The 72,089-nt window shown below is 40.5% G+C and overlaps 1 protein-coding gene across 1 annotated transcript; it reads left to right on the top strand.

Annotated features, from left to right (window-relative positions):
• Window positions 1-46,058: 46,058 nt before the first annotated feature.
• On the top strand, window positions 46,059-48,949 carry LOC125458905 (brain-specific homeobox/POU domain protein 3-like). Its single transcript, XM_048544733.2, has 2 exons — window positions 46,059-46,218; window positions 47,025-48,949. The coding sequence occupies exons 1-2, from the start codon at window positions 46,099-46,101 to the stop codon at window positions 47,940-47,942; spliced, it is 1,038 nt and encodes a 345-aa protein (XP_048400690.1). The 5' UTR covers window positions 46,059-46,098; the 3' UTR covers window positions 47,943-48,949.
• The last annotated feature ends 23,140 nt before the right edge of the window (window positions 48,950-72,089 follow it).

Below are 72,089 nucleotides of genomic sequence, written 5' to 3'. Positions count from 1 at the left end.
TGAGGAGGAATGAGCTGGCTCCCTTCCTTTATACAACCACTCCTTTGTTGGTTGCAGTAAGGTTAATCCAGAAAGGTCATTATGCATTGGGATGAGCACTCACTTTCCAAACATGCCTTGGTCGATGACAGAATGATTCTGAACCTATCAGAAAAGTGGAAAACGGCACTGAAATTCTTCGACAGGGACCTGGAAGTCCTAGTGGTAGGATAGTGCAGATGAGAGGAATCCACTTCCCAGATGCCTGGCAGAGGTGGCCACAACACCAGATCCTGGCTGACTGATCTGAAGTTCCACACTGATCACTGCAATTTCTGTATCCAGAGGAATAGCCAACAGTGTCTTAGGAAGGTCAATGATTTTCTCCCAGCACCAGTGTAAGTGCAACACTCTATTCTCCACTTCCTCACACTCATGCATCTCTGCTGCTGCATTCACCTCTAACCAAGGCTTGTGCTGTGCACTATTGTCTGCAATATCTTCTCTCACTCACTCACATTGCACCCGCCTCAACGTCTGACACCACTGTGGAGATGTTGAGACACACAAGGTCATTCCTATTGAGGATGTACCATTCTTCATTCTACTGCAACTCTCACAGCAACTCCACTGTCAGCGTAATTCATTACACACCACTTCTAAACTTTCACCTCAACAACTTCTCTCTCTTGTGTTAGTGCAAGTATAGCCAGCTTATCTAACACCACCTACAGTCCATGTGAATGGACTAAGCATACTGGGTGAAGACTTGGTTCAACTATCACCACTGTTTTCAAGGATTATGGGTCTCAGGCAAACAGCCTCTGTGAAATTAGTAGCCATCTCCATGACAATAAGGCTATACTTGTAGCCTACTTTTCGCTTTGGGCAGGGGCTCCTGATAGTGCACAAACACCTTGCTGAATGGTTCCCAAAAGCCAACATGAGAATCAAAAGGTGCAGATCTTAGTGTAAGTTAGGGTTTTGCCACAACCTGACAAGTGTGGCTGATCCTGCAAAACCTTACCACCCACTAGCAGAGCTGTAGCCAGTAGAAATGTGAGCCTATGCAGGCTTGTGTTTTGCACATACCAACATTTTCAACCATTGGTATTTTGTGAGCTAGAAGTAATAGTTATCTGCAATACCTTGGTAGCACTATTTAGTGGATCACTCTTCCCTCCTCATTTTTTCCAATGTGTGAAAAGGTCTGCATTTCCTCAACAACACCTCATTTTTAACATTCAGAGACTGTTGCTGCCTCAGTTTCAGCGTGAGCATTCTGAGTGGGTGTTTTTAACAGTGGGTAAGCTCATTGGGCAACTATCAAGAAAATTCTGTTTTTATATCCTTGACATTTTTTCTAGATTCCCAAAAATGACTTCAGATAATCAGATTGGAGGGTCTTCTGTTTGTAGTATCACCTTTGCTTCAACTGGCTGAACTTGTCTGTCTATGCATCACATGACCACACAGTCAGGGAAAACACCACATGCTTTCTTCTGCAGCTATCTAACCTCAGCATGCTTGTTAGAGACCACTGGGGACACAATTACCTTTGATCCTGTCAAGTCATTGCTGAGGAGCAGGTTGATTGTATCCACAGTCAGAGTGGAGATGCCTCCCCTGGTCATTAGTCCTGACACACGTAACACTCTGGATGTGCCTGGTAAAGAGGGATGGGCATGTCCCCTCATTCAATCTCTTTCAACAGCTCTCTTGGATAGGAAGATCAAGCCTTATACTGGCAGTAGAGTTTAGCTGGCCCCAATATTTTTCAGTATCATGACAGGCTTGCTTGGATAATCCTGGGGAAATGCAGCCACTTTTCCTTTAAGTACAAAATTCTGTACTTATTTGCTGAACCTCATCTGCACTCTCAGGAGTACCTTTACTGGGGTTCAAACATTCAGTCAGAGCCAGTCTTCTATGCTCTGAGACTGATTCCCATTCTCTGCACAGACAGTGTGTTGCCTGATTAACCCTGCTACCCTGCTAGTGCTCCACCTTACAATTGTTAAGCTGTTCAGGATTCTTGGCCTCACCTTTCATCTGAGCATCATCCTTTCCGTCCTGAGGAGGGCTTCCAGTATTTCCCTCTCTCTCGGCACACTTGCAGCATGTCATTATATTATTGGTCCAACATAGTCATTCTCTTTTCTCATGGGCAGTCCAGTATCATTACAGCCCTTCTAGTTCCATTACAGCCTCTCCGGCATCGTTTTAGCTGCTCCAGTATCATTACAGTTGCCCAGTATTAATATTGTTCCTCCAGCAACATTACAATCTCTTCAGTATAATCACAGCATCTCCAATATAATTTCCTTCCCTCTGGTAAAGCTCCTACAGAATCACTATCATCCCTCAAGTACCATTACAGCCCCTCTAGTGCAGGTACAACCTCTCCATTGTATTCCCAATCTAAAAATATTAGCAGAACGATTCCATAATAAACTTAACCCCAGAAAAACATCTCAATCAGCACAATTGCAAATTGACACACACAAAATACTCTGTCCTGGTTTGACCTTCAAGAAAATAATTGCAAACCGACAATAATATATAAACACCCATGTTCGTCATGTTTAAACAGAGCTTAAAATTGACCCAAGTATAAGAACTGCCCGGAAGCATCCTATACTGATAATTCACCATATATTTTCAGTTCTTATTTGACGGACTTAATTGAAGTTTTTGATAAAAATATATTTAGGCCACTATGAAATCTAATGCCAATTTTCAACTAATATAAATCTTTTTGAAGAAACGTGTGTTTGGAGCTCAAAGGGTTAAGTTTACGACTAGAATAAGATTTGCTGTTTACGCCCTCGTGTACCTGTTTTTATTGGCAGGGCTGTGGTATAAAATGATTCTTTTTCTTTATGCTTCAGATTCTCACAGGATTCTGAGCTTTAGTGATCAATGAACATGGTGAGCTGTGTGTACAGGTCTGCAGGCTGGGGATGTTGTCTGAGCTCTGAGCGGCAGCAGGGAATTGGATTGAAACAGCAGACACTGGCAATAATTCCCTCTGTAAAGCAGAAAGCAGAGTTTAGCATTGCTTCAGGGAGCACAAATATGAGAAGAAAGAGAAAGATGATAAATTTATATTATCACTGCTGATCCTTTTGATCTTTGAGCCTATGGGAGGCTGGGTGAGGAGGTGCGGCAGGCTCAGCAGGGCCATTGGGAGTCAGACATCTGGCCACAGTGTACTGATTGGGCGAGCAAACCTCCAAGGGGTTTGTAGAATAGCCAGAAGGTGATGCTTGTGAAGGAGTTCCTCATCAACAAATCCCTGCACTGTCATCTGAGAGCAGATAAAATTCACCACTGTGAAGGAAGGCCCCACTGCAAGGGACTGTACCGAGCTTAATTATATACACAGAAGGTCCATTAGCACTAGAGCATCTGTAAACTACAGGGCATCAAACACAAGCTTAAAAGGATGACAGGTAGGAATACATATAGAGCGATCCATGTAAGACTGAAAGAAGAAAACCATCCCCTCCCCCAGATCAACGCTTGATACGTTTCTATTTCATCTGTAATTGCACTGCTTTAACTCTGGTGTGAAAATCCAAACCGGTAGTGTGAACTTATGGAGCACGAACTAGTGGTCGACAGAAGTTTCCTTCAGAATTCCCGAAAGCTTTTCCCAAGTTGGCAATATGCATAAAAATTTCTTGCACTTACCCTCGAGTTTAGGGAGAACCACTCAATTCAATCATTTGAAACTGTAGTTTTTTTAAACCTGGCAGTTTTCTACATGTTTGAAATTAAACCCAGTGACTCCATCAAAACAGCAGTCAAAACAATTTCAAGCTAATTAAGCATTTGATCACAAGTATCTCATAGGAAAATAACTGCTCCTCAACTTTTGGTTGTTGTTCAGCCTCATACTCCTGATCCTTACACCCAATGTCGAAGAATGTATGCAAATATTGCAAGCTCCTCCTTAGTCTGCTCCTGGGCCTGGTCAGGTGATTGCAAACAGGTCCAGGCTGAGGGGTCTGCTGGAGGTTATTTGATGTGATCAGCTGCCCTTCTTACATAGTTATGCCATAGCCAGTTGCCTTAAGAGAAAGACCATAATAGGTCAACAGGTACATTTGAGGCCTTCCACATCATTGACCAGCACAAGGATTGGATTGCATCATCATCCCCAAGAAATTATGTTAATTTGTTTTGTTTTTGCTTTGCTTTTTCCATTTTAAGGGGTTGTCAATTAATTATTTTGATCCTTCTCGTTTGTTCAAAGAGTATGCCTGCAGGACTTCTCTATTCCTGCACGCTTTTAGATTTAGACTCCAGTTTTAATTGCCACTCCTCATTCTTTTCACCAAAGTATATAATTTCACACTTCATTTTACTAAACTGGACATGTCTATCCATTGTACTTGTGAATGTGGTCCTGCAGCGTATCACTATCCTCACAGCTCACAATGCTTCCACGTTTTGTGTCATCTTTTAATCCAATAACTTTCAACCAAATCTGAATCATTAATGCAAATCTTAAGAAAAAATGTCAGTGAACAGTTTTCTGGCCACAAGTTGTTTGAAGGAGAATAATAATGTATGGTTAAGTACTCCATAACTGGGTTATATGGAAATACTGAAGTGGAAATATGGAAAGTATCTTCTTCAGGCAAGAGCGCTCCATGTAAACTTAACACCCATGAATTCCTGCCATAAAGGTTTAAACAAAACCCACAAATATCAGCTCAATGTTGTAGTTTGCTTTGTCCCTAGGTAAAACCTCAATGATCTGTCCACAACAACAGCTGCACACCACGTGGCTGCCACAGACCCAAAGGGCTTGTCATCAGTGATCAATAGTTCACAACAAATTAGACAAGATGCAAGTCAAATTCTCAATAGGTGGGTGTGTCTGCAGTCAGCAGCTCATTTGTTGCTGCCTGTGAAGTGCTTGCCTACTGGAAGCAGGAAAATCTTGCAGTAATCCTGTAAAATGGTTTGTTTTGATTTAGTTAGCTTGGTGTCTGACATTTAAGGAAGCTTATCACCAGAATTAAAATCTTCAAATGGAGCTACTGAGCAATGATCACAGCAAAGGTTTCTGTTAGTCTGATATAGAATGCAAACATTTTCTAGAGAGACATCTCAATTTATCCAAGTTGTGAGAGCCAATGCATCAGTGAGCAAGAGGAAACAATTAGATGTTCTTCCGACTTCCACCCCACCTTAGCTCAACCAAAAATGTGAGTAGCGGTAATGCTGGTGTTTAATCAACTAAAGCTGCAGAATATGTAAGAAAAATACAGTGCAGAAGAAAATGTTATCCATTAAGTCCTGACTTGAAGGATTGTTTGGAGCCTAGTGGCTCCCATTAATCATTATATCCTTCCTGTTCCTGTTGATAAGCAAGACACTAACAGTACCCTGGACAATTGATGAGCACCCTCGTTCAGACATCAGATAACCAATCTTCCATGGAAGATTGACCTTGCTTTAATTTTCAATTGCAAATTTATTATCCTCTTGCCATCTTGAATCAAAGATTACCTTGCTGAGTATCACTAAGTAGGAAAATCATTATTTGGTTATTAAGAACTGACAAATATGGCTGGGAGATGGACAGCATATATGAGAAATTCCTCTTGATTGAAACTGTGAGCAACACAACTAAATACAAAATGTGAGTGCAATTCAAACATCATCTTAACACAAACCTGGACATCACCAACTCATATGCTTTCATCAATCACAGCATTGAGCACAGGAGTTGGGACATCATGTTACAGCTGTACAAGATATTGGTAAGACCACATTTGGAATACTGTGTACAATCCTGGTTGCCCTGCTTTAGGAAGGGTGTTTTTAAATTGGAAAGGGTGCAAAAAAGATTTACAAGCATGTTACTGAGATTGGAATGTTTGAGTTATAAGGATAGGCTGGATAGGCTGGGACCTTTTTTTCCCTGGGGCAAAGGAGGCTGAGGAGTAGCTTTACAGCCACTTATTAAACCATGAGGGTCATAGATAAGGTGAATACACAAGGTCATTTCCCCAGGGTAGGGAAATCCAAAACTAGGGAGCGTAAGTTTAAAGTGAGGGAAGAAAGATTTAAAAGGAACCTGAAGGGAAACTTTTTCACATATATGTAATGAGCTGCCAGAGGAAGTGGTAGATGCAGGTGGAGTTACATTAAAAGACATTTGGGCAGGTACATGGATAGAAAAGGTATTGAGGGATATGGGTCAAACCCAGGCAAATAGATTAGTTCAGCTTTGGAAACCTGGTCAGCATGGACAAGTTGGGCCAACAAGCATCCTTCCTGTCTCCTTTCCACCATAACAGTTTTGTCCACGTGTTGTAGGAGTATTGAGAGCAACACCGGAGCTGATAACTTAGCATTCAATTTACACTGGCATCCACCATCACTTGGGAAAGCTCTCAGTAAGTGTTTACAGAGGCTTGACTTGTGACATTTTAGCTGGATCAGAAATCATTAAATTTTACTTGAAACAGACTCTGTTACAGAGCAATAAAGCTTCACCATTAACACAGTGCACCAACCCTAACATGGTAATGCCGTTGATTAAAACTGAGACCTCAATATTTACGAGTGATGATTTCTATTTTGTTTTGAGTATCACACACCATTACATATGCAGAGAATTACACAAAGGAGGATGAATGTCTGATGAGAATCTGCACTTTAATGGAAAAGATACATTCAGAGAAACATTTGATAACGTACACTCTCACACAATAAGTTGTCCTAATTTGTGATGACTAGATATTTAATATTGCATGACATCTTCAAAGCAAATACACTAAAGTAAATTTGTGCACTCTCCCCTGGAGCATTCCTGCAGTGGATAACTTGCAAATGGAGATGAAACTTATTTTGTTCAAAATAACTCCCTATTACTATATCATTTAGGGTGCCTTGAAAGTGTTCCTACTTTCCCAGTTGAAGACATATATATGTGGTATATAGACCATATCTTTTCATTTTTAGGTCATAAAAAATAGGAATGGGACATTGACCCCCTCAAACCTGCTCCATCGGTCAATAGGATAATGGCTGATCCAGCATTCCGAAATGTCCACTTTCCCATTCTTTTTCCGTAATCCATGATTCTTCTACTGATCAAGAATGCGTCTCAGCCTTAAATATACACAAAGACACTACCCTCACTGTTCTTTGTCACAAAGAGTTCCAAAAATTCACAACTCTTTGAGAAAAGAAATTCCTCCTTTTCTCAATCTTAAATTGGCACTCTTTTATTCTCTGACTATACCCACTGGTCCTATACTCTCCCATGAGGGGAAACATACTGTCAAAAAGCCCCTTAAGACATCAATGAGATCACCTCTCATTCTTCTAAATTCCAACGAGTAGAGACCCAACTTGCTCATAAGACAATTTGTCTATACCAGCGATCATCAGATTTTTTATGTTTTTGATTGTGGGTTGTGACATGGAATGAGGACTGTTTTAAAACCAAGAATTATATAACGGGTTCTCACACCTTTTAATAGCAAATTGCTGAAACCTATTGTAGATATTGTTTACACTGCTGTTGTTCAAGCAGAGGTTATTGCAGGTGAGCTGGAGCCAGAGGCTGTGTCTCGATGGAGATTCAGCTAACAATAAGAAGCCTAACAGGGGATCTTACAGAAGTTTTCAAAATCATGAGCGATCTGGATACAGTAGACAGAGAGAAACTGTTCCGATTCATAAAAGCATAGAGAATGAGGGAACACTTATTTAAAGTTTGTAAATGCAGTAAATATGATTTGAGTAAAAGCTTTTTCACGCAACAAATGGTCTGGTCGGGTCAGGAATGTGTTGCCTGAGAATGTGGTGAAGGCAGAGTCAATTGAGGCATTCAACAGGGCATTGAATAATTGTTTAAAGAGAAGCAATATATAAGGATATGGAAAAAAGGCAGCCAAATGGCATTAAACCATAATGTGCAGACACAATGGGCAAAATGGCCTCATTTTGTACCATAACAATTCATTAATTATGTGGAGTCATCAATTGAATTGAACTACGAGGTCTTGAAGAACAATTTTTTTTCTTAAAGAATTGCTGAGACATTGGGTACACCGCAGGAGTGTTATAGAACTGGTAAACAAGTCCAGTAACTTGTCAGAAGTAATCAAAGACCTGAAGCAGCAAGGTGCAGGACAGATATAGTAGCATATACAGAAAACATTCTGGGGCACGACAGAAACATGGAAGCCAACCTATCACTTCTGGAGATGTGCTGGACCACTGAAGGACCATAACTGTAACAGCCACTGGAGTGGGAGAATTAGAAGAAAAGGTCCATCAGTATAGAATTGCTTCAAGATTAGATATGAAAGGCCAAAAGGACTAGGTCAGTGTGTTACTTTATTGAGTGGATGCCATCACAACTGACACATTCGCAATTTTAAAGTCATATTGTCATACAGCATGGAAATAGACCTTCTGTCCAACCAGTCCACTCTGACCATGTTCCCAAACTAAAACAGTACCACCTGCTTGCATTTGACCTATATCTCTCTAGACCTTTCCTATCCATGTACTTATCCATATGTCTTTTAAATGCTGTAACTGCACTTGTATCGAACACTTACTCTGGCAGTTCATTCCACACACAAACCACTCTCTATGTAAAAACGTTGCCATTGTGTCCTTTTTAAAACTTCATCCACTCAGTTTGAAAATATGCCCCTAGTTTTGAACTTCCCCAAAATAGGGAAAATACCTTTTCTATTCACCTAATATGAGCCCCTCATGATTTTATAAATGTCTGTAAGGTCATCCCTCAACCTCTTCTGCTCCAGTGAAAGAAGTCCCAACATACCCAGCCTATTTTATAATTCAAACCCTCAATTCCTTGCAACATCCTGGTAAATCTTTTCTGAACCCTCTCCAAATTAATAATATCCTTCCTCCAACAGAGCAACCAGAGCTGGACACAATACTCCACAAGATGCTTCACTAAAGTTCTGTACAGCCTCAACATGATATCCCAACTCTTATACTCAAAGGTCTGAGCAATGAAGGCAAGTATGCTAAACACCTTCTAAACTATCCTGTCTACCTGTGACTCAAGTTTCAAAGAATTATGTAGACGAACCCCTAGGTATCCCTGTTTCACAACACTACCCAGAGACTTACCATTAATTGTATAATTCCTGCCCTTGCTTGTTTTAACAAAATGTAATAACTCACATTTATCCAAATTAAACTCCTTCAGTTCAGGACATTGATGAGAATACACCATCACGTGACAAAGGTATTATTGGCATTTGACACATACTTCAGTTTCTGCCAAAATTTCTGGTTGAATGGGCAAAGTTCAAAAGAGGAAACAATGGCAAGGGGAAAGCTTAAGAAGCGTGCAGATGTCATAATTGCAGAAAAAGTCAGTCATTTTAAATTAGCCTGCCATCCTAAATTGCAACCAGCATGAAAGGACAAAAATCCTTAATGCAAGGTCGCATACAAGAAGTTGAAGAACCATAGGAATAGGAATAAATATTGTTAGGAAAATTAATGATAACTAAAACATATGATGAAGTATCAAACTAGAGCTACATTGATGCCTCACAGAATTTTAACCAGATGCTGAAGCTGTTGGTTTAATAATATCAGATGAAATTAAATAGCTGAAACAAACTAAATTGCTACCATCACCTGTGATATTGTAAGATCTGGGAGGAGCACAAAAGAACAGCTCATGGCAAAGTTCAAATGCAAAGAGAGAGGAAACTCAGCATCTTTCTATATTATTCAGAATCAGGAATATTTTCCACAAAACATTGAAGAGAGTTAGTTGAAAGCTGAGATTGATCTATGAGGCTGAGATTGTTGGCCCTGAAGACACATATGAATTCTGAAAAAAGGTTTTCAAAATTATTCTCAGTTCATGGGAAATTAAAGGCTCAATATCACATAGACCAATTTGTTCGTTCAATTCAAGAGAAATTCTTCATTCACTCTTGAGAAAAGCTAAAGGAAAAAATAGAACATATGCTACAATAAGGAGTTACTGCGCGAGTTATCTTGCTAACAACATTATATTAGTGATGGTATTATTTCACAGATGACCTTTCAGAATTTTGTTGGTTCCAAATATTTGTAGACAATTATGTTCAATACATTGGAAGGAATGTTGGTGTAATATGACACATGGATGACATACCAATACACTGCTCCACAAAAGAGGAACATACCCACACAGTCAGAACAGTGATGAAATTTCAACAGAATGCAACTTTTAATCAGAAGTGCATATTTGCAAACCAAGGCAAAATTTTTCACACACATCGCTCAAACTAATGAAATCATAGTTCATTCAAAATAAATAAGAAGAAATTGTTGAATTTTCACCAGCTAAGAATCTCACAGTATTTTAAAGATTCCTTTGTATTGTTAATAAAGTCATTATATTTTTACTCAATTTCACAGAAGTTAACAAGGCCTTGAGTCAGATTTTAAGACAAGGTCTACAATTGTGCTGGAATGTCAACTCGTAAATGCTTCTGAAAAGAAAATCGGACAACTTCTGTTCTCTTCATCGATTTGGCATTCTACTGACCACAGCAACTGTAGCTGCATCTTCTTCAGGATTAGGGCCAGTATTCTTTCAGATGCAGAAAAGTAGAAAGTGTAGAACAGTTACTAATAGAATAAGAACAGCATTATGTCACAACTGAGAAAGAACTTGTGTAGTAAAAAAGAATCAGATTTCTTACAGCTTTACCTTTCAAAATTGAAACAGATAAAAAATTTATCATTCTTTCTAAGCGCAAAGCAAGTCGTCAAGGTAGCATCCTGGATTAAATGATTCAGATTAGCAGACTAAGAGAAAAATGGACATGAGATATGATTCAATTGTTGAACAGGCACAGGGGGCATACACAACAAGATATGCACTGAAAAATAACACAAAATCAAACAGGACAAGATGGCATAAACTTCACTGAGGAAGATGAAACTTACACATCATGAAACACCTACCAGCTAGTGAAAGGGAATTGCAAGAGAAACCAGAAGTCCAAGAACAAGTCAAAGAACTTGCTTGCACCTGGAGATATTCTCTAAAGGTAGCCAGAATATTCACCTAACAATCCAATACCATAATTTAAACAGAAAAAATGGTCTCTTCCATTGATGATTTGCTAGTTTTCAACAAGACACAAATAATACCAATAACGCTTCAACTTGATGTTCTTCAAAGATTTCGCCAAGGACACTTGGGGATTGCAATATGTTATGTGAGAGTGCAATAAGCAGTCTGGTAGCCAGGTATCACTCATGCTATACAGGAAATGATTTCAAATTCATTCTTTATGCTGGCCTGACTGCTCTGTTTAATCCCAAAATTTTCAATTATTTTTAAGCTTTGAATTGGGGGGCATAATAGGAAAAGTTTTAGAAGTACTGCTGTAGCAAAGGTTTCTCCTCACTAGAAACATTCAAGTAAATCTCTTGCGCACACTCTCAGGAACTCTCATCCTTCCTACAGTCTGGTGACCAAAACAATTGAAATACATTTGATGTGGCCTAACCAGAGCTTTATAACTGTTCAGCACAAGTTCCCAGCTTTTGAACTCATTTGCCCAATTACAACTCCCAAGGATCATGTACATTGCTAACTCTCTGAATATATTCTGCTACCTTCAAAGACCTATCCACATGAGGACCTATGTCTTTCTGTAAGCGCATGCTCTTTAGAGCTATACAATTGTCTTTATTATCTCTCCGTATCCCTTCTGCAAAGTGCATCAACCCATATTTCTTCATAATGAATTCACCTACCACTTGTCTACACATTCTGCAAGACTGCTTACATTCTGTTGCAGTTGATTGGAATAATTTTCACTTTATGATTAAACTAACTTAGTAATTAAATTTAATATTGTAGCATACGTGCGATCTGTAAACTAAAGTGAAGCTTTCCATGTTCCCACAAAAAGATGCATTTATCTTAAGCATTTGAAGATAGATTTAACTCTACTGTCTCAGACATGAAAGATCCCATAACACTTTTCCGAAGCAGGGGAGTTTTTCCAGATTTCTGGTCAACATTTGCTATCACCATGAGGTGACATTTCTTCTAAGTCCTCGTTGATTCAAGCCCACAGAAGGTACTTGAGCACATAATTGAAGCCGACACCTCAACACTAAGCTGAGGGAATGCTGTAATGTTGAAGGGCTATTCTTCAAATTGGTATTTAATCACCATCTTGTTTATCCTCTAAGCCAACTGCAAAAGATCCAATAGCACTACATGAAGAAGATGAGGATCTAATACTATCCTCAACGTTGGCCAATATTAAAATAGATAAGATTACTTGCCAAATATTCTAATTTGTGTTTCTTAGATCCAAAGCAGATGATCTTGCATTTCTCCATACTGAACTCCATTTGCCACAAATTTGTCAGTTGGCTTAATAGTTCTATATGTCTTTGTTATTTCCTGTTCCCATCTGCACAGCTTACTATGGCTCCTTAGTCCATGTTGAAAACATAAATATTCTTTTTTTCAAAGACATTGGTTAAAATAGTGGAAAGTCAAGGTCTCAGTAAGATGGAAGGAACTAAAGCAAAAAATCAGGTTAACGTTATAGCTCCGTGGCTGACACTCATCAACCAATATCCATATCTCTGACTCTTTCATCCTATTCCCTCCTCAGAAGCTCTAATAAGAGATAAAGTGTCAACAGTTGGGATACCGCCACCTAGAGTGGATCTCTTTCTCTCTGGTGGCAGTGACATTACCCTCTAGTTGTCATGCGGTATCTGGAGGTGATAAGACAGCTACATTTTTTGCTTATTCTTGGCTCCTTGGTGGTCTTTGTAATACATTCACAAGACACAAGGAATGCAATTTTTAGCCATTGATGCCAGTACTTGTAAAAGTTTGTACAATCTGTTTTAATATTCCTGGCAAATTTACTCTTTTTTTCTACAATTATCCTTTTTTTTAATCAACATGTAATGACTCCTTACTGGTTTCTAAAACACCCCAGAACTCAATTCTTACTATTCTTTACACCATTGTAAGCCTCAAATTTTCAACTAATACTGTCCTTCAAACACTTAGTAAACCAGGGATGAACCTTCCAGTTCACTCTTTTTTCTCATGGAATGCATTTTTGTTTCACATTTTGTCTTGCTTCTTTGAATATTTCCGCCTACTTATTTGTCTCTGTACCTTTCAATCTATTTAACTAATCAACCCTAGCTAACGCCTCATTCACACCTAAATTATCAGCTATCTTTAAGTTACAAATTTTGCTTGTGATTGAGAAATATTATTCTTAAATTCAATAGTAATAAGATCATCATTTCGAAGTGCATCTTTTAATATTAAATTTCTAATGAACTCTACCTAATTAACTAATACCAGATTTAAAATTGTTTTATCCCTGGTTGGCTCCATAATGTATAGATCCCGAAAAATGAAATTAAAGTGTTCTATAAACTGATCTTCCAGCCTACTTTTGCAAATTTAATTGGTCCAGTCTATTTGAAAAATCTTCCACAATTATTACATTGCCTTTGCTAAATGCTCCGATAATTTCTTGTTTAACATTCGGGTCCAATGTTATAACTATGTTAGGGTGCCTTTAAATTATACCCACCAGCATTTTCTGACATTTGCTTCTTTTAATTTTCATCAATAAATTCTACTTCCTGAAATTCTGAGCCAGGAGCCTTTCTCACTAATGCTTTCACACAGTGCCACCCCTGATCCTTTCTCATTCTGCCTGTCTTTTGGTAATGTTGTATACCTGGGAATAGTTCTTTCATAATTCAAATGTTTCATGCACTTAAATGAAATTACAGTGTGATTTTGCTACTATTCACTGCATGGACTTTTCTCTGATGCACTATTACCGTTCAATTGCCTGTTGCCTCTTTTTCAACTCAGCTTGCTTTTTTACCCAACATTTTATCTTTAGATTTCTAAACCTACCTCCACACAAACTGAGATTATGATAAATGTCCTCACACAGAGAGTAGTGAAACTTTGGAATTTGTTACTCCAGAGAGCTGGGAAGTTCAGTATTTGAGTATATTCAAGACAGAGATTAATATGCTTCTAGATATTAATAGCAACACAGGATGTAGGGATTGTGCAAGAAAATTGCATTAGGGTAGAAGGTCAGCCATGATCTAGCTGAATGGCAGAGTAGTTCAATGGACTGAATGGCCCACTCGTGCTCTGATTTCCTATGTTCTCATCAACCCTCGTCCCCCTCTATGCATTTAAAACCATTTTCCCCTACTTGATCACAATCGCTGGTGCACTCCTACGCGTGCATGCTCTGTTCCACCCGTATTTTACAAATCCATGCCAAATCTGTCTGATTAATTGAAAAGTGTTTACAGTTAATTCTGCTCTTTGGGATTATCTTCATATAAATGAACATCAAAGAGAAGCAACGATTTATTTTGTTGTGTTCTAATCTGTGTTCCCATCACATAGTCTTGATGAACTTCAATATGATCGGGTTTATAGCTGGTAGACTTTGGGGTAACGGAGTGGCTGTTCCATCACAAGTGTACACCAACGGAAAGATAAATGATTATAAATACACATTGCAACAAAGATAAGAAATTTGAAACAGGATCGAAGAAAGAGAGAATTATTGATACACTTCGGAAAATTGAAAGAGTGCTGGACACATCCAGACAAAAAAGATAGGGAAAAGCACCACAGCATAAAAGGACAGAGAAAGGTAAGTACATTTTAAGCTTAGTTTTTGTTTTTTTTAACATTTATATTCTGTTACAGAATGTCTGAATGTCAACATATGATCCATTGCATCATAATGTTATTTTAGGCTGTTACCATGTTAAAGTAATTTGCCACTTAAACTATTTTCTAATCAACCTGCTCTGAGATGTTACTGCACACGTCTGGTGCAGGTAGGACTTGAAACTGGATCTCTGGTAGGAACACTACCTCCACACTACAAGAGGACCACCGATTTACTATTTAAACTATATTGTTTAAAATCCATGACAGTGTTTTACATTACTTACATTTTAACTACACAGTGGTGTGTGGCTTTTTCATTAAATATCCATGCATGTAGTGTTTAACATTATTTGATTAATATGATATTGCAGGCATGACTGTAAACACCCAATGGGGAAGGCATAGAAATACTAATTGCACTAATCCTATCTAGTACCTATTCAATCCAGGCCTAGGTTCAGAGTCCCAGGTATCTCTAAAAGGTTGATTAGAGCGCAATAAAACTGGAAATGTTATTTAGCTAAAAATAAACCTGCAAGAACTGTGGATGCTATAAATCAGGAACAAAAACAACGTTGCTGGCAAAGCTCAGCAGGTCTGGCAGCATCTGTGAAGGGAAAAACAGAGTTAACGCTTTAGGTCGATCATGCTTCCTCAGAACTGTTATTTTGTTGTTTGAGCCTGTTCTGTCACTATTCAATCAGATATTGGCTGATTTTTGACATAACTCCACATACTATTCTTTCCCTATATTCCTTAACACCTTGATGAAAATCTGTCAGTCTCAAATTTAAAATATACAGATGATCTATGATCAGTTGTCATTTGCAGAAGGTAATTTTCAGGCTATGCCTAGGTGCTTTCCCCCAAACCAGTAGAAATTGTTTATCTACATCTGTCCAATGTACCCTTAATGTCTTCAAAACTTTCATCAAATTTACCTTTAATATTTAAATTCCAGTAAATACAATCCTAGTTTGAGTAATCTTTACTTGTAATTCAATACTTAGAGTCCAGGTAGCATTCTGGCAAAATTACATTGCTTTCCCTCCAAGGCTAATAGATTCTTCATAAGATATGATGCCTGCAACTGCTCTGAGAATACTATATGTTCCAAGCAATCTTCTGTATAGTTTCTTTCCCCTTATATTCTGCTCATTCATGTATAAATGTTACCAAAATCACTGGCTGTTTTCATTATTTTCTTTGCCCATCAACAACATTTTTTATGATTTATGTAGAGGATACACCATCTCTCGCGCCCAACTCTTTGAAGTTGTTTGCACTGTTCCTAATTTTTTGCCATTTAGAAAACACCCATTTTTTCAAATGTTATGGGTTTTTTTACTGTTTTTAAGTTAATGTACCTCAGTTTTCTTTTATATTCAGTCTTGAGATATGGGCATCACTGCCTGGCCAGCATTTATTGCCTGTTCCTATTTGCCCTTGAGAAGGTGATGGTGAGCTGTGTTCTTGAACCACTGCAGTCCATGTACTGTAGGTAGACCTACAATGCCCTTAGGGAATGAATTCCAAGATCTTGAACCAGCGACACTGAAGGAATGGCATTATATTTCCAAGTCAGCATGAAGTGTGGTTTGGAGGAGAACTTGCAGGTTGTAATGTTCCCATGTATCTGCTGTACTTGCCCTCCTATGTTCATTTGGAAGGTGCTGAGGATCTTTGATAAATTTCTGTTGCGTGTCTTGTAGATATACATATTTCTGCTGCTGTGCTTCAGTGGTGGAAGGCAAAAATACTTATGGATTTGGTACCAATCAAACAGGCTGCTTTGTCATGGATGGTGTCGAGCTCCTGAGTATGTTTGGATCTACACTCATCCAGGCAAGTGGGAACAATTCAATCACACTCCTGACTTTTGCCTTGTAGATGCTGGTCAAGCTTTGGGGAGTCAAGAGATAAGTACTCTCTGACCTACTGTTGTAGCCACTGTAGTTACATGGTAAGTTCAGTTGAGTTTCTGGTCAATGGTAACTCCAGGGATGTTGATAGTAGGGGATTCAGTGATGGGGCTCTGGTCAAATTGGCTCCTATTGGAGATGACCATTGCCTGGCATTTATGTGGCATGAATGTTACTTATAGAACATAGAACATAGAACAGTACAGCACAGAACAGGCCCTTCAGCCCACAATGTTGTGCCGACCATTGATCCTCATGTATGCACCCTCAAATTTCTGTGACCATATGCGTGTCCAGCAGTCTCTTAAATGACCCCAATGACCTTGCTTCCACAACTGCTGCTGGCAAATCATTCCATGCTCTCACAACTCTCTGTGTAAAGAACCCGCCTCTGACATCCCCTCTATACTTTCCACCAACCAGCTTAAAACTATGACCCCTCGTGCTAGCCATTTCTGCCCTGGGAAATAGTCTCTGGCTATCAACTCTATCTATGCCTCTCATTATCTTGTATACCTCAATTAGGTCCCCTCTCCTCCTCCTTTTCTCCAATGAAAAGAGACCGAGCTCAGTCAACCTCTCTTCATAAGTTAAGCCCTCCAGTCCAGGCAGCATCCTGGTAAACCTCCTCTGAACCCTCTCCAAAGCATCCACATCTTTCCTATAATAGGGCGACCAGAACTGGACTCAGTATTCCAAGTGCGGTCTAACCAAAGTTTTATAGAGCTGCAACAAGATCTCACGACTCTTAAACTCAATCGACCTGTTAATGAAAGCCAAAACACCATATGCTTTCTTAACAACCCTGTCCACTTGGGTGGCCATTTTAAGGGATCTATGTATCTGCACACCAAGATCCCTCTGTTCCTCCACACTGCCAAGAATCCTATCCTTAATCCTGTACTCAGCTTTCAAATTCGACCTTCCAAAATGCATCACCTCGCATTTATCCAGGTTGAACTCCATCTGCCACCTCTCAGCCCATCTCTGCATCCTGTCAATGTCCCGCTGCAGCCTACAACAGCCCTCTATACTGTCAACGACACCTCCAACCTTTGTGTCGTCTGCAAACTTGCTGACCCATCCTTCAATCCCCTCATCCAAATCCATTATGACATGTCAGTCCAAGCTTAAAGATTGTCAATGTCATGTTGCATTTGAACATCATCTGCTTAGTATCTGAAGATCATGAATGGTGCTAAAATTGAACAATGATCATCAAACATCCCCACTTCTGTCCTTATTATGGAGGGGAGGACATTGATAAAGCAGCTGAAGATGGTTGGGCCTAGGGCACTACCCCAAGGAACTCCTACTGAGTTGTCCTGGAGCTGAGGTGACTTACCTCCAATGACCATAGCCATTTTCATATGTGCCATATATGACTCCAAACAGTGAATTCATTCAAGCTTTTCTAGGAGCGCTTGATGCCACACTTGGTTGAGTGCAACCTTGTGGGCTATCACTCTCATCACACCCCTGGAATTCAGCACTTTTGGCCATGTTTGAACCAAGGCTATAAAGTGGTCAGGAGCTGAGAGGCTATAGCGAAACCCAAAGTGGGCTTCACCGAGCATTTTATTGTTGAACATTAGTAGCACTGTTGACAACACTTTATTGATGATTAAGAGTAGCCTGATGGATGGTATTTGGTTGAGTTTGATTTTTCTTGTTTTTGTGTACAGGACATACCTGGCAATTTTGCACATTGACACATTACAGCTAATTTTGTAACTGTACTGGAAGGTCTTAGCCAGGACAACAGCAAGTACTGGAGCACAAGTCTTCAGTACTATTGGTGGAATGTGGTGCAGACCCATAGCCTTTGTTGTACTCAGTGCCTCCAACTGTTTCTTGATATGCTTCTGCTAAAATCTATTTGCCACAACTTTACCCATTCACATAATCAATTTGTACTTCTTCATAATTTTATCCTTCGATTTTACACGACTTACAATGCTGTCTATCCTTATAACCACAGAAAGTTCTGATAAGTCACTCTCGATCACACCATCTCAGATATAAATAAGCACAGGACACAAGGTGGATTTTTGCAGAAAACCATCAACTTCCCAATTTGGTCAATAATTTTCAACTTTCCTTTGAAGCCCTTAATGAGGGACTTTGTCAACTGCCTCACAGAACTCCACATGATTATCATCTATTGAAATTCCTCTGGCACTAGTCACTTCTGCAAAAAAATTAAGTGATGTTTATCAGGCCGTTAAAAATTCATATCATTTCTCATGATGCTCTTCCTAATTCACTGAAGATTTTCAAGGTGCTCAATCACCCTATCTTTAATTTTTAATGCTAATAATTTCCCAACAACTGTATTAACACAACTTCTGTGTTTTCCTTCTCTTGCCTTTCTCAATGGTGTTGCTAAGCTCAATTGACCGGACAGCTAGTCTGCAATGCAGTGTGACGCCAATTGTATGGGTTCAAATAATGTACAAGCTGAGGTTACCAAGATGGACTTTATTTCTCAACTGCCCTCCTTGCCCGAGGTGTGGTGACCCTCACTTTAAACCACCACTAGTAATCTATCTATAATGAGAGAGTAGTCCTATGGTCTGGTAAGACTACCATGACTTTACCTTTCTTAAACAGAGAGACATAGGCATAAGTTTCCAATCAACAGGAACAATTCCTAAATCAAGAGAACTTTGGAAGATTATAGTTAGGACATCTGCAATGTGTAAATTATTTAAAATGTGGGCTTTAGTGATTGCTAGAACACCTAAAGGAAGTGAAGTTCAAATGGCTACCCATTTTAGTTTAATTGTGTCAGAACAGAAGAGGCAGAGCTATAAAACAACAAATGGGCATACAGAGGTGGAGAAATTGTAAATGAGGGGTAATTCACTTAAAAGTCAGTTTGAGAATACCTGAGAGCAGGCTATACTGTCATGGAGATAGAAAGGGCTTTGGAAGGTTCTTTGGTTCAATTTATCTGGAAAATCTGCTGGCTGAGGTTTCTACTTTCAATTTGGATCTTACCTGGCTTGGAGCTCGGTGAGAGAAGTTAACCAAAATAAATGACTGTTAGATAGACTTTTGTTGTAAGCTGAAAAAAACATTACTTTAATAATTGATTTCATGGAAGTGGGATATGGTTTAATTTTAGTTTGTACCTGGTGAAGAATAAAATCTGAAAGATTCCTGAGTTTTCACATAGCAGGAGAATCCACTATGAGCCTCACTGTCTCTTGCAAAAGAAAGTAACTAACAGCCTAGCTTGGAAGGTTTGGAAGACTAACACACACAAGGAGCTAGAGCATCCACAGCCAAGACAGAGTAAATGAAGGTCTTACCTCGGAACAGCTGGTGCTGTGGAAAATTCTCCAGAAGACGATGTTATACTTATGGGTGATCCCCACAAAGTAAATAACTTTAAGGTTTATTGTCATATAAGAAAAATTTTGGGTGAATTAAGTAAACTTATGTAAATCACAGACATAATTATAAACCTTATTGGTAAATTAATAGTGATTTGCTTAATTGGTTCTGTATACAATTATGTTTGTATTTTACTTTAAAGAAAGCCCTGGAGTCTTCTGGCACAGTTCAATTGGTTAAAATGAGGTGCTCCAATTTATTTTGCAAAATTAACATATGTCGTCCCCAAATTTCTGGAATGAAACCTATCCAGTCCTCAGAATTTGTCACAGTTGATGCAATTATTTTCTTCTTTGCTGTTATTTTTGATTACATTAAGTTGGAACGTTCCTGTACCTGTTTCAATATTAGCTTCCTTGGAATGTCCAGTACCATATCCTCTTACTTCACTGTACACACTGTCGCAAAGTCATTACTCAAAATATCCCCCCCACCTTATTTTCATTTAAAATATCACCATTTTTCATTTTCAAAAGCCCATTATTTCTGAATATCGCCCTTTTTCTTTACATAATTCTCACGTTTTTGTGCTGAATTCTTTCTACATTCACCTGCACATCCGCCAATGTGGTATACTGCATCCGCTGTACCCTTTGTGGCTTCCTCTACATTGGGGAAACTAAGCGGAGGCTTGGGAACCGCTTTGCAGACACCTACCCTCGGTTTGCAGTAAACAACTGCACCTCCCAGTCGCGAACCATTTCAACTCCCCCTCCCATTCCTTAGACGACATGTCCATCATGGGCCTCCATCAGTGCCATAACGATGCCACCCGTAGGTTGCAGGAACAGCAACTCATATTCCGCTTGGGAACCCTGCAGCCCAATGGTATCAATGTGGATTTCACCAGCTTCAAAATCTCCCATCCACCCACTGCATCCCAAAACCAGCCTTGCTCGTCTGCCAGCCTGCCTAACCTGCTCTTCCTCTCACCTATCCCCCCCTCCCACCTCAAGCTGCACCTCCATTTCCTACCTACTAACCTCATCCCGCCCCATTGACCTGGCTGTCCTCCCCGGACTGACCTATCCCCACTCTACCTCCACACCCATACTCTCCTCTCCACCTATCTTCTCCTCTATCCATCTTCAGTCCGCTTCCCCCTCTCTCCCTATTTATTTCAGAATCCTCTCCTCAACCCCATTTTCTGATGAAGGGTCTAGGCCCGAAATGTCAGCTTTTGTGCTCCTAAGATGCTGCTTGGCCTGCTGTGTTCATCCAGCCCCACACTTTGCTATCTATGTTTCTTTCTATGTTTCCTTTTTATAATTTTTCCTGTATATTTATTTACTCTTAATCGTTGTATATCGCTGAATTGCCAGGGCCCATGCAAAGTTTTGCATTTTTTTGTTTTTTTTTCTTTCAGTTTCCTGCGGCTTCTTACCTCTTTAGTGATCCATCACATTTTTTTGGAAAGTAGACCCTTAGGGGGTAACACTGATAATTGTCACATTATATTCTATCTTGAAAATCTCTCACTGACTTGTCATTTCTCCCATTAACAGATTAATCCACTTTAATGGGCAGTGTCTACCTCATCCGACTAAAATCAACCACGCCTAACTTCAGAATCTTGGATTTTAGGGCTGAATCTTGTGGTTTCTTTTCAGCAAAGTATTTCATCAAATTTCAATGAGACCTTCCCTCTTCATGGCCTAGTGAGATTCCTCATCATATCTTTTCTAACTTGCCTCATTAACTATCTGCCCTTCTCCTGTGGCAATTCTAGCCCCATCCTACCATCTGCCATTCCCAGAACAACTTGCCTCACTGGGCGTCTGTCATTAGACCAAAATGCATGGCACCTACACTGTCTGTGCACCTGGATGATCATTGGCACTCTGATGCTACTCAGCTCAGTAACGTACAGGAGTTCTAATAATTTCGGAGAAGGGGAAAATGGCATTGTGATTTCTGACAGATGGGAGGTCCAGAGGAGGACTGTCTTCTTCCCAGAAAACTGGCAGAGGCCACTCCAGCAGATCCTGGCAGTCTGGTCCAAGGTTGCCACATGGGTCAGTACCATTTCCATGTTCCAGAGGACTGACCAGCAGGTCCGCAATGCTTCTATGACCTTCTCGGCTCTGCAAGGGTAAGTGCCTGTTTCCTCACACTATCTTTGCTACTGGATGCACATTCCACTCAGGCTCATGCTCTGCCATTCCCACAATTGCCTGCAACACCTTCCCTCACTTGCTTTCATTCCCTAACAACTATCTCCCCCCTCAGTCATTCATTCAGGAAACCTCTTCACCTTTTGACCACCTGCACCAGCACCAAAATCTGTGCCAACCACTTTCACCGCATCAAGTCCTCCGTTTCTCTCACTGAGAAATCAGCCCTAAAGCCTAAGATAACAAGGCAGGACAGTTAGAGGGATGTGCAACATCAGGTTCCTAAACACTAGGAGGAAAGAATCCGGCAGGGACTGTTACTTGTGGCGATGCCTGAGACATCCATGTCCCTCCCACTGAGTAAGTACCATTCTTAACTCAGTTGCAACTCTCATCACATCTTTGCTGTCAGTATAATTTATTGCTTACAATTTCAAACCACCGACTGCTACACCTTCTCTTCCTTTTGTCTTGCAGGCACTGATGGGAAAGCCACCAGCAGCTCCACCAGAAGCCACCCCTTTGTCCTCTGAGGAAGAGTGTTCCAAAGCTTTTGAAGAAAGTTGGCAAGGCAGCCTCCTGCATCACCCACCAGCTCAGACTCTGACATCTCAATGGGAGCATCAGGTTTAGAAACTTTGGGAGCTTAAACTAGTGAGGTCCCTGCAGCTGGCTGACAAAGTGCTGCTGCAGATAGCTGGCACTTAGAGAATCACCAGAAGCCAGGAACCAATCCAGATCCAGGCAGGAGAGGACCTTGTGATGTTGGCAGCCAGGGATTTTGAACATGTGCAAAGGGAGGAACAGGAACAGATATGTGGAAGACAATGGTCCTGATTGCCCACAAACTGCAGGGCTACACTATGGGGAACCAAGTGGCTCAAGCATGTGACTGTGTGGCTGCCTCCATGCACAGGTTAGCGGCTGCCATGGAAAACCAGGTTCGGCACTCACAGGGCTCATGGGATATGCACACAGACCTGCTCTCCAATGGCCCAGCAACTCATCCTCAAGACCAAAGGTATGGCAACATGAGGACAGATACCCTGCTACACACTTCAGGTGTCCCTCCCTCACAAGGAGACAGTGAGCCCTCCCAATTATCTCTTGAGGCTTGATCAATTGGAAACAGGTTGCGAGAAATATTTTAATGCAAATATATTTACATATGGAATATTGAACAAAAGTTGGCTGGTAGACCTAAGATGCAATTCAGCCATACTATTAGATGGTGTAAGAGATCCAATGACTTGAATGGCCTTTTTCAGGCCTTTTTTTCCATGGAATGCTGTTGTTTCTTATGGCAATAGTGTGTGGAAGGTGAAATTTTAATGATCAAAAAGCACTGAGGATGAAGCACTGGAAATAAGGGAAGCAACACTGCCAACTGTGAGATGAAAAGGCGTGGTACGAGTCAGAGGCATGCTGCAGAGCAAAAAATTATGAGATGGATTTGTCACAATGTGGTGGGATGTGGTGGTCTGTAAGATGACCAACTTAAATTAATTTCCACAGGAAAGCCCTTGCAGGAACATTAAAATGTCTGGTGTACTCTGATCATAGATGATTGTGAAATTAATTCAAGGCTGGTATACATCTTCATTTAAGCACACCAATGAGTGTTAGTATGAAATGAATAATGCAATTCATATAAAAAATATATTTATTACAATGCAATGGTGAATTGTATGAGTAGCTGATCATACTTGGCTGCAAACCAAAATACAACCATAATAAAAATTTGAAATGTCAACTTCAACTAAATACTTGGACAGAAGATCAATGTGTTAAACAAAGTATGAGTCTCCCTGATATTCTCATATATGTTCTTTCAATATACTTACCCTCTTCTACTTTAAAAACAAGATTACCTTGAACTGGCATGAATGATTATGCACTGAGATTGGAATCAAGGACTTAAATACGTTAGATCATTTGAACTAGCCACTGTGGAAATGGATAAAAGAGATAAGGCAGCAAAGTTGTAGATATCTGCTGAGCTTATAACTAGCATTATCAAGCCCTTATCATTTCTCATTGTCCTATTTAACCAAAGGCAGCATTAAAATTGAGCAACATTGCATCTGAGAAAGGGCAACAAGTGATAGCTAATTACCGCCTGGGCAATGTTGCTTTTCATCTGTGTAGCTACTCAGGGATTCCATTTTAGGCAATTGACTAGCAGATGCATTGCCTTCCAATTGTAAAGCTGCTGCCAAACGTGGGACCTCAGAGGTCTGTGGGATGGCAGAAAAAGAAAGAGGGAACACAGCAGCTGGGTAGAGCTTCAATTTTGTTTGGCATTTGGTGAGGTTTAACAAAAGAAGATAGATGCCTGACCTAAAATAAACCTAGGCATCAGTAATGTCCCAAGGTATATATATCATAGAAGTGTGCATTAGTGTGAAGCACAGGCTCAAAGTTCTTGCAGCTCCTATGGGTTCACTTGTGTACTTAATGAAACATTGATACTCTTTCTAACAAGTCACAGCCATCCTATTATTAAAGAGATATAGAATCGTGGAATCATAGAGCCATACAGCATGTAAACAGGACCTTCGATCCAACCAGTTCATGCCAAACCTAATCCCAAACTAAATTTGTCCCACCTGCCTGGACTTGGCCCTTATCCCTTCAAATCTTCACTATTCGTGTACTTACGTAAGTGCCTTTTAAATGTTGTAGCAGTGCCTGCATCCACCACTTCCTCTGGAAGTTCATTCCACACAGGAATTACTCTCTGTGTAAAAAATTTGCCTCTCAACTTCTTTTTATCTTTCTCCTCTAACCTTAAAAATAAGGCCCTTTGGCTCAAAATCCCCCACCTCAGTGAAAAGACACCAACTGTTTGCCTTGCCTATACCACACATTCTTTTATAAACCTCTATTACATCACCTCTCAACCTCCTACCCTCCAGTGAAAAACTTCCCAGCCTATCCATCCTCTCTTTTTGACTCAAGTCCTCCATTCCTGCCAACATCCTGATGAATCTCTTCTGAACCCTCTCTCCAGCTTAATAATATGTTGCATACGACAAGGTGACCAGAACTGGACACAATACTCCAGAAGGGGCCTCATCAATGTCCTGTACAACCTCAAAATAACATCCCAATTCCTATATTCAAACATCTGAGCAATGAAGGCAAGCATGTTAAATGCCTTCTTAACCACACTTAACTATATGTGATGCAAACTTCATAAAATTATGTACCTGATCCCCGAAGTCTCTCTGTTCTACAACATTGCCCAAGGCCCTACTCTTAGTTTTATAAGTCTTGCCTTTGTTTCTTTTAGCAAAATGTAATACATCACATTTATCCAAATTAAACTCCATCTGCCATTCATCAGCCAATTGACCCAATTGGTCAAGATTTATTTGTAATATCAGACAACCTTCTTCACTGTCCAACATGCCACCAATCTTGGTGTCATCCAAACTTACTAACCATGTCTTCTGTGTTCTCATTTAGTTCATTTTTGTAGATGTCAAAATAAAGTGGACCTAGCACTGATTCCTGTTGAACACCACTGGTCACAGGTCTCCAGTCCAAAAAACAAACTTCCACCATCATCATTAGCGTACATCAAGCAATGCTCAGACACACTCATCGTTATGTCAAAGTGTGCCTTTCTGTTGGGACATAAGTAAAATAGGCAAGCATCAGGAGTTTGGCTTTCATGGCAAAACTTTCGAAATGGGCTTTAATCAATGCAATGGATGACTTATTTTATGGTATCTTGCTTTGTAAAATATTTGAGGATGTTGTGTTGCAATATAACACCTTACAGTATATAAGCTAGTACATGTTGCAAGACATTAGCTTCCTTCTACAACAAAAATTAACTTTTATAATGTCATGTTAGGTTACGTTACAATACTTTTCAGCATGCAGCTCCCCGTAACTAACACATTTTATTTATTAAGTACCATACAACATTTTTTTACAGCTTTTAAGCATTGCAAATTAATTCAAACACATGTCATCCATTAGACAAGGACACGTCAGTAAGAATAGATGTTTTATTAACAAAAAGCATGTTGTGCTTCTGTAGCAGCACTTGCGGCAGAGATGGCAAGTCAATAGTTCAAAGAGATTTTTTTTCGGTTTATATTGCTCAAAGCAATTGAAATGATCAGGTTTACCTGCAATGTGTTCGTCTTGTAAACAGTGACCTCACGGTACAGAGTAGCAGCACACTTATTGGCCATGTGATGTCATCTGTGTGTGGGCCAGTTTGCCCTAGGCAGGAAACAGGAACCTTATTACACACAGACTGCACCCATCTGTTGCACAAAGAGACAACATGCTGTTTGTAAACAGCATTTATAATGCAGCTGCAGTGCATCTTCCACTATAACAATAGCAGCACAGGGAAAGACAGCCAATTTACTGCCTCAGGCTGCAGGTATTCAGCTACTTGCGATCATTTCTATTGCACCCTCCAGAGCCTCTTTTGACTGATCAACTTACTCAATGTTCATTCTGTGAATCATCCACTTTATATTGAATTGAGGGTCAAAACTAGCTGGCCTATTAAACCTGTCCTATACTGGCATGCTGTAACATTTACACACTGTTGCCCTCCCACTATCTCAAAGCACACAATCACCAGGCATAAGACAGAAAAACATGGTGGAGGGCTCTGAAATTTTGTACTGATCCCTGAAAGCAGTGGAACAAAGGGAGACCACCACCTACAAGTTCCTCACCAAACTACTCATCATCCACACTTGGAAACATATCGCTGTCAGGAACAAAAACAGAAGTTGCAGGAAAAGCTCAGCATTGGCAGCATCTGTGAAGAAAAACATCAGAGTTAATGTTTCGGGTCCAGTGGCCATTTGTCAGAACTGATGGTAGCTGGGAAAACACCGGCTTACATGCAGAAAATAGGGAGGGGGCGGTGTATGGAGTAAATGATAGGATAAAGCCCAAAGAAAGAGAAGAGTAGCTGCATAGACAATGGAATTTATAATGATTTCGCTGGGAGGGTGAATAGTAGTTAATGGGGACTGTTAGTGACTAATAACAGGTGGTGTGTAATGGCAGGCCATATGATAACAAGGTCTGGTGTGTGGGGTAGGGGGCTGGGACATGGGAGAATTTAGGCCCTAAAGTTATTGAATTCGATATTGAGTCCAGAGGGCTGCAGGGTGTCCAAGCAGAAAATGAGGTGTTGCTCTTCCAGCTTGCATTGAGCTTCACTGGAACACTGAAGCAAGTCAGGGATACAGGTGTTGGCCAGGGAACAGGGTGGTGTGTTGAAGGGTCTTTTTTAGCGAGCTGAACATGGATATTCTGCAAAGCAGTCACCCAGTCTACACTTTGTTTCCCCAGTTTAGACCCCACGTTGTGAGCAGTGAATGCAGTAGACTAGACTCTGTGAAGTGCAGGTGAAGTGTTGCTTCACCTGGAAGGTATGTTTGGGCCCTTAAATAATGGAGAGGGAGGAGGTAAATGGGCTCATGTGTTGTACCTTCACCAGTTGCAGGGGAAGGTGCCGTAGGGCTTTGGGAGGATGTTGGGGGTGAAGAAAGAGTGGACTAGGCTGTACTGGAGGGAACAGTCCCTGCAGAAAGCAGACAAGCCAGGGAAGAGGCACATGTGTCAGGCGATGGCATCTCACTGGAGGTGGCAGAAGTGATGTCTGATGATCTTCTGGATGTGGATGCAAATGGGATGGCAAGCAAGGACAAGGGGAACCCTATCACTGTTGCGGGACAGAAGAGAAGGGCTGAGGACGGAAGTGCGGGATATGGGTCAGACCCATTTGAGGGCCCTGTCAGCAACAGTGCAGTTCCTCAGTTGAGGAAGAAGGTGTCCCTTGTCGAAGTTGGCCTCCTCTGAACACATGTGATGTAGACAGAGGAACTGAGAGGATAGGATGGAGTCTTTACAGGAAGCAGGGTGGAAGGATATATAGTCCAGGTAGCTGTCAGAGTCAGTGGGTTTATAGTGGATATTAGTGGCCAGTCTATCCCCAGAAATGGAAACAGAGATGTTGAGGAAGCGAAGGGAGGAGTCAGAGAAAGACAAGTTGAAAGTGACGGCAGGCTGGAAATTAGAAGTAAAATTGATGAACTGTTCCAATTAGGAATGAGAGAGGGAAGCAGCACCAATGATATCATCAATATCAGAGAAAGAGTTCTGATTGGAGCTGGAATAGGACTGGAACAAGGAATGTTCCATGTACCCCATGAAGAGACAGGCATAACTGGGGTCCATGGAGGTGCCCATGGCCGCCGCCCTGACCTGAAGAAAATAAGAGTTAAGAGAGATTTTGTTGGGGGTGAGGACAAGCTCAACTAAGCAGAGGAGGATGGTGATAGGTGGGTCGGTTCAGGCTTTTACTCCAGGAAGAAGAGGAGAGCCCTAAGACTGAACTGGTGGGGAATGGACTTGTAAAGTGATTGCACGTCCTCAGTAAAGAGGAGGCGGCTGGAACCTGCAAGTGGGAAGGTTTGAAACTGGCTAAAGTATCAGAGGCATCACAGATGTATATGGGCGGGGATTGGACCAGGGAGAGATGGCTGAGTCAAGGTAGGAAGAGATACGTTCTGTGGGGCGAGAATAGGCTGAAACAACGTGTCTGCCTGGACAGACTTCTGTGTGAACTTTACAAAGGAGATAGACGTGAGCTTTGCGTGGCTAGGGGACTATCAGCTTGGAAGAAATGTCAAGGTGGAGGTCACCAGACTAAATTAGATCAGTTACCATAGTAATACCCCTTGGTGGGGTCATGGTTCAGGGGAAGACCAGAGGCGGTATCTGAGAGCTGACGCTCAGCCTCTGCAAAGTCGAGGTCAGTACACCAGCCTACAACTGCACCACGTTTATCAGCAGGCTTAATAACAAAGTCAGGGTTAGATCTAAGTGCATGGAGGGTAGTCAGTTCTGAGGGAGATAAGTTGGACTTGGTGAGGGGGGGCAGAGAAATTGAGGCAACAAATATCACGTCGACTGTTCTCAATGAACAGATGGAGTGCAGATAAGAGGCCAGAGGGAGGGGTCCAGGTGGAGGGAGAGTGTTGGATCTGGGCCAATGGGTCTGTGGGACCAGGAGAGGACTCTTGTCCAACGAAATGGGCATGAGAAGGTGGAAGAAGACATGCGATATTGCTGTGGAAATGGGTTTTAGCAAATACTTGGTCAAGCACCAGGAGTGACAGTGAAATCAATATCAGTGGACAAGAAGCAAGATTGGAACAGAAACCCCATTGGAGAGAGGAGCAGAACTTCTTCAAGGTGGGCATGCCTAGCAGTGAGATGTGGATGTCACTGTTCCTTCAGAGTCTCCCTCCCTAACAGCACTGTGAGTCTACCTACAATAAATGGACTGAGCAGTTCAGGAAGGCACTTTCTCAGTGCCTACAAGGGATGGGCAATAAATGCTGCCAGTGATGTCCTCATTGTGTCAATGAATTAAAAAGTAGCTAAGGAGACAACAGTAACTGAGTGTTACAACATCCAACAATTCACTTACTTTCCATATGTAAATATGTTTGCCACTGCTAGATCCTTGTGCAGGTCATTACTGTCACTCTGCACCCATAGGACATATTGTTAATTTGATCCGAAGGTTGACAATTTACTGCCAAAATGATATTGTCACATTTAACCTACTCATTTGCTCATGAAAATTGCTCTTATGTCTCCTACATTTTTCTAGTCTGTCCGGTATGAATAGCTATCCACTTGGTTCACAAGTGTATGCTCTTTTTAATAAATAAAACAGCTCAACTCTCCTGGTTTGTTGTGATAACAAAGGCCCCTCCTCTCAAGCATTTCAAAAGTTTCTACATCACCCTCAGAACAACTATATTTTTGATGTCGTCTAATGGAGGTTAGACAGTAAAACCAATTTTATTTCATGCTTTATGTTTAATTTCCCTCAGAAATATCTTATTTGTTTTCTACAGTAACCTAATGAAATCAGCTTAGACTTACAATGAGTCTTGCAGTATAAAACACAGGCTCTTCCTTTGTAGTCTTGAGCATGTAACTCTTCATGGTGTACACGCGCCTACATTTGCCCCTACTTAAATACATTATGTGGCACTTATTTATATTAAAAGATATCCAACAAAAACAGGCCTTTACACACATCATCTTTGAAATTGTGGGTAATTTGCACAATATCTTAAACTGAATTGAAAAAGCCGTGAAGAACAAGACACCCAACACTGAAACCTACGGCATTCAACTGGCAATTTCTCCAATGCAGAATCAATGCTCTTATTAATGGCTAGGCACTAAAACTTAACTTTGAATAGCAGCCCATCGCTCAACATATTGTCAAAGGCATTGTGAAAGTCAAGATGCACAAATCCCTTAAAGAATTACCCTTGTCGGTGAGACAGGATCTTCTCTTCCAGAAATCATGTTGTTCTCGAATAAACTTTTTCAGTTAAAGTGAGCATTCAATGATACTTCCAACATTTTTCTATGATCAAAGTTAAACTAATGAGTCTGCAGGTTCTCATGTTTGACTTATTGTCCTTTTTCAACATTGACCACTTTGACATGTCTCAATCTTGGGAATAATACCACAGACCAGCAGGCTGTTAATTATATGAACAGATTTATTGGTAGACTATAGCCTCAGTTTCAATGATCACCCTCAGAAAATTTATTCAAAGTCGACACCAAATTCATTTTGAGATCACCAACTCTATCTTGGTTTACACCCACATCTACTTTCACACATTTGACTATAGTTCCAAACTAATGACAGCATTGCAATCCAGCTTGATCTTCAGTAAAAATGGCTGATGCACATTGACTTGAGACCACAACAAATGACCTGAGGAGTCTTTCAAAGTTTTATGCAAACTTTAATCATTATCATAACCTGAACATAGCTGATCATGTGTACTGGACATTATTTGCACCATTGATTATGATACGCAGTTTCCATTCTAATGCTACAGAAACAGAAGTTGCTAGAAAACCGTAGCAGGTCTGGCAGCATCTGTGAAGAGAAATCGAATTACCGTTTTGAGTCTGGCAACCTTCTTCAGAACTGGTTAACTCTGATTTCTCTTCACAGATGCTGCCAGACCTGCTGAGCTTTTCCAGCAATTTCTGTTTTTGTTTCTGACTTACAGCATCTGCAGTTGTTTTGGTTTGCATTCTAATAAATTGACTTTATATTAATAGGCTTCATTTTAAAAGTAATTTATGTTCATGGTGCGGCACTCATAATGCAAATCTTATCCAGGCGGCATTATCTAGAGGGCTGAAAAAAGACCAAAAAGAAAATGACCTGCTATATCTCCAGTTCATGTTGAGTTTCACCAGCCGACATACAGCAGAAATAAAAGAGTGACAGAAAGATGGTGTATTAACTTGGCAAGTGGGACCATAGGTTGGGGTTATGCTCACAGACTGAGTGAAGGTGTTCTGCAAAGCAGTAACCCAGTTTGTGTTTGGTTTTCCCAATGTAGGGTGGGGAGTTCAAAACTAGGGGCATACTTTTAAGGTGAGAAGAAAAAGATTTAAAAGGGACCTGAGGGCCAACTTTTTCACATAGACAGTGGATCACATGTAGAATGGGCTGCCAGAGGAAGTGGTAGATGATGGTAACGTTGCATCGTTTAAAAGACATTTGGACAGGCACATGAATAGGAAAGGTTTGGAGGGATATGAGTAAAATGCAGGCAAGTGGGACTACTTTAGTTTGGGAAACTTGGTTGGCATGGACAAGTTGAACCAAAGGTTTTGTTTCCATGTTGTATGACTCTAGGAGACTGCGTTGTGTTTAGTGATTATAGTAGATTAGATTGAAAGAAGTTTGAGAAATTCACTGCTTCACCTGGATGTTATGGTTAGGGCTTTCGATACTGAGAATGGAGGAGATAAAAGGCTAAGTGCTACATCTCCTTTGACTACCTGTGAAGATGCCACATGAAGGAGATGGGGTGTTGGAGGTCACAGGGAAGTGAACAAAGTTGGAAGTCACATGACACCAGGTTATATTTTAACAAGTTTACTTATAATCACATAGAAACATAGAAGATAGGAGCAGGAGGAATTCATTCAGCCCTTCACGCCTGCTCCACCATTCTTCAGGATCATGACAGATCACCTAACTCAATTGCCTATTTATGCTTTCTCCCCATAACCTTTGATCCCAAGTGATGTATCTAGGCCCCTCTTGAATACATTCAATGTTCTGGCATCAATTACATCCTATGTAATGAATTCCACACGTTTACCACTTCTTAGGTGAAGAAATGTCTTCTCATCTCTGTCGTAAATGGTCTACCCTGAATCCTCAAACTGTGACCCCTGATTCTGGACACACCCACCATTGGGAATATCCTCCCTGCATCTACCCTGTCTAGTCCTGTTAGAATTATATATGTATCCATGAGATCCCCCCTCATTTGTCCGAACTCTAACAGAAACTTCCCAATCAAGTCAATCTCTCCTCGTACGTCAGTCCCACCAGCCCTGGGATCAGTCTGGTAAACCTTCACTGCACTCCCTTGAGAGCAAGAGTGTCCTTCCTCAGAAAAGGAGGCCAAAATTGCACACAATATTCCAGGTGTAGCTTCACTAATGTCCTGTATAACCACAACAACACATATCTGCTTCTGTTCTCAAAACCTCTTGCAATGAAGGCCAACGTGCCATTTGCCATCTTTCCTGCATGCTGCACCTGCATGCTTACCTTCAGAAACAGATGTCAAGGACACCCAGATCCTGCTGCACACACCCCTCTCCCAATTTACAGCCATTCAGGTATTAATCTGCCTTCTTGTTTTTGCTTCTGAAGTGAATAACCTCACATTTATCCAAATTTTACTGCATCTACCATTGATTTGTGCACTCACCCAACCTGTCCAGATCATGCCGATGGATCTCTGCATCCTCATCACAGTTCACACCCCCAGCCAACTTGGTATCATCTGCAAAATTTGAGATGCTTGTTCCCCCATCCAAATCATTCATATATGTTGCGAATAGCTGTTGTATATATATGTTGTCATTTCGCCTCATGAAGGAGCAGCGCTCTATAAGCTTATGATTTCAGATAAATCTGTTGGGCTATACCTGGTGTCATGAGACTTCCAAATTTATCCAGCCCAGTTCAACACTGCCACCTCCACATCATAGAGGAGTAGACCAAGGTGCAATGAAGGAAATAGTCCCCTCAGAATGCTGACAGTAGATGAGAGAGGAAGAAGTGTTTGGTGGTGCCATCATGCTGCAGGTGGCAGAAGATGATCCTTTGAATACAGAGGCTGATGTGGTAGAAGTTGCAGACAAATAGTTCTGGGAGGAAGGGCAGATTTGTAGGACATGGGTCAGGCACAATTGATGGCCTTGTCCACCACATTGTGGGGCAGTGGGGGCAATTGCGAATATCCTTGATTGAGGAAACTGGAACATGTCAGAAGGACCATTGTGAAAGGTAGCATCATCAGAAAAGATATGATAAAAGATAGAGAACGTAAGAGATGGAAGGGAGTCCTTACAGGAAACAGGATGTGAGGAAATGAAATTGAAGTAGCTGAGGGAACCAATGAGCTTCTATGAGACCTTAAGGCCAAAAGACATGGGAGGAGAAAGAGGACTTCAGCCAATCAAATCTTCTCTGCCATTCAATCAGGCTATAGCTGATCTGCTAATCCTCAACTTTACTTTCCTACCTTTTCCTCCAAACCCATGATCCCCTTACTGATCAAAAAGTTCTCTATCTCAGCCTTGAATAAACTAAATGACCCAGCCCCAGCATCTAATGAATACCAGTACATGGCCTATCACTGGAAATGGAGACAGAGAGAGCATGGAAGCAAAGTGAAGAGTTAGAGAGAGACCAGGTGAAGATTGGAGAAGGGTGGAAGTTAGAAGCAAAATTTATTGTCTTTTTAAGTAAATGCCAAGTTAGATGCTCTGAGAACTTGTCCCCACTGTGACTGGTACTTACTGGCTAAGTAAGTGAAAATTCCAATTTGATGTATAAATCCGTGAGGTCATAAAAAATGTGACAGGAAAAAAACAATGGATTGAAGCATACATAAAATAAAACAAAGAATTGCAAAAGCTGGAAAAATGAAACAAAAACAGAAAGTACTGAAGGAACTCAGTAGGTCTGGCAGCATCTGTGGGCAACTGAAAGACTGAAGGATGAGAATGAATAGATAGCCCTTGGAGTTCAAGCACATAATTCCTCACAGTGCAAGTGTAAATTATTATATCCTTTAAACAAATCGACAGTGCTTTGGATTTTATAAATAGGTGAATTAAGTACAAAGGGCAAAACAGTAACACCTGATTTTTGCAACATATTAGTTAAATCACAGTTAACCACATGAAGTAATTAAATAATTGAAGTAGCTATTAAGAGAGGTTGAGTAGATTAGGATTATTTACATTAGAAACACAAAGGTTGAGAGGGGACCTGATTGAGGTCTACAAAATCATGAGAGTTATAGACCGGGTGGATAGCAATAAGTTTTTACCGAGAGTGGGGGACTCAATTACTAGGAGTCGCGATTTCAAGGTGAAAGGGGAAAAGTTTAAGGAAGATAAGCATTGAAAGTTCTTTATGCAGAGGGTGGTGGGTGCCTGAAAGGCATTGCCAGAGGAGGTGGTAGAGGCTGGCACCATAGCATCATTTAAGATCTATCTAGACAGGTACATGAATGGGAAAGGAGCAGAGAGATACAAATCCTTGGAAAATAGGTCAGAGATGATGGGAACTGCAGATGCTGGAGATTCCAAGATAATAAAATGTGAGGCTGGATGAACACAGCAGGCCAAGCAGCATCTCAGGAGCACAAAAGCTGACGTTTCGGGCCTAGACCCTTCGTGACAGGTTTAGATAGAGGATCTGGATCAGCGCAGGCTTGGAGGGCCAAAGGGCCTGTTCCTATGCTGTAATTTTCTATGTTCTTTGTCCTTTATTCTAGCACAAAATTCAGCCCATTGTGCCAATATTACAGCTATTTATTTAATGGTGCTCCTCTGCTCTGTTGTCAGAGATTTATAATTTTCTCCTTTTCAAGTAAATAACTAATTCCCCTCAGGATATTGCTCTTGATTCTGCTTACACTACTCTCCCCGAGTCCACTTTCAATCATAACAACTCACAACAAGAGCAAAATTCTCTTCATTTCTTCTACAGTCCTTTCTGAATTATCCTAAATGAGTATCCTTTGGTTACTGACCACCTTGCCAAGAAAAAGAGGTTTTCTTTTCTTTTCAGAGCCTGTCATAATTCTGAACACATTTATTAAATCTTCCTTTATCCTGATCTGCTTGAAGAAGAAGAATCCCACTTTTCTTAATTTCTCCACATAACTGAAAATCTGCATGCCTCTTACCACTATTCAAAAGTTCTGGATTTCTAGGTCCGGATGTCCTGTTATAGAAAAGACATTAAATCATACAGAGTGAAAACTGTAGATTCAGCAGGCACATTTGGGAATTACAGTTACACAGAGAGATTTGAGATGCTGTCACAATTTCCACTGGAGCAAAAACATAAAGAATCAATATGTTTAAGCATATGAACAGCTTTGCTATTGGGAAGAAATGTATTCTTTATTTAGCAGGATGTGGGGTCAGATCTTCAATGAAAGCTCACCAATTCATCACTCAATGAATGAAAGGAAGGTCTAGGAAAATGTCCTTAAGACACAGGTTGTTAAACTATAAAATGTTTTGCTGTAACAGGTGTTTAGGACAGGAAATGTTCCAACTTTTAAAAGCTGCCTCACTATTGGGAGAAAAGAACATTGTGATTCATTTCAGATTGCCTTCATGTAGAACTACCATTGACATGAAGGACTAAACAGTAGCTTTTGGTACTATAAGCATCTATGGTTGTATATTTAAGGTACACTATTATTTTTTATGCAGGGCATGCAACCATTATGGTTAATTACATGTAGGCATATGTCAATGCATTGTCTTGCATGTTTCAAATGAATGGCTTAAATGAACAGACCAAAAGATTGCAAACCAATGGTTTTGTTATCCAGATGCAAGGCACGCTTGATAGAGAATTGTATAGAGAAATAATCACATATTGAAATTTTATGGGAACATCAGACTGTAAAAAAGACTGGATAGTGAGGAGTTTTTACATTAAATTTTGGGGTTCCATTTTATTGCCTTTATGCAATTGTGAAATGTGCAGTTTGATTATGCAAGATTTTTAGATTATTAGTTTTAGTCTAGTACACAAAATATGTGTATCAACCAAAGGCATGTGGCATTTAAGTGGGTTTTTGACAACAAATCAAATATTTTAATAGCAGGGGAAAACATTCCTTTTACTCTCAGAATTTAACTACATTAAAATGGCCCCAGCAATTGTACTGGCAGCCAACAAGTCATCTCAGTAGCGACCAGACCAGAAGATGCTCTAATGTCATGTACTGTGGGAGCAAGTAGGAAAAAATCCTGACGTAGCATTTTATCAGAATGTTTCAGAGTAGTGGTGTAGCAAGTTAGTGGTGTGTGCAGACAGACTGAAAAAGCAATGATTATTCTCATGAAAGCAAAGAAGATTAAGGATTTAAAATTCAGATGTTAACAACTATAAGGTATTTTGATTGAGCGCATAGGGAAAAATTGGTAACCAGAGAACTTAGACCTAAGGTTATCTTCCAAAAGTTCTAGTAGGGAATGAGGAAAAAAAACCCAGCAAGTTGTAAGTTGGAATATATGACTTGAAAGTGTAGAGGTTTCATAATAACTTTCAAACAAGAAGTTCCTGTAAAAAGAAATTTTCAGAGTCATGAGAAAACAGTAGGGCAGTAGACTAATTGGAAAGTCCTTTCAAAGGACCAATACAGAAACAATGGGGGAAATGGCCTCTCTCTGTGTTGTAAGATTGCATGATTAGTAAGTAGGGCACTGCTGCAGCTAACCTGTCCATAGCAAAGCCACCAAAGCAGTATGTGTATTGTGATGGTAAGTAATGGAAGAAATGTTGGAGACATTAAGATGGAACATCTATTACTTTAATATGCTTTCCAATTTCAACTCATGACAATAAAATGTGAGGCTGGATGAACACAGCAGGCCCAGCAGCACCTCAGGAGAACAAAAGCTGACGTTTCTGGCCTAGACCCTTCATCAGAGAGGGGGCACCTCCCAGTTGCGAACCATTTCCACTCTCCCTCCCATTCTTTAGATGACATGTCCATCATGGGCCTCCTGCGTGCCACAATGATGCCACCCGAAGGTTGCAGGAACAGCAACTCATATTCCGCTTGGGAACCCTGCAGCCCAATGGTATCAATGTGGACTTCACCAGCTTCAAAATCTCCCCTTGCCCCACCACATCCTAAAACCAGCCCAGTTCGTCCCCTCCCCCCACTGCACCACACAACCAGCCCAGCCGTTTCCTTCCACCCACTGCATCCCAAAACCAGTCCAGCCTGTCTCTGCCTCCCTAACCTGTTCTTCCTCTCACCCATCCCTTCCTCCCACCTCAAGCCACACCTCCATTTCCTACCTACCTGTCTGTCTTCCCTGGACTGACATATCCCCTCCCTACCTCCCCACCTATACTCTCCTCTCCACCTATCTTCTTTTCTCTCTATCTTCGGTCCGCCTCCCCCTCTATCCCTATTTATTCCAGAACCCTCACCCCATCCCCCTCTCTGATGAAGGGTCTAGGCCCGAAACGTCAGCTTTTGTGCTCCTGAGATGCTGCTGGGCCTGCTGTGTTCATCCAGTTTCACACTTTATTATCTTCAACTCACGACAGTTCATTTTCCCTGCCCAAGGGAAACACAGAAGCCTAAAAAGAGGAGAACATAGTGAGCTCCTAAAGCACTGCTTGTGTAGCAAAAGGTACCAGAGTGTTTCCAAACAAGTTATCCTCTAAATCCCTTTGACTTCTCTTACCCCACCAGCAACATCATCTCTCCACTCTGATCACGCTCTAAACCTCTGTGATCACCCTCTTTACCCTCTCCTTCGACCTGCTTTAGAAAAAGAATTACCTGTGTCACTACCACACCTTTCTGCTACTGGCTTTCATCCCTGTCAACCAAAGAAACATATCAATCAGCCTAATTGTCAGTGGAAACTTAGAAAAAAACTAAAAGGCATCCTGCGTTTATCATCTAGAATTTGTTCCCCTATTCAAAATGTGCAACACTATAAATACTGGGTCCATGGTATCCATATTATTTTTGCCCAACATGAAACTACGACTTAAATTTAGACAATTTATAAACTAAAGATCTATGCATTGACACTCAGATTCCACCCACAACACATGAATACATAACTGGGACAAAGCAGACTCTGCAAATAAGTCATATATATCCATACACACAATACAGGCAAACATTTGTGGGTTTTGTATATGCTGATTATGCATGTAAAATGGTCACTGCAGAACAGTACGTAATCAACAGATCCCTAATCTGAAAGTTTGTCTGGACTATAGCTAGGCACGCCCTACACATTTATCTTTCATATCCTATTATAGTACTCACACAGCAAATAAAACAAGCTGAATATGCCACGAAAGAATGTGAACAATCACAGTCTAGACAAATAGCCTGGACATGTGTGCTATCAATGCAAAATTTATACATGCACTGTGCCCACAGGTGAAACACTTAAGGCTTATATTTAGATTTTACAATTAGACTACCCTTGTTTTGCATACTGAATCACAGGGGTACTTGTACATGAAAATTATACTAACTGCAGACACAGATATTTAATGTCAGGGCAGCGTGTAGCTTAGCAAATTGGAATCACAGACTTGGCATTCAGAGTCTATATGTAACAGAACTTGGGGAAATGTGGAGCAGAAGGCGGACAATTCAGCCCTTACCCCAGCACCGCATTCTCACTTGCTGAGCATATCACTTGCTGTGCATGGCTACTAAGCATGGTACATACAATATACACACACGCGCGCACACACACACACACACACACACACACACACACACACACACACACACACACACACACACACACACACACACACGGCTCGGACGTATTGTTTGTCATAAAAACTCTAAAACTTGCTTACCCCTTGTTCTGCGCAGTATTAATATTATATTTGCGTCTTTAGTTTGGTAATTATGTAGATGACAGGAGTGACTGAAAAGTAAGAGAGAGGCCTGTAAATGTAAAATTAAATAATAAATGTCATGTTATGTGGTAAAAATGATTTGCATATCCATTTTATAAACGTATTTATTCCTTTTTAAATTAAATATCTGAATAAAGATGTTACATTCTACTTAATAAGAATACATTTCTATAGAAAAGTGACAACATATCTTTATACTCAGTTAGTAAAATAACACAACCCTCCTGTACAGGAACTCATTAAACCTTTATGAAACTCATTATTATTTCAGTGATATGCAAAGAGGTACAATCTGATTGGTGCCTGACTCAAGGTCCTTCTGAGAATTAGATTTGTCCAATGACATCAGAGTCTAAAACAAAAGCTCACCACATGACAGTGTGAGCACTTTGTCTACGGGAAATATAATACTCCCATGAAGATTCATCATGGCGCATTGTGTAGTGTATTTTTAGACAATCAGTCATCTGTCAATGTACCTAAAGACTCATGAAATTGGACACAAGGCTGTCTGTTCTGATAATACAGACTGAAATCACTATCACCTCATTGCTCTATAGAACATGTGATGACAAAATTATGTCAAAATCTAAAGCTCTACTTGGCTGAATGGGTTCACTGTTCAGAAATATACAATGGCAGTTAATATGAAATCAGGTGCAAAGTTTTCTTGGAACCAACTCAGAAAATGAAGCACAAATGTGTTTAAGTAATCCCCATACATTATGGAAGAAATTGACTAATAAAGAACTCTATCTACTTTTCTATAAACTGAGCTGGCAGTCGGATAACCTTCCAAATTGCCAGGAATAAGAAACAGTGTCATTTTCACCAAAAAAAATTACTCATCCTTAAAATGACACCTTTCACTCAATATTCAAGACAAACTTTGATATCTGAAGTGGCAGGGCTGTTATTTGACTAGCCCTTTTACACTTTCTGTGCAGCCTGAAGCCATCTTTCCTTTTCTAATACGCTTTGCACAACTTCATTTGTCATGGCCGTTGACACTGCATTTTCACAGCAGAGCCTCTTGAATTATTTCTGAATACCGATATATGCATGATATGTCCCACAACATGGTAAATGATGACTGTAAATAAGGTCATGTGCGATCTCTAAACATGACTTTTAGAGATTTGCAAAAGTATTCACTGTGTGTCCAGTGTGTCCAGTGCTCTGTGCAAACACCAGCATTTTTTAGACTTTCTGATCATTTCCATTCAGTGACATTTTGCTGTGTTCAGTGTCAGGTTAGTCTCAGTGGCTAACTTGATTGTCATAATTGCATCAGATTTCTTCCACCCTCTCATACTTTTTGACTATGATCCTTTGACTAAGTTAAAGTCGTTTAAGTTTAGAAATGGCAAAGCCAAGTGCGTGAGCCAAGACACTGCTTTACAGCTTTGCAAATATATTTGTAGAATAGGCTAAATCCTGTTGTTTATAGTGATTCATGAGTAAAATGTACATCTCTGTCTGACAAAGACAAAGCCTAAGTATATTGAGATTTAAAATAATCATTGTTGCTGTTGTCTTAAATCACTAATCTAAATTTGTAGATATTCTGACAGCGTATGCATGGTTTGCTAGTTAAAAGATGTCAGAATTCAAACAATAGTAACGAGCCAACATCCTTTGAAAATTAAAAATCATCCGGGTTTCAGAAAACTGGCTCTTCTCTACCTCACTTTACAGCAATTTACAGATGTTACTCATATTACCACAGGCTATTTTAAATTTAAACAGCTATAATTACCCATAAAGTTACCAGTGCCAACATAGATTTAAGAAGTTACAGTATATAAAGAGTTCAAAAACATGTGCATGCAGGTGGAAGTATCAGAAAACATTTAGATATGCCAAGAATAGGGATATCTATATGTGTGATGATTTAAGCTGTCAATATGTGAATTCATAGAATTATAAAATCCCTACAGTGTGGAAGCAGGCCATTCAGCCTATTGAGTCCACGTTGGCCCTCCGAACAGCATCTCACCCAGATCCACACCCCTATCCTGTATCTGTAGCCCTACATCTCCCATGGCCAAACCACATAACCTGCACATCTTCGGACTGCAGGAGGAAACTAGAGCACCAAGAGGAAATCCACACAGACACAGGAAGAAAGTGCAAACTCCACACAGACAGTTGTCTGAGGTTGGAATCAAACCCGGGTCTCCAGCACTGTATGTCAGCAGTGTTAACCAAATGGCCAACAAGCTGAAATAGCTGACTTGGGAGAGTTATGTGGTATGTGAATGGTAGATGAAAACAGTTGAGACAGAAAACAATACTCCTTCTGTTAAAATTGAGTTGCCACCCCTCCAGTTCATGAAAATAAACTGGAGTTGCAAGAGAAACAGGAACAACTCTCTACATTTGGAGAAAAGAGACAGCAAATGTCTGGCTGAATAGCGGAAGTAATTACATGGCATTTTTTTATAGCCCATTCATATTTTTTGTGTGGTATGTTAAGAGTAAAGTGTAGTCCAGATATGGGTATATGGATGGTCAGGTAATGGTACTTCATTACTACGGATGAGAATACAGGGTAGTTTATGAGAAGGATATCAGAATTTGGATAGGAAGGTGATGAAGGATAGATCAGTAGACTAGAGCTTTTACAATCACAAGACACATGTATAAATGTGCACCTCCAACTAACAAGCAAACTTTCAGCTTGTGCCTATGTAAGGAACATAAGTGAGGTGCAAATTAATGACCAAGACTCGAATACAATTACTCACAATTTATACACAATTGATATAAGTTATTGATCTTGTAAATTTAAATTCAATGGGAAAGTAGCTACATTAGTGATAGAGCACAAGTGTGATTATTCTAGTTAAGTGCAAATAGTTGTGAAAATTCACTATAGCAATAATAAAATTTACAAAAAGCACTCCGAAGTTTGTAATATTGCATGTTGCAACATTATGTTTTTCAACTTTGTGACTACACTTCACACATTCAAACTAATATTTGAAATTTAGGTCACTGTCATTTCTTTGACTGTTGTTTAAAAATGGCATCCCAATACATCTTGCTAATCCACTTAATGCATGAATTTGCAGAAGGTGAATTAGGTAACAGGGAAAAAAAAATAACATTTATGAGGAACACTTTTAGTAAAGTTAATTATTGTTAGTCTACTATAGTTTGATCATTCATTATTTTTGCTGTTTTGAAATCCTGTAACTTCGTACTTACTGTAACCATTGGACTGCTTCACCACATGGCATAAAACAAGTCAAGAACAATGCTCACTACGCCGTTCTCAAGTGTAACTAGCAATGAACAATAAATTCTCTTCTAGTAGTGATGCCCATATTCTACCTGATATTTTGGAAATACTTGCAGAGTAATTTCACAATTTGGTTGTTTGAACATGCTCAAAAGAAATCAAAGATATTCTCACAAAAGAAGTAGTAAAGTGAACAACCCAAAATCACCAAAGCATTCCCCAAACATTATTTTCTCTGTTCTTACCAACGTTGTTTTAACTTCAAGATCAATTTGTCATTATCAATGAGAATGATGTGAGCGTTCAAATTAAAACACCTCAAAGTCATTGGGTACTGCTATATTATACAGCATATCTTAGAACTAAAGTAAATTAATCAAAACTTCATTTTGTGCACCAAGACTAATGTGAATACAGTTTAAATATAGAGCAAGATTTCTTGCACAATGGTTTCTTAAATGTTTCTTGAGGGTGCAGTGCTGCCTGATTCAAAATCAATTGTGCTGATGAAGTGCAGCAGATACTAAATGCAAAGTAATGATCTCTTCATTTTGCTACATCAAGGATATGCAAGTCTTAGAAGCATGGGACTTCACATTCTGTTCCACAGGTGGATTAGAGATACATTAAGAACAAGTGTAAGCAACACTTCCTACCACATCTGTGTGCATCAGAAATTCTGATCATAGTGCTATTCACTTCTACTTGTTTCAGAAAATTTGTCAACAACAAAACTTACTAAACAATTATTTTTTAAATGAATTATTATGGCAACAGTGAACTGATCAATTTATTACATAATTAACAAAGAATTTCCTATGTACACAATGTGACCAAGATCTCTGATCTGGCAGCTTCCTTTAGCCTCATTGTGCCATCTTGTAAGATTCTACATTAAGTCTAGCATATATTTCAACCTGAACATTTATAGTTGTTATTTTCACCAACAGACAAAAATTGCAAAAGCATCACCTCTCACCAAATACCCCATACCACACCTAATCAGTCTTAAAGGGTCTCTTCAACATTCCATTTAATAGACAAAAATAGGTGCACTATATAACAGTTATTGCATAATAAAGCAGTGCAGAATTATGTAGCTAACAATCTGTTCTAATTTCATATATGTTAAACATGGAAATAATAAATAACCGCTATACTGTTATGATTTACATCTCATTGGGAACTAGTTAACATTCTTTTGTATTTAGCTCCAAGTACTTTACCAGGGAGATGAAATAATTGAGCAAGCTTTAAAAAATAGGCTTAGTAAGAGAGTTACAGTGCAAAGCATAAGGGAGACCTGGGAAAAAGCGCCTCTTGAAAAATATGCAACAACAATTAACGAAACAGCTTTCATTTATAAACAGCCATATCATGCTTCTCAGCAATATCCTAAAGCACCTCATTAGCATGAATTGTTTCAAAGAACAAGCACAATTATTATACAAGTGAACACAGCAGCTATCTTGCGTGAACAGTTAATCTGATTGAGTATACTTGTTATGGGAATGCTATTCAAGATAACAGAAAAAGTATCTTTTTTTCATGGAGTCATGGGATTGGTAAAATATACCTGAATTACTGCAACATGCAGATTAAGTTTAACATTTAATCCAAAAGGTTGGAAACGTATCAAACCAATCATTCTCTGACACTGATCTAATAATGGTTTAGATTTTGTGTTCTAGCCCTGGTCTTGAATTCACAATCTTCTGACCAATGGTGGAAGTGCCATAAATTTGTGGTAAATTGATGGGTATTAAAAACTGAAAATATTTGCAAATGAATCAAAGAGTAGAAAAATAGAACCTTCTTTACAAACATGGTCCAACATCAGTAATAGTTTTAAATGTGATTTACATTAATTTAATAAATGACATCAGTATACATCTTTTAAGCAGAAATGATGGAACATTTGCAATTTTTTAGAACTGGGATAATCTCCAGGGCACCACACACTGTGTTTGCTTACTTCTACCGTTTTATGTATTGATTCCCTTACCAAAACGATTATCCATTTGAAACTCTTTTTCTTTTTGTAAGGGGCCGTGCTACAATTGATCCAGGTGTGCTTCATGCAAACACTGAGTAGGAAAAAAACGAAAGGAAAACATTCTGTTGCCTTTAGCTAACATACTCCGTTCTGATAAGTATAAACACCATTAAAACATAAATTCAAAATCGGTACTGTCTCTCAATGTACCTGCTTTAGCTGGGCTACATTCATTTGTTGCTGATTTCATTTCCCAGTCCTGCCACTTGTTCATAAAACTTTGGAATGCTATCTGTCCAACACTGAGATTACCTAATCCTACCTGCACAACATTGTCCTCCTCTGCTCTTAACACTTGTCCTTGTTGCTTTTGCCACATCCCGGTGGTTATTTCAGTGTGCTTATTTGTGGAATTCTGATCTCCCCGTTCACAAAATCCAACTCGTTCAAAATGTAGCCACTCCTATCACGCTATGCACTCTGTCCCGATGGATCTGTCCCAGAGGACTATGAGATCCTTTCAGTCACATGCGCTAAGTTCTTTGTCTTCCTTTTCGAATCTCTCCATAGTTTTCTTTTATCGTACCTGACAGTTGCTTCACCCTGTAGTTCTCATTTCTTTTTGAGTATGGCAGGTGTGTGCACTTCTACTTTCATGCTGCCCTTGCCGGATGACTCTTGGCAGCTCCGGTTTCTGGAATTTCCTCTCTGAACGTCTTGGTCGCTACATTCTGCTCTTTCAAATGCCTTCCTACATTTTCCACCAGGCGTTTGATTACCCTCTTAATCTCTGCACTCTGTTGAGCGTCCCTTTCCCCGTCTACTTCCAATGTGACGTTCCCTGCACGGTTTTTAACTTCAGTGGTACTATATAAAATGCACGTTGTTGCATTGACAATCCCGATTAGTATTCTAACCTTATCTCTCTATGTTTGAGCGTGCCCCGGTTATTCCTATAACCCAATCTTCTTTCCCTTGAAAAAAAACCCGATTAACACTCTAAATAGCTCAATTGAATCGACATGGTCCTGAGCAGCAGTCCCTGTCTTTTCAGTTGACAAATCGATTATCTTACCTCTGTTGAATGGCAAGGCACTGAAAAGTGTTCTCTCCCCGTTTTACGAGCTTTATCAGAACCGAGACACTTTATTACCGCAAAACGCGGATGCCATTGTGTGTTAATTTTAATATCCCGCAATTAAATGATAGTTTAGAAAGTGCTGAATCAATGATCACACACGGGCGTGAATATGACTAGTTTGAAACAAGCAATGAAAAGTATTAGCCACCAATTCCCTAAAAGTCAGTAAGCAGGTTTGTGCAGAACTCTTGTGCCAAAACTGACATTCGTCCAATTTCGTCGGCGAGCTGGGAATCGCTGGAAGGAGCGGTTTGAGCCAGGTTGAGCCAATGACGAAGCTGCATGGGCGGATCCAGCAGGGCGCCTGCAGGTCGGGCGGTTCTGTACCAATGATCGGGGCCGAGGGGCGGCCCGGGCGGCGTGTCCTGCAGCCTGCGTGGCTATAACTCAGCGACAAGCGGATGGAGTGGGAGAGGGACAGCACCAGCTCAGCGCTCACCTGCACATGACCCACATGCAAACATGATGTCCATGAATAGCAAGCAGCCCTTCGGCATGCATCCCATCTTGCACGAACCCAAATACACGACTCTGCACTCGAGCACCGAGGCCATCAGGAGAGCCTGCATGCCCACTCCTCCGGTAAGTCCAGATAAGGTTGTAATTTCTGTCTGGAGCTCTGTCAAATTGCGTGGGCATTTAAAGTTATAATTTTTTTATCACTGTTTCAAGTTACAAGGTGGCGCATTGAGGCCTCCAGTGGGGGTTTACATTGTAATATTGTACAATGTTGATAGCCTTTCAAAGGAGCATGTCAATAAGGAAATTGTATCAGTGAGAGCCCCAGCCCCAAGCCTTCAGGTAGACAGACCGTGTGCTTGGTCTAGCACTCAAGCTGTTCTGTAGCGGTGCAGGGTGCTCACAGCCGGCGCACAGTGAGTAATCTCTGCGAAATCTGACGTTACTTTTATCGCTTCGCAAGTTCCACGAAATATCGCTTGTAGGAATTAAAAATGTTCCCACGCGTCAAGATCCCACCAAAACCATTTAAAAACTGTTCTACGCATTTTCGCAATTAAGTATTGCTGGACTGAGTATTGGACTGAGATGTGGGAGGCTGGGGAGAAGCCATTAACTGCAGGAACAAAAACAGAAGTTGCTGGAAAAGCTAAGCAGGTCTGGCAGCATCTGTGAAGAAAAACAAAATTAGAGTTAACGTTTCGGTTCCGGTGACCCTTCCTCAGAACTCCCCTTCCTGAATTACACCATCGGCCGTTCTTTCGGTTTTTACATAGCCATTAATTACAGATTGTCGAGGATAATGCTGAAGGGGCACACATGGGAAACTCGCAGGGTGCCAGTTGTAGGCATGTTTTTGCACACCGGTGCCCTATGGTTTGGTGCTCAGGGTCACGGTAGTAATATATACTCTGCTTTTTCCATTGCAGTTGCAAGGCAATATATTCACGGGATTCGATGAAACGTTGCTGTCCCGCGCAGAAGCTCTGGCAGCTGTGGATATTGTATCGCAGAAAAGCCACCCGTTCAAGCCAGATGTCACCTACCACACCATGACCAGCGTGTCCTGCACACCTACCTCCTCGTCTGTACACCTGCCCCACCCATCGGTGCTGACCTCTCATCCCCATCATCACCATCACCACCACCAGTCAGCCCAGGGCCTAGACGGCGACCTGCTGGACCACCTGAACCCGGGGCTATCCGTGAGTGGGATGGCCGGGCCTGAGGTCGGATCCACACCATCACATCCCCATGCTCACATGCCGAGCATGAACCACATGTCCCATCACCCACATCACCACCAACCTATGAACATTTCCCACTCGCACGCCTTGTCCGCCCATATGGGCCTGGGCGCTAATGATGGTGAGGCCGATCCCAGGGAGCTCGAGTCGTTTGCAGAGAGATTCAAACAGAGGAGGATCAAGCTTGGAGTGACACAGGCCGATGTCGGCTCAGCCTTGGCCAACCTGAAGATCCCGGGGGTGGGCTGTTTAAGTCAGAGCACAATCTGCAGGTTTGAATCGTTGACTCTGTCGCATAATAACATGATTGCGCTCAAGCCCATCCTGGAGGCTTGGCTGGACGAGGCCGAGAGAGCTCAGAGGGAGAAAATGACCAAACCTGAGCTCTTCAGTGGAGGGGACAGGAAGCGCAAGCGGACCTCCATCGCAGCGCCGGAGAAACGCTCTCTCGAAGCTTATTTCGCCGTTCAGCCCCGTCCTTCGTCCGAGAAGATTGCAGCAATTGCAGAGAAATTGGACCTGAAAAAGAATGTGGTGAGAGTGTGGTTTTGCAATCAGAGACAGAAACAAAAGAGAATGAAATTTTCCGCCACACATTAAGACGTCCTGGACACTGCTCAATGGTATTGAGAGGATGCGGAGCAGGATTTAATAAATCATGTTTTCTTGGTTAAGCTTTGCCCGACAAAACGAAGCGAGCCGGAAGGATATGTCTGAGGAATGAACTTTGCATATGTATATTTTGTACGAGTTTGAGGGAAGCAAGCTTCACGTTTTGGTTAGGATGGGACATCAATGACTTATCTGGCAATCATATTGTAACAAATAATCTCAACGAGACTTGAATAATGTTTAATCACATTCTTGTGAAAAAAGATCCTGTTTGCTTTTCTACCGTAATAGGCTGTACGTAGTCTGTGACTGAACTGTGTGCGTTCAACTTTCATTCGCGTAATCTGGTCTGATACATTGATCCGGGCTTCTAGAACTACAGTTATAGTGGACACAGTGCTGGGACAGATGGGGAGTCGTCAAGTCATGTCGAAAACAAAAGCAGAGAAACAATTAGTTATGTAAGAACGGGTCATATGAATTCTATTGTACCTCTTGTATAGTCCACAGGTCTGTCTCTGCATGATTTATGCATCATTTCCGTTTAGTGAATGTCGCAGTCAAGATATTAATAGCAAAAAGTAAAAATCGATAATAAATAAGTTTAAAATGTTTTGCAATAACTGTTTACGAATGGTTTCCTACCTCATCCGCCCTGGGGGGTTTTCACTGTCCCTTTCCTTCCCCTTCATTTATTTCAGTCATATATTTAATTTGGAAAAGACTGAAAGGGATTCACGATGCATTGACAATCAAAATTACATTAAAAATAAGTCGTGGTACAATAGACTAGTTTGAAACACTGGGGGAATGTTCCATACGGAAAGTTTGAAGCGAGAGACCAGATACGATGTGAGTTTGAAGGCGATTTACTAACTGGCAGAGATTGTCACCTTCCTGCGTTTGTTTATCTTGTGTGCGAAATTCATGTTCTCGCCTCATTTGCCGAGAGTTTATCGCTAAGACTAACTTCAGTGTGTGTGCGTGTACGCGTGTATGAGAGAGAAAATGTGTGTGGCTGGTGCCTGCAGCTGCTTCACCCAGATCTCTCCCCCCACCTCTAGCGCTGCTGTCCCGGTGGTTGAGAGAGCACTTTGGGAATCGGTTTTACAGACTCCCCTGTTTCTGCAATGCGCACCTCTCTCATGCTGACTTTCCCAACGGTTGGTTCCGATCTCAAAGTGTCGTTATTTATTTTAGTTTACTGACTGTATGTGAGATTTTTAATCAGATGTGACTCTGCAAAGTTTTGAATAAAACTTCGCACGCTGCAAAACGAAAGAATGCGGTCTTGAACTGTACCTTACACAAAATATATCTATTCGGTAAACTTAATGCAGACACATTTTTCGAATACAAATTGCAACTACATTAAAATAAATCATTTAAAGTTTTATCAAAACGCAGAGGCTTGGTGCCCACGACAATGCTCATTTTTGTAGCTGGATATTTTTGAATTCCTTTCTATACTCCATTTCTTTTGGAAACATTTCGGCGAAAACTTCAAGTTCCTCCAGCAGAAACTATTTGAAATGAACTCAAAAGGTAAGCTCGCACTCAGCTGCTCAGTCACTCGGGAAGCATCTCTGCCTTACCCTCTGGCTTGATTTGGGATAACGGTGTGGTTCGCAAAAGTCAGGTAAATGCTGACAGTAAGCTCCGCTTTCAGGAAGATTTCGGGATTTTGACAAGTACACTAACCTGAGTCTTCCTGAGCGGTTTCAAACAGGGGACATTCCGAGTTGTTACTCAGATTTATAGGATTGGAGACTTTATGGAGCCGTGGTAGCCACCCTACCCCAGGTCAAGGTTCAAGTTCACCTGCCGCGGGATGGGAGGATGTCATAACATTCTCGAACAGGTTGCACATATACAAAAGAAACTACAGCTAATAGAACATTATAGATAGAAACTACAATCTACTTACAATGTTCCAGCCTTGGGATGGACGGAACCGATCACTTAGGATGCAGTGACATCCTAAATTTCCCCGCTAAACACATTTCGCTTCAAATAACTAGCGCTAGAAATCTCCAGGAGGGTAGTTTTCACATGACTGTACCTACGGATGTGAGCAGTGAAAACGATTTTTTGTCTCCCGTACTTTTTGGGGGAATTTTTGAAATTGAATAAGGGGTATAGTTATGAAGATAAATAAATAAACAATTGTAAATAATAAAATAACTTGATCTACTGAAGAAATGAATCAGCAAATGTACTGGAATTATGGATCCGCTCTGTCACAGTATCGTTGCCTTTAACATTAAGGATGCGGGTCAATCGATTACCAGTTCTGCCCATCACCTTGTTAAAGTTGTCGCGCTGTTCCCTTTAACTTTGACTGTGCCGACCCGAAAATTTACACGGAACTGGAAGTATTAAACAAGCAAACAAGTCATTCCATCCTTGTCAGTTTGAACTAATGGCTTGTTTACACTATTTTAAAAAGTGAAGCTTTGTGAATTTTTGAAAAACTGCGAATTATGAAATTATTCTTTTAAAAAAAGGAAATTTTGAAACGACAAAACCGATTACTAACGGCAATGAGAAAGGAAAACGAACAGGAACAGAAGATGTGAAGATTCCGGATTGAAGAATGGCCGAACAGTAGTCCCCACAGTCAGAATAAACCGCTCACTAAACTGGCACCTTTTGCTTCCACGCGGGTTTAATAAACACGTCGACGTGCTTTGTTGAAAAGTAACAATGTCATGGTTTCCACAAGTAGAAAGGGAATGAAGGGTTTAAAAGGCTGAAAAAGTGACAAAGAATTTCACCCAAATCATTTAGCTGGTCCAACTTTTAGAATATGAAATAATTGATCTATCTCGAAGCATGAAAGTTTTTGCTTATCTTCAGGAGCGGGCGCGGCGGTTCAATCTGAACAGTTCAAGAGAAGGTCATTGCTTTACACTGGTTGTGGGGCCCGGGAAAAAGTCACTATTGACATTTTCTACAACTTCTTTTTACCGTGTTTTCTACTGTGAGGCTAAAGGTGCTTGTAAAGCAATGGATTTCCCGTTGCAGTGTGTCATCTTTCCGAGCTGTTAATGGGGCAATACACAATTTATCAACAAACAGTTGTTGGCTAGTTGGTTTCATCTTGTAAAGCCTATCATGAATGAATAATGAATTCTGGTTGTTATGATACTATTGATTTTTGGTAAACTGCAAGAGAATAACCCCTCGTGGATCGTCGCATCAAGTAGGTGTAGATGAACCCAAAGCTTTAGTTAAAACGCCACTATACATTTCTTCATCAATGTTTCATTCTGTTTTATTTCTGTTTGTTGGGATCGCCCGCATTTGTTTCGACAGGGGCCTTCGACATACTCGCTGCATCACATTCGGCGTTCATCATTAATACTCGGTAACAATTCCCCGGATTGTGGTAGGAGCGTCGGCGTGAGGGACTTTTAAATGTTTTCCTCCCTGATTTCCTACCTAAGCGTCAAGACCTTGCAACCTTCCCATTACAGTTCAAACACGAGAAAGCCTGTGGGTACTTGTTAGCAAAGCCGCATGATATCTGTCTCGGCTATTCACTGAAGAGGAAGCGAATGGTTCTATTCCAGTCTTCCTAGTATTGCTGCAATGTATTACTGCAAAGTACGGCGGAGAATTGCCTAATACAGTACTCAATTATTTTAGAACACCTGTCCCCTCTGGTGATCATTTTTGTCATTTGGATTTCCACAACTGCAATGAATTGGGAACAGCACCTTCATCACTATTTAATAAGGTGATGTCCAGACGGTCCCCTTCAACCAATGTGTAAACCAACATTACAACATTCAGTTGTTCACACATTTCAAACGGAGTTTGCCATATAATCCTCAAGAGGTGCTTTCGTCTCTGAAATATATTTAGGCCTCCGTTCAATATTTTATTTGCCCTGATAATACTTCGCCGCTCTGTGAGCCCTTAGCGCTTCGGGCTGCTTAAAGTGGCTCAGTCAGAAACTCTACTAAATCATTCAACAACAACAAAACAAACAGTAGCGCCGGGTAATTGCTGCCACTGGCTACCCCTAATGCACGGCGTACATTTCACTTCATTGCTGTCCTTTTAAAATCTTTGATAAGGCTGATGGGAGCGGCGCTTTAAATAGAAACTTTGGACATTGTCGATTGTACACAGGCGGAAAAAGCAACAATTCCAATCTATGGAGTCTTCCTCAATTACATTGAGTAGTGATCACCTCTTTGACTATTCCCGATAGGTAAATCGAGCTTGCAGTTCTTTCTTCCTTCTGCCCCTTCTATCCCTCTTTTTAAGCTATTCTCTGCAAGGCACTTGAGTATGTGTTAGCACTCCCGAAATTGCAGAGATTGGCCGCAGGAATCATTCCTGTTATCATCTTCGCCCCCATTTCTGCTGCTTTACCATCTTGAAAGACTAAAATGGCAGAGGCAGGCCGCGGACGTGAAACACGGCAATATTCGGACTTATTTTACCCCTGCCAATTTCTGTAAATCATTAATGGAGGTAACGTGTTGGAAATTAATAGATTGCATAGCTGAAGATGACAAGCGGCTAATTAGACTTATGTGATTAGGATTGTTTTTTTACTATTCATGAAGGAGATTGAAAGAGGGAATCTCTGCGGGAATTCAAGTTCAGTATTGTTCAGTTCGCATCCACTGCACTTCACGTTAATGTGTGAGCAGTTCCCCAGTGTTGGGAGGATCGCCGTGTCCGCCTATCCAGGGACATGTCTGCAAGTCTGACGGCGAAAAAGACACAACTAGTGCCTTTAAATTATACATGTGGGCTCAGTTGTATAAAATCACATCAGTTGCCCTTTGTTCACACTCTTTTTGTCTAAACTGTCTTTTGGAAGGAACACGATTTTTTAAAACAAGATCATTCCCGTATATCCGTTTGGGCGATCATTCAGAAACAGTTAATTTACACCGAAAAGCAAAGTGTGGGAGAATCCGGTGACCCACTTCAGTCTCTATTCATTTCAAGACGCACGTTGCCCAAAAAGTCGATAGGTACGTGTGAGATCTAAAACATTGTAGCTATTTCTTATTTTAAATTGTACTGAACCCCAGCATTTTTTTTCGGTAAGGCGATATAAATAAACAGCTTCAAAACAAACCAAGTCTCCAGTGTACTGTCTTCATCATACGATGAAGATTTGCAATGCTCACTTGCACTAGTTTATATGGAGGGCATTTTAAAAAAAGCAGAACAGCTTCAGCTAAAGAAACAAGCCAAAAGCTCCCATTGCCTTTTCGATTGTGCTGACTCTTTCTTTCCATGAAGCGGAAAGCACATTTTCATAAATAGACCTTGGTGAAGTGATGACTATAAAAAATTAATGAAGTCTGAGTCCTGAGTGGAGCCTCGGGGCCATCGGAGAATAATTTAACCACTACATTATCATCGCTTTCTCTACAGCTCGGAACTGGACGCTTTGTGTCTTCGAATTAAGCACAAGCAGCTCATAACGTTCCAGCCGTGTTCTATCATAACAAAAAGAAAAGATGCAACAAAAACTGGTGGAAAATTAAAGTCGAAAAGATACCAGTAAAAATGAACTCAGCTGGTCACAGCGACACATGTAAAAACCGGTCATATAGCTACTTTTAGAAGTTTTAAATGCATCCAATGCAATATTAATCAACCACGTTAATGTAAGTTAAGGTTGTATTTTCTAGCACAGTCCCCATGCTGGCAGTCGGAGTGCAGACTTGCAATCTCCGGACTACTAGTCCCATCTGAAGAGAAGCGATCCCAAACCGATTGAGTAGCTTCATAGCGAAGATACCGTGTAAGTAGAGTTAGTATTTCATTCATTTTCCACACGTGACACCTAGCTGCTGCGATCGCTTGGTTTGTACTAAAACCTATTCGCGGCTTCGACCTGAGCATCTTTTGTGAAACGGCGAAACAATTAGCAGAGGAATAATATTATTATGCATACTAGTATCTCGTGTGATTAGAACAATGTAATTAGCACATTATTCAGAGATAATAGTTTAATTGGCAACAGCATTAAGCACAATAAATTAACTGTGCGCTAGAGACTCTTCAAGGCGAAAGCGATGGAACTTAAGTCTCTTGTCAGTTGGAAAACTGGACTCAGAAATAACTAAAATGTTGTCTTCTCACGCACTGTCCCCTGATGGCGATAGTAAAGGGCTCCTTTAAAGTTGTTCGGCACCATAATGCGAAGTGCAAAACGTAACATGCACTTTACTTCAAATGTTATTCAACATGTTGCTGTTTTGAGGAGAGTGGAATGGTTCTGATAGAAAGCATCTTACAGATATTCAAGATCCCTTTCAGCAATTTGCTTCATAAAATTCTTCAGTTGACACGAAGACGTTTAGATGGAATCAGGGAGACACAGCATGGCCCATCGATCTCTAGTCACTTCACAGATCCATTGGCTAATTGGCAGACCGCTTTGACGAAGCAAAGCTCATTGCTGTTTTTCCTTTGAAGGTGGAAGTTGTGCCGTTTATTTCCTGTTGTGTTTTCATGGTCCTTCATGTGACCTCTGGCACTTGGAGCTTTAACCCATAAATAGTTGTGTCCGCTTGCATAAATGTAACTATCATCTTCTGTTCTTTGGGATGTACTGTACATCTTTATTGTCGGAGTTCCCAACGCCACGAATCACCTCGTACTGGAGAAGGAAAGCGGGAAGATCGATAACCATTGATTAAATCACTTGTACAATTTATATCTTGGTTAATACCCGAGTTCCATTCAACTACATTCATATTTCAGTTAAATTATGTAAGATGATGAGATTCCGTAATTAGCAAATTCCTGGCCAGCGCATAAGTTGAAAAAAAATCGCTTCCTTCGAAAAGTCCTAGTTTCTTGCTGGTGTAGTAAATATTCTTGTAACCATTCCCGCTCTGTGCAACTTTCCAACATGACCTATCACCGTCAGAGTAATACAATTCCAGTCTATTTATACAACGAAATACAGATCCCATCCCTTCCACCTAATGTATTATTTATTCCTGAATTTATATTTAATCTGGATGTCTTCAACTGATGATTCCTATAACATTGTAATTGCCGGAAAACCTCCATTATTATATATTCGGCGTGTTTTCATCTTTAACCTGTGGTCGGGTTTGATTTTAATCGTTCATTTGTTCGGATATAAGCACGGATCTTACACGACCACAGATGAAATAATTCATGAATTTACACGTGACCGAACGTCTTGTTGTTGTTGCAGGAAATCAAAAGCAATGGGACATATACAAAGTCGAATATATAGATAGACTTTTGTGCACACGCATATATAAAACGTGCAAATGCCTGTTGTTTTTCACCTGAATTTGTAATGAGACCAAGAACAGTGACATTTGTTTAATAAACGCCTCTTTCCCCAGATACAGGCTTTAGCTCATAATCAGCAACAGTATTTCGCAATTTATGCCAAAACATAGTTGCTGAGCATGATAATGCCAAGAAATATTAAGGCTGGAGTCTCGCATCTAGCCCGAGTAACACTGCCAAGGAGGTTAGTGAAATCTGATCACTGAACATGTGCTTTTTGTGTGTGTCTCAATCAAATAAAAAATGGATGAAACTGACTTTAGGCCTAATAATGTGAAAATTTCAGGGTCGTAGATGATACAACTGATTTCACTATGGTCACTAACACATTTATCATGGTGATGAAGAATGTCATGCAGTAATCAAGTTACAATAAGCTGTTCTACCTTTCCCAATCACCCCGCCCTATAAATTCTTAAATTACGCTGTTCGTTGAATGCCTATTAACACAGGCCGTGACACTCACTATTGTAGTGCCCTAGGTAGTCAGCCATTGAAAGGAGAAAGTCAGAGTCGAGCACGTTTAGTGCTTTGGAGAACTTATCGCTAAAGATAAGCTGACGGTGTCAGGTGATGACCTCTAGCCAGCTACTGATCAAGAAGGGTCACGGTAGGTCAAAGCCAGTGTTGTGGACTGGTCGCGAAGGGAAGGTTTGCAGTATATTACTGAAAAGCTCATTGGTTGAAATAAAATTGGTCCTCCAATCGTAGCCACTTTCAGGGACAAAGGCCTTCGATTCAGGACCTTGGACAGCTCATTGCCGGTTGAGATCCCGCCTCAGCTTTGTGGATCCAAGGTACAAATTGTTGCCATGCAATTCAAAGTTTTCATTAGACATAAATAAAACGGTACTTCTCTGCATTTTTCTCCAAAGGCTTTATTAAAAGTTTTACAGTCAGTTAAGGGATGCATTTTACAATGCTGGGTGGGCCTTTAAATCATAGTGAAGTAACGATAAACAAATTACTAAATTATTGCAACCAATTGCAACCAACTAAATTAGACCGTATCAAATTATCTAGCATAGTGCAAAACCTCTTAATTTAGTGCAGCTATATGACCAATCTGACCCTGTTTTAGCACGATTTATATAATGTCCACGTATTTAATACAGAGTTTATAATTTGCTTTCGCCGCTATCTGAAATAAGCAATTCTAACTGAGAGACGCCGCTCAGCTTCACTTGCAATGAATATCATGTGAAATGTCAGGCATTAAATGTCACAGCAGATCCCCCAAATCCACAATCATTTCAATATCTTATTTACTCATCAAACTCCGGCGGTGGCGCCAATGTTGTTGACTTTCATGCGGTCTGATATTTTGTTGATTTAGCATAAAAAATTAATGGCGGAGTTTCGGGTCCTTTGGCATACTCATTTCTTAAATAAATCCACCATTTAGAAAGATAAATATTCGACTGCTTGAAGATGACCTCCTCCCTCAGCCGCTGGCTACAGGACTCCTGTCATTCCCGTCCTGGGCGACCAGGAGAGACCGAGCTACCACGGAGGGGTACTCATTGCACTGCATCTTACTTCATCCAGGACAGATATCTGGCACTCCAATTATATTTTAATTCAACAATGATTTACCGCAGCTAAGGCAAAGGCTGGGACTAAATGGTGCTTCGGCTTCAGTGTCCTTTAACAGAAACACATGCATGTATTCAGCTTTTAAAATAATGACTGACTGGTGCCCTTCTATTTTGACCACGGAACCCCGTACTAAAACGTGATGACACTCACACCGGTCTTCTCGAGTCACCTAAAATGATTTTTTTTCTTTATTAAAACAATTGTTTTAAACTAGTGATGAATCTGATTTGAGCACGAGAAGGTAGGACTTTCCCTCTCACAGCTGCAGTGTAATCCACTCTTGTGATGGAAAATAATTAAAAAGCAGGGAAAATATTGATTCCATTATTAACCTTTTTAACCTGTGCTGCGCAGGCAGGAAGCTAAGTGAGCATTCTCATTTACAATTCTCATTTTTTTTATATTCATTGGCGCGGATGATAGCACCGAGATAGCTACTCTTTATTTACTAGTATCTGATGAAAGCGACACTTTGCTACTTCGGCGACAATGTTTGGGGGAGATGATTCGACACTCTCTCTCGAAATTCAGCAGGACCCCAAATGACACAGTGATCTTTCATGTCAATAGTTTGTGTGTCTGCAAGACGAAACACCCGGTGTAGTGTTAGATTTAAGTTGCAGATCAATATTCACAGGGATACATTATTGCATGTTTGCTGCATTATGTCTTCTTTTGCACCGTAAGTGCACCGCCCAATAAGATAACGATTCCGAACATAACGCGACGTTGAAGCATGAAGCATTTCTTTATCATCAGCATTCGAAGAAACCTCCTTATTATTTAACCTAAACATAGTCTTGAGGTTTCCGATGCTATGTTTAACCGAAAGCAATTGACGCCCCCGAGGCTCTGACAACTAAATCACCCGGCTGTCGAATCAAGGAAGGCGCAAGGATGGATATGAGGTGAGTAGCTATCAACTCCTTTGATTCTTGGCCGGAAGGCAGGTTCCAACCCACGGCGTCCTGATCTCTATCCACAGGTAGGAAGATCCCCAACCCACCCCAGCCGAAACGGAGATAGAACCAGTGCTATTGACACCAACCTGGTCCGCAATGGCCAATGCAACTATCCACCGCTCCCAACCGCAGTCCCAATTGGCGTCACCACTTAACACCTTGACCTGCCTGTTGTAGCCGGAAGCAATAGATAATGATCACAGAGGCTCCGATTTCCTTTCCATCACAAGATTGACCATGAGTCTCTTAATTCCAAGTACGGCAAGAATGACACGTGATTAATGGCCGCATGAGTGAAAAGTTCCAGTTGGAGAGTCATTTGCAAGCAAGGGGAGCTGGAAAGAATATTCGGGCAGTCTACATTACTACACAGGCAACACTTGACTGTGAAAGTGTACAGGAAGTTTACGCAAATGGTCATGAAATGAAGGATCAGTTTTCCATCATATTGGTTGAATATTAATTGTAGGCAATGGACTCCTCGTTCTTTGGTGAAAAAGAAAACGAATGGGATGCTTTACTTCCACCTGAACAGGCAGATGAGGGCTCACGATTCATTGAAATTAAACTAAATTGACCCATTTTTCTGTACATTCAACCGGCCAGTGCCCGATGCTCAGATGTCAATAAGCCCAGTTAGCCCTCAGTCTGGTGGGCACTAAGTTCTTTCACATTTCAATCCTGAAACTCCTGGTTGGTGAGGGAAGAAATCGGCGCCGAGGACTTCGAACAGAATTGATCCGTTTGTGACGGCAAATAGGCGTGACGTCGGTTTGAGGCTCTCACTTCAAGATTGTCTTACCATAGCTTGAATTTACCTGCTGCTTATAAAGTGAGTTTGTCAAATTCAGTTCCCGGAAGCTGCGGGGAGCAGGGCAGCTCCTTACAGCCGATATTTAAAAGGAATTGAATATCACTCGCCAGACCCCAGGCTCCGTTCAAATCTGGTCCTCTCCATTTTCCTGTGAGGACAGCTACAATACCAACGATAACCTAGTCATGACTTCTTGATTATTTGAAATTGGCATCATGCAACTGTAAAATTCCAACACCGATGCCCCATGTCAGAGGTCTCCCAGCGCTGTCACATAGATCTCCCAAAACACTGTACCCTGAGCAATTTGTATGTTTCCTTTTAATTATGCTTAAAGTTTCCTGAAAATGATTTTCTTTCAATCCACTCTGGCATTCAATTTGTTTACTTTTCGTTTCTGGCAAAGGGGAGAATACTTGAAAGACAAAAACGTGGTAGGTTGTGATCGGACTGTCTAAGTTTCACGTTAAAATAACTGATAGGTTTCGGAAGTGGAAGAACGCAGAAAAAAATACAACCATTTGATAAATTTGTTGTATGAATAGGAGCACCCTTTCCTAACTTATATTCATTTATTTTATTGCATTATCAAAAATATTTTGAATATTCCTTTCCATGTAATATCATGTCACCTAGACTTCCCACATTTGGATCTTAACAATATCCGTGATATTAAACGGGGGTTGTGCAAGCGCTTCTGTTCATATTTTCATGGTTTTTCGTACATTTATCATACATCAACATTTATTCAGCTTTGACCAGCCTGTGTCCTACCAGTTCTGTGTCTTCAACAAAAAGAAATTTCATTTAATCTTGTAATGAAAAAAGTATACAAAAAGCCTACATTCAATTAATTTGGGTATACAAGTGAAACTAACTTGAAAACACCTGAATGTACCCATCTTTCTGGGCTCACCAAATTTACATGTTCTGGTTTGCATTAGTTTATTGATTGCCTGGAAATTTGTGCAGGAGGAGTAAATGTATGTGTTCATAAAATCCTTACAACACAGAAAGAGGTCATTCAGCCCATAGAGTCAACATTGACTCTTCAAAGAGCATCTCACCTAAACCCATCTTATCCCTGTAACCTTGCATTTACCATGGCTAATCCACCTAGTCTTCACATCCCTGGACACTGCATGACAATTTAGCATGGCCAGCCCAACTAATTTACAAGCCTTTGAACTGTGGGGAGGAAATCAGAGCACCCAATGGAAAGCCACGCAGGCATGGAGACAATGTGTAAACTCCAAACAGTCAGTCATCTAAAGCTGGAATCAAACCCATCTCCATGATACTTTAAGGCAGCTGTGCACCATAGTGCTAATACACCATACTGCTGTGCTAACAAGATCTACAGGGGCTTTAAAGAGCAATCATTGAGCAGAATCAAGCTCTGAGTGGTGTGGACTATGATGAGATGAATGATAGAATCATCTCTAGATGTTTGCTGAGTTCCATGCTGACATCGAGTACGTCTTGCATGTAGCACATTTTTTTCTCAAACTGTGAGGAAAGATTGCTGGGCAGCAACCAATTCACAATTGATGCTTATCATTGCTTGTTAAATGCCTTGTTAATAGACCAATTTGCCATGGGGTACCAAACTCACCATATAAATTAGCCATCAGGAAAACTCAAAATGAAAACCAAAGTGGTTACACAGTGAGTTCTCATTGATTCTTAGAAGGTTTGGCTTGCTGCTTGCTTCAAAATAACCTCCATGTTGGACACCGAGCACAAATATCTCAGGCATTCTCCATGCACACCAGCCACATGGACCTCATGACCACAGACATTGGCGTTGACATGTGCCAGCCTCTATGAAATGTCATTGCCTATATTAGTTCCACTTATAGGATACTTCTGCACTTCAGCATTGCATCTCAGGCATGAACTAGACCAGGCTGCATCTCTGGGGTCTTCACTTGCTCTCATTGTGTTCAATCACTCCGAGCCTACCTGGATATTGGCAGCATCCCTACGTTGCAATATCTTGCATTGGTTTTTGCACATTACCCTCACAGCCAGAGATTCATATTATTGCTGTCTTGCAGTGCCATTCAGCACAGACACAAAACCAGGAAGCTTGAAATGGAGGTCAAGAGGCATCAGTCCAGTCAAGAAGGAGAGCCCTCACTAGATACTGCAGCCTGCAATACCAATCTAGGCACTACTTATGACATTCAGAGTCAGATTCCCTGCTGATAAAGGGTAAGGATCAAAATACCTGGCAGCAAAATACCTGTCTTTTCTGCCCTACTGTGAACTGCTTTCCTCCAGGAATGAGGGAGAGGCAACTGTTACAGAAGAAGAAAGTGGGTGTAATAGCTGTTAATGTTGGTCCAGGTGGGCAGGTTTTCCAAACAAGTGAGTAGGCTGTGCAGATAGTGTATAATTTGAATAGCGCTGCCAGCTGGAATAGGTGAGGACAAGTAGGGTAGACATTACAGGCAGTAGTGAGATTGGCGGAGCATGAGCCTTGGTTGACATAGGTCCATTAGCAGAGATGGAGTGTAAGATATTAGAGAGAGATGATGGCACTGTTCTTGATGGCAAGGTTAGATCAAATGAATAACTAGCCATTTGGATACAAAATTGGCTTGAACGTAGGAGACAGAGGGCAATGGTGGGGGGCTGCTTTTCAGACTGGCAGCCTGTGACCAGCGGTGTTGAACAAGGATAGGTGCTGAGTTCACTGCTTTTTGGCATTTATATAAATGATTTTGATGCAAATATATGAGGTGTAGCGCATAATTTTGCAGATGACTGATAGAGTCAGATACTTTAGAGACTTTTAAGCGAGTCTTGGATAAGCACATGGAGGAAAGTAAAATGTAGGGTATGCAGGATGGATTGATCTTGTAGGATAATAGATTGGTACAACATCATGAGCCAAAGGGCCTGTGCTGTGCTGTACTGTTCTATGTTCTATGTCCTATGTTCTATGACACCAAAATCAGTGGTGCAGTGGACAGTGAACAAGGCTACCTCAGAGTACAATGGGACTGAGGAGTGACAGATCCAGATAAATGTGAGGTGCTACATTTAGTATGGCAAATCAGGGCAGGACTTATAAACTTAGTGGTAAAGTCCTGAGGAGTGTTGTCAAACAAAGAAGCCTCATGGTCTTTTGAAAGTGGAGCCACAGGTAGACAGGCTAGTGAAGGCGGCATTTGGCGCACAACTTTATTGGTCACTGAATTCAGTATCAGAGTTGGGAGGTCTTGTTGCAGCTGTACAGGACATTGGTTAGGCCGCTTTTTGGAATACTGTGTACAGTTCTGTTCTCCCTGCGGTAGGAAAGATGTTGTGAAACTTGAAAGGGTTCAGAAAAGATTTACTAGAATGTTGCCAGTGTTAGAGCATTTGATTATTGGGAGAGGCTGAATAAACTGGGGCTATTTTCCCTGGAGCATTGGCTGCTTACCGGAGAACAGACAAGGTCTTTTTCCCAGTGCAGGGGAATCCAAAACTAGAGAGCGTAGATTTAAAGTGAAAGAAGAAAGATTTATAAGGGGCCTGAAGGGCAATCTCATCATGTAGAGGGTTGTACATATATGGAATCAACTGCCTGAGGAAGTGGAAGAGGCAGGTACAATTACAGCATTTTAGAGGGATATGGCCAAATGCTGGCAAATGGGACTAGATTAATTTAGGATATCTGGTCAGTAGGGACAAGGTGGACTGAAGAGTCTGTTTCCAAGCTGCAGACCTCTATGATTCTGTGACTGTATTCTGGTAAAGAAGAATATCCTAATACATATTTCTCCAGATGACTTAGACTGCCCTAATCTAGGTGATAACATCAGAGCAGATTGGCATGGTCTGGTATTTGGCCTCCACATCCAGTCCTGGTCAAGAGGAAGTTCTCCCTTGGTACCACTTGACCCAGGAGGAGCCCCGTGACCATACTATTCCTCCTATCTGCCAAATCCAGGGTTAATATCAGGAACTGTGCTAAGCGGGTCCAGACTGACAGAACTTACCTGGTTACACAATGGCCTTTAAAGTGTGGCCTGGTGCAGGGAAATCAGCCAATTTGGGAATACCCAGTAAGTGATAAGTTGTTTGGGAACAGTATCTAGTAATATGAAGTAGAAATTGGACATAGTACTCTCCATTGGGCTGAAGCATCAATAATTGTGATGAGTTTGCTAAGATACTGTGATTAAATGCCCTCAACCTTGTGACATGAATTTCTCCACCAAACTCAAAAGTAACTCGCACTTAGCTAAAAAAAGCATTAGATTTATTTCAGTGTCTTCATAGTTATGAAGATATGCTACATAGTAGAATATACACTTTGAGCAGCTTCAAGGGAGCCAAATGAAGACTTACTGTCTGAGAATCCAAAAGCACTGAAAGCTTTGCACTAGTCCCCAGGAATGGTATTCACTCTTCATTTGTAACAATGTATTGTTAGCTGAGGCGATTGTACACAATGAAATCTACCATTCAGTTGCCAAACATTTCCCACTATTCCTAATTTCATGGATTGGTGCAATTAATGCTCATTACTTAAGCCATCTATATTGTAAGGATAGAGATGTAACTTATTGTAGTCTGCTTTCAGACCTAAAAGGAAGCAATGTATACCTGACCAACTCATGATAGAAACACTGCATATTTTTCAGACAAGTTGGCATCTGGATCTTACAGCCCTCCTTAACATGAAATTGAACACTCAAACTGTACTCCAGGGAGTCAAGTTTCTTTTCAATGCTTATGTGATCCATCTGCCAATTTCACAGGTTTGACCAAAGCCTCCAGCCGACGGAAACGGAAGAAGCAACACATAGCAAGGGCAACCACAAAGTCCCTCCAACCTGCTCAGACACTGATATGCATCATTCCCTGGACCATGGTTTTGCTACTATTCCCAGGTGAAAATGCTGCAGGTTAAAACACATTGTTCTCTTGAAGAATCCAGAAAAGGCAAGATAAGATAATACATGTGCTTGTACAAGCAGTATTTGAAAGGCACAACTGGGATATACGCAACTGTTTAACATACAGATTAATGCATCTTCATCTCACTCTCCTCTGACAATGGACCACTGTCAAGCCCAGCTGAGAAAGATTCATGCCTTTCTAATTATTTTGTATGCATTCATGGGATGTGGGTATCAGTGGCCAAGCCAACATATACTGCCAACTTCTACTTGTCCTGGAGAGGATGCTTGTGAGCGTTCTTTTGAACCACTGTAGTCCTTGGGGCGTAGGGAATCCCACATTGCTATTAGAAAGTGAGTTCCAGGATTTTGACTAACTGACAATGAAGAAACGGTGACATTGTTACAAGTAGGGATGACATATCGCTTGAAGGGGCACTTGCAGGTGGTGATATTCCCACACAGCTGTTATCCTCTTCCTTCGAGGTAGTAGAGATCATGGGTTTGGAAGGCGCTGCTGAAAGAGCCTTGTGTGTTACTGCCATGCATCCTGTGAACAATATGCACTGCTGCCACTATGCCAATTGTTGGTGAAGGGACCGAATATCAAAAGTGGTGGTTAGGATGCCAATCAAGTGGGATGCTTTGCCCTGGATGGTGTCAAGATTCTTGAGCGTTGTTGGAGATGCACACATCCAAGCAAGAGGAGAATATTCAAAAATACACATAACTTGCACCCTGTAGATAATACACAAGAATTAGAAAGGTAATAAGTGAGTCACTCGCTTTCCTTGAACTCTTAGCCTCTGACATGATGTTGTAGCATCAGTGTTTAAATGACTGATCCAGTTCAGTTTCTGGATAATGGTAAATTCCAGGCTGTTGCTATTGGGGATGCAGTGATGGAAATACAATTGAACATCAAGACGCAATGGCTACATTTTATCTTGTCAGATTTGGTCATTGCCTGATGCTTGTGCGGTAAAAATGCTGTTTGCCAATTGTCAGCCCAAGTCTGGCTACTGTTCATTTCTTGCCGTATAGGGACACACACTGTTTCAGTCTCTGAGGAGTTGTGAATGGTGTGAATCTAGTACAATCATCAGCAAATATGTCCATTTGATGTAAGGAAGGTCATTGGTAAAGCAGCTGAAGATTGTTGCGCATATGGCACTTCTCCAAGAAACTCCTCCAGTGAAGTTCTGTGGCTGAAATGACTGGCCTCCGTAACTACCTTCCTTAATACTAGGATGTCTCCAGTGAGTGGAAAGTTTTCCTCGGTTCTCATTGACTAGGGTTTTGCTGGGGCTCCTTGATGCCATGTGCTTTAATGTCCATAAGACCATAAGAACATAAGACATAGGAGTGGAAGTAAGGCCATTCGGCCCATCAAGTCTACTCCGCCATTTAAATCATGGCTGATGGGCATTTCAACACCACTTCCCTGCACTCTGCCCGTAGCCCTTGATTCCTTGTGAGATCAAGAATTTGTCGATCTCTGCCTTGAAGGCATCCAACGTCCCGGCCTCCACTGCACTCCATGGCAATGAATTCCACAAGCCCACCACTCTCTGGCTGAAGAAATGTCGTCTCATTTCAGTTTTAAATTTACCCCCTCTAACGTTAAGGCTGTGCCCAGGGGTCCTAGTCTCCTCGCCTATCGGAAACAACTTCCTAGCATCCACCCCTTCTAAACCATACATTATCTTGTAAGTTTCTATTAGATCTCCCCTCAACCTTCTAAACTCTAATCAGTACAATCTCAGGATCCTTAGCCGTTCATCATACGTTAAACCTACCATTCCAGGGATCATCCGTGTGAATCTCCGCTGGACACGCTCCAGGGCTAGTATGTCCTTCCTGAGGTGTCAAGGGCAGTAACTCTCAACTCATTGCTAGAGTTTCAGCTAATGATGTCTTCAATTTTATTTACAGAGTGAATTTCATAATGAACATTGCTACATACAAACAAACAGGGCTAACAAATTCAAATGTCATTCCCTCCAAGGAACTTGGGTTTTGCAATAATTGCTGTTATATTTTATTCACAGTTTATATTGTGTCCAATGCTGGTCCACAACAAGCAGACTAATACATGATTACTGTGATGTACATTATGACTTGTAGTTTACACTTGAATATGTCTGTTGCTTTATCTACAACTTTGCCCATGACCATATTTTGTCACTTTTAACAACCAATCAATTTTATTTATATTAGGTAAGCAGTAAAACACATCTTTTAATTATACTGTATTGTTTTACAGATGCATTCTTTCAGTTTTGATGTTAAACTATGAACTTTTCTACATGGTGCAGGTTGTCAAAAATAATGAATGGCTCTAACTGAAGGAATGGAGCAACTTCTAAATCAATCCTTTTCTCATGCAACTGCTACAACAATGACAACAAACAAGACCATCAAGAGTCGATTAACTGGTCATTCATCTGATGTACTCTTGGCCATTTAGTTCGATTGACTGGACAGCTGGTTTGTGATGTAGAATCATGGCCAACAGTACGGCCTCAATTCCCACACTAAATGGGGTTACCATGAAAATTTGAAAAGAAACTAAATGCCAAAAAGGTTGGATGAAGGTGTGTGGCTGCAAGGTCAACCCCTTTCTTTTTTGAAAACCAACCTGTAGTGTAGTCAAGACTTCCAGCTTTGCCCCAGTGACTTAAATGTGAACAGCACCTTTCTAAACATTTTTCTAAATACCCTCTCAACCCCTCCCCTTGCCTGAGGTGTGGTGATCCTCAACTTAAAACACCACCAGTTATCTCCCTTTAATGAGAGAACAGCTATATGGTCTGTTAAGATTATATTGACTTTAATTCTATCTAATTATATTGATTTAGTGTTCAAAGCTGTAGTATCTTCCTAAATGAGTGACATCACTTCAGAAAGTAATTACCTATTTATAAAGTGGTTTGAAACTTTAAATATACCTGCATCAAATGAACTGGAGTCGTACAAGGTAACAATTCAGTCCTAATTCCCGACAGGCAATTTATTTAGAAAAATGTTTAAAAAGGTGGTGTTCACATTTAAGTCACTGGGGCAAAACTGGAAGTCCTGACTACACTACAGGTTGGTTTTCAAAAAAGAAAGGGGTTGACCTTGCAGCCACACACCTTCATCCAATCTTTTTGGCATTTAGTTTCTTTTCAAATTTTCAGCACTGGCCATTTTCTTTCCTACTCTCAGAAGAAAACTTTTCATTAGTTTCCAAGTGACCTGGCAGAGCATTCTACCATGTTTTCTGTACTGGATATCCCACGGACTTCCTATAATCAGCAATACTTCAGAACATTCCACATACTGCAACGCAACCCTACCTAGAGGCAATCATTTTCACATCTTGATTTGTATTACCCGTGCAGAAAACATCCCTACAACTTGATAAGATACCTGAAACAAAAGTGGATATTGGAAATGAGCCATTTTGTCAATGTTGTATCAACAACTGATTCCTTAATTGCTGATCGTAACATACCCATAGAAGTAATTTCTTCTACCTGTTGTTGTAAATCGCACAAACATATACTATACCCTGGAATAAAAAAAGGGGTCTCCTCAGATACAGTATTTCTCATAAATATTCTGGTACCTTTCTGTTGTAGGCATCAATCTATTCAATTTCTTTCAACTTCAGAATTCTGTTGGGTAGAGACAGACTTAGAGGTACATTTATACTGGGATGGGGATTATTGTAATAGGAGTCCAATAATGTTAGTATGATTAAATGACTACACTATTCAACTGAAACTTGAGACCCACAGAAGATCTAGTTTTGGTCTGTATTTGAGAACTGTAAACTGTAACTAAATCTTATATACATATAATGGATTTAGTTGTTAATGTTTTTTATTTTGACTTACTTTCAAAGACTTGTAAAGGGTAAGATTGCAGTTGACTTTATTTGATTGACAGTCCATCAGGAAGTTTAAGACAGGAAGGAGACTGAGCTGGATGAAGTCTCATAATGTTACGTCACACAAGAAGTATGTGATTGCTTTTCAACAATTATTGTTACGTTGAAGAATAGCACAATAAAATATCATTTGTGAAAATTTTTCAGAAGTAAATACTGAAAAATAAATGTACTATTGAATTAAATCATGAAAAACTTACCTTTTTAATGATAAATTAGTTTATTGTTTTGTGTTTCTGCATTAATTAAGACTGAACTTTGTTTAACACAGTGAACACTCAATCAATCTGACCAAAAAAAATGTTGATATCATTTGGCAGCATATTCTTCAAAGCTAGAACATGGAGACAGTTGTTTGCTGCTTCCACTAGCATCTTGCTACATTTAGATAGTATACCAGGAAGACAAAGTTAAACTCTGGTCCAGAGGGAATGACACTTATGGGAATAGAAAATCTTATCTAAAAACAAAACAATCAAGCAGAAATGAGAATACTTCTGTCATTTCTTTCATACAGTGTGCATGAACATTTAAACCTAAAATCTGCACAGATGCATTCCTGTCAGCTATTGAGGATTTTAGATGTGTTCAGGAAGTATCAAACAGTCATGCAATCACAGGAAGTTTTTTTTGATGCTAGTTTGAGAGGCATAAGTTTAAAATTATTGACCAGCAGAAAATCTGGCTTGCATCATGTTTGTACCAGCAGCATTTAACTTTTGGTAACATCCCCTCTATTAATAGCGATGGGAGTGACAAAATTAGCCCATGGTGTTTAGTTTTTAATTCAGTCATAATTTCAATAAATATGATTAATAATATGTTGATATTTTATGAAATTGTAGAGCAAGACAAGCAATGTTTCAAGCGCATAGAAGCAGATAAAGACCCATATTTGAACATTATGCTTGCAAAGTCACTATGACTCAGGATAAAGTTCAAAGAATGCGTGTTTTTGCAAATTTGAATGCTAAATATACCACATTTTACCGTCACTGAGTGGAATCATGGATTTGTGAAACTGAGCCAAAAGACCTTGGATCACACTGACTGATTTTCCAAAAGCTTCTAACTTAAATGATAGGTGGCAATCTGCTGATATGCAGAGCAATTGTAGCTTCAATAATAGAGATAACACAGTATGCAAGAAAAAAATCAGCTATGCTCATATCAATAAAGATATGATGCTCCAAACATCCTTTGTCTACATTGTTCCATTTCTAAATGCATTTAATTTTGTTCGTAGTAATAGATGAACAGGAAGAAGCCATTCAGCCCCTCGCGCATGTTCCGCCTTTCGATAAGATAATGGCCGATTTATGGCCGAACTCCATATGCCTGTCTTGGACCCATAGCCCTTGATACCCTTGCTTAATAAAAGAATTATCTATCTCATTTAAGTTTAATAATTGAACTAGCATCTCTGAGGGAGAAAGTTCCAAACCTCCTCTTTGCATGTAGAAATGTTTTCTAATGTCTCTTCTGAGTGGCCTGGCCCTGCTTCTTAAACAATGCTCCCTGGTTCTAGAATCATCAACCAGTGGAAATAGTTTACATTTATCTATCCTGTCTTTCTCTGTTAATATACTGAAGATCTCAATTACATCTCACCTTAACCTTCTAAATTCTAGAGAGCAAAGGCCTAATTTGTTTAATCTCTCTGCTTAATTTAGTCTCTGAAGTCCAGGTATCATAAAATCTGCCTAATTTGAAGCCAAAATTCTAGTATACAATCTTTGCTGTAAGATGTATAGAATTAAGACAATTATATTAAACAGTATAACTTTGACATCAGCATCATTATGAGATCCAAAAGGAAACTTTCATTTATACAGGGCCTTCCATAACCACATGATGTTCTAAAGCAGTTCACATCTTATGATTTCTGAAGAAGGGTCTAGACCCAAAGCGTCAGCTTTCCTGCTCCTCTGATGCTGCTTGGACTGCTGTAGTCATCCAGCTGTACACCTTGTTATCTCACATCTTATGAAGCACTTTTAAAGCGTTGTAATGTAGAAATACAGCAGCTTTTCTTTTCACAGCAGTCAGATAATCTGTTTTTGTGATGTTGATTGAGGAATAAATATTGGCCAGAAATCTTCTTAAAATTACGCTTTGGGGTCTTTTACATCCATTGGACAGGACGGATGAGGGGCAGAATTTGGTGTCCCTCACCAGCGAGTTCAGAAGTGGAAGGCCTGTTGTTCGGATTGAAGGATGAGTCCAGTGAATCCTCCCAACCTCCCACTGTCTTCAGATTAAATCTGGGGCAGGAGGACCTTTGGGTTGCCTTCCCTCCTAGATACCAATCATAGCCCGTAAATGAGCAACAAATATGTAGTTACATTCCCCATACTTTCACTGCTAATATTTAGCCAGTGGCTGGCCGGGGCTACTGCACAATGAACCCAGTTAGGTTTCTTTCCTGCCCAGTGGGTAGATTCCTCATTCAAAGTTATTTGCTGTCTGCTCAAGGGACCCAGAATTTAAACTGGCTGGAGGGAGGGGACTTGCTGAGAGGTACATCTTGCCTTTCCTCCCTTCTCCTTGGAAGCAGATCTTTAGCCTGCAATTCTCTTTTTTTTTCCCTCAAATACCAGCAGCAGTCACCACTCCTGACAGGTGTCGGGCAACCTTCACTGAATTAAAGCCAACTTCTCTGTTCAACAGATACCTCAGATTTCCATCATTTCAGAGGGTTAGCTGTGATTTTTGTTGGCAAGCTCTGGTTTGAGTCTTGAATCCACACTCTTTTGATACATCGTGCTACATTTAATAGTTTAGCTCAAATTCCTGGAAGTATTTCATCTCCACCATCTTAGAGTTGTCCAAACATTTTATGAATCCCATTCCACAGTTGTGGCCTAACCCAGCTGTGCTAGCATCACACTGTATCACCTCGCATAGTGTTACCCAATGCCAATATTTCAGATCCACATTACAGTGATAACGTACTAATATTGTACTACTATTATCGTTAAACACTTTGATAAACAGCATGCGGTGTGATAAACCACTCTACAAGGAACACATCATGTTGGTCCCAATGCTAGTTTAAACCTCTGTGCCAACTCCACACTACACTATATATACCACCTCAAGCTACAATGCCATTTCCACATTATATATACTAGAAAATATTAGCTCTAGGGTATGTTAACAAATTACTGCCTTACAGCAAGATAGATTTAAAGAAGGTCCTTTCAATGTTAAACATATATTAAATTGTACAATGCTACTCTGCAAGAAACAAGGAAAGTGTATGATAGAGAGAAAGAGAAAGAACAAAGGAGGAGGAGTTAATCAACTGACTAATGAGTGAATGCCAAATTAAGTTCATATCCGCACACCTCTATGTGATAGTTCTGATTGAACTAATAACTACAGCATATGTTCTACAATTGGAGTTGGCAAAAAAAATTTCAGCTTCTAAGTTTCTAAAATATAATCGCATCTACTTACGCTCTGAATATCTAAACTTCAAGTCAGTAATGCTTTTGTTTCAATTTTGTCTCAGCAATGAAGAAATTCTTGCAGTGTTACACATGATATTATGTATTTGTGTCATCAAATTTCAATGTTCCTTGAGGTATTCAATGCCTTGCAGAGATCCATTCACAGACGGTGGCATGCATTTTGGCAATAAACTGTCAATTTATGATCATCCCAAGTGCTTCATGCATATATTTTTGGAAAAGAAAAGGATTTGTATATCCACCAAGGAAGAACATAGACTGGCCATGGCATCCAAATACTTATGATGTGATTCTGTCTGATTTGTCACCTGGAACTTATAAAAAGACCCCACCAAACATTGAAATTTCCATTGCAACATAGTAACCAAATATTTGATTAGAAGAAAGGCAAATGAGAATATTAATTTACTCTATTTATGGAAATTTCTCAATAGGGTCACTTGTCATGCCTTGGACTCCCAACAACATGATATTTCAAGTAGTTTTGTACAGTGTACTGGTATAAAGTGAGAACATTTAGGCTACTTGTAGACATCTCAGACTTGCATTGTTTTAGTCCACTGGGCCATCACAACCTGCAAATTAATGGACTGGAATGGAAGTCTTCTCTTTTCATGTCAAAAAAAACTATCTTGTTTTCCTAAGGGCCTTGATTGCTTGCTACACAACATCAATCAGAAAAGTTTACCATCTTGCCAAAGTACTTCTCTAGTATTGTTTCCACCTTTCTATAGTGACAAAATAAGCATGTTCCCCTTACCAAAAAAGCTTTCTGACATATGGCTGGTATGTGGTGCAAAGGGGTCAGATTGATGTTATAACTGGCGATAGTAATGGTTGGAAAGAGTACGTAAAGATTGAATGCCAAAGTTTCTCAGCATCATTTGGTATGACTGTCTGTGGTTAATCCTGTCTTGCAGTGGATTCCAGAATATATCATCACTGTGACAAACCTAACCAACTATCAGTTATGAAGGTGGGTCTTCAGATGTAGTGCTGGGATTGAAACTAGTAGACAATTGCAATCATGCCTATTTGGACCCCTTCTGCATATCAACAGTTACAACAATTTGCACTGAAAAGCAGCCTTAATGCGCTAAAGCATGTCAAGGCGCTTCCGGGAGAGGCTAGG

This window comes from Stegostoma tigrinum, chromosome 15 (assembly GCF_030684315.1).
Source record: "Stegostoma tigrinum isolate sSteTig4 chromosome 15, sSteTig4.hap1, whole genome shotgun sequence".
NCBI classification, from domain to species: Eukaryota; Metazoa; Chordata; class Chondrichthyes; order Orectolobiformes; family Stegostomatidae; genus Stegostoma; species Stegostoma tigrinum.
Note: the sequence above shows the minus strand (reverse complement) of the source record. Positions and strands in the feature narration are given on the sequence as shown.

Excerpts from the sequence above, each read along its gene's own strand:
- LOC125458905 (XM_048544733.2), top strand. The coding sequence starts at position 46,099 with ATGATGTCCATGAATAGCAAGCAGCCCTTCGGCATGCATCCCATCTTG. Across the intron at positions 46,219-47,024 it reads CCTGCATGCCCACTCCTCCG|TTGCAAGGCAATATATTCAC; the intron begins GTAAGTCCAGAT and ends TTTCCATTGCAG.